Genomic DNA, 72,089 nt, shown 5'->3' on the forward strand with positions numbered 1-72,089 from the left:
GGTCAAAAACTCTCAAATATTATGCTCGACCCGCGCTTCCTTTATAATCGTCATCAACATAACTAGAAGCAACAAGTAATTCATTTGTATAGTATCATTGTCCAGTTTATACATGTAAACATAATTGATCAGACCTCATTCTTCAAAATCAAACCACGACTCAAATTACTTTAAACCCCATTCAAAAATCTCTCAATTAACGGAAGCAATTATTTTCTTCGAAGTATTCGGAGTGACTTCTCTATGCCAAACTTAACCCAAACCTTACCACAAGCTCTATTCATTCAAATATGTACATATAATCTAAGTTATTAGTTAGTTCTCTAGCTTCAAGCACAATAACCTTTCAAAAGAATTAACACCAAAATGATTGCAGAGGGAGACAATCACAGAGAGAGAACAACAAGAGAAAGGGAAATAAGATCCCCGATTTTTTCTCTTCATTATTTTTAATTTTGTTTTTAGAAAAAATTTAGAAGGGTGCCCTTGATTTTCTATAGATGCGACATGTGTGCATCAAGCACGAAGGCCTATTATGGCACCCAAAGGTTTGAACTAGGACAAACTTTTCTTCTAGGTACCAACGTTTATCATCGGGGTAACCTAAAAATGTTAAGAAAACACTTGAGTATCAGGCTTTTGTGCTCTTAGGGTAGGTTTTAACTAGCGGTTTTAGTCAAACCCGAGAAAAACGTTCAGCTCTCAAAAGTTCTGTTTTTAAAGCTAATTTTTTTTTAATGTTTATTGGATATGAAGTGTATTTTGTAAGGAGTGTCTTAGGTTAATAAATTATCACATGTTGGGAAGTTGGATGGTCAGTCCATCTACTTATAGACTGATAAATGGTTTCTTGATTTAGAGGATCATCTAGATCAAATCTATTCTTCTAGGAACAATCAGTTAACACTTGTATCATAGATCAGGATACGAAAAAGTGGAACATTTCTTTGGTTACTTCTACTTTATCTCATCATATTACACACTTGTACCATAGAGTATTTCATAAAGCTGATTAATGATGTTAATTCTGTAGATTGGAATAGAAAACCTGTATCTTCTCAAACCTGGCTCTTCTCTGTGCCGAACATTTTGTTATCGTTTTTCGAGACATCTTTATGTTTCAACAAATCGCCAATCCAAAATGTAATTCCCTTTAATGCTTTACAAGCAAATCCAAAAAATGTCGGTGAATCAAATGCAATGCAATATATAGTAGGATATAAATTCTCTCTCTCATTTTTTATTGAATTCTTGTTTTCGTTTATGCGTCTTTAAAAATGGGCACCCAGCTGAGCTGGTAATCCCGTTCCTCACAGGTTTCATTTTTTGCAGTCTAGGAGGTCCCAGGTCCGAATCCCGATGGCGTAATATTACAGAATTTGACATGGAAGGTAGAGTTAGCTTTCCCCCTTTGTGACATAATCAGCCCCCTATCCGCTTCGTATCCCTTGGATGGTTTCTCATGAGGCTCCCTGGTAGGCTAGTATGACCGGCCAAGCAAGTGGCGCATAATGATTGCGCGCTACAGGGTTGTAGGCCAAGTCAGTGTCCGACAATGATTGCACGACACTGCATAGACTGTCAAGTGCTAAGAATGGAGAGACCCTACATGTCCAGTGAAGCGCAAAGGTAGTGCTACACTGTAAAGATATTTGGCTAAGTAATGAAGCTTATTGGCCGACACAATGAAGCTTTATTGAACGGAAGACAAGACAAAACAAGTTAACAAATGCAACATGCGATGTTGGCATTCATGCATATCCATGGAATTGAGTTGGCCTAAACTCAAAGATGACGCAAGAAGGTAGAATAGGCTAAGAGTTGGTCTACGCATTAGTTCAAGGCTGGCCAAAGCTTCGATAGTGCAAACAAGCTAGTGATGCAAGAGTATGCATCACTATTGTCGAGTAATTGGCTAAGTAAAGCAAGAATAACGCATATGAGCATATGTCGCATATTGGCATCAGTTTGAAAGCATGTTGGCATGAATTTGGATTAACTAAAGCGTCTTAGCAAGCTCAGATCAGGGCCATATGCAGTGGTGCATAAAATTGGTGTAAAAGTGGGACATTATAGCTCAAGTGTTGGTTATTGGCTTTGAGAGCATGCCAATGAAGTGACACAAGGTGGAACGGTTGGCGTGATTTGGCACAAGTTGGTAAAGGGTAGTCAGTTATGCACGCTTTATGCAGTTATGGAAACTACTTGGACACTTGGCTGCCCAAGGCTTGTGCAGGCGGTTGCACGGAAGTTTTGGCCTGATCCTAGTAGTATAAATAATATAGGAATCAATAATGGTGGTGTTGTTCAATTGAGAGAAGAACCACTGATTTGTAGAGAGATTTAGGCATTCACCAAGAGGGTGAATGGCCTGTTTTGGTCCATGTGATGGACTTGTCTTGTATAATATTCCTTTTAATGCAATAAAATGGATTTATTGTTCTATATCTTTGTGTTTATGATGTTGTTGATATTGTGAAGTTGTCAATTGGATTGATGCATGGAAAAACTCTTATGCTTATTGGGGCATAAAGAGTTAGAGAGAAAGAAGAAAAGACTTTCATTGCGTGTTTCCTTATGAGTGAAGGAAGATGCATATTTTGATGCGAGTATGCAAGTGTTTATGGGTGAAAACTGTTTTTGCTAGTTTTGGTAAATTTAGGTGTGTGTGGATGAGAAACGAATCTAAACCCTAAACAAATACACTGCACGAGAGTACTTTAGATTCGAGAGGTCAATCTGTAAATTCTGGCCTAAACCACGAAATGGTTGTTCCACACTTGCTTCAGTCACAAAGTGAAGGAAATGGGGTTGATCTTAGGGAGGTAAGCGAAGAATGTGTTGAGATTGTGAAGGTGTTGGTTGTTTATGACTTGTATCAGAATGTTGAGCTGGCTTGCATAATGTAAGTTATCAGTTCTGGGTGTTTCTGGATACGGTGTTAACAACAACTTGGTTTTCTGTGTTGTTTGAAAATAGGTCGAAGAACCTATTTATACAAGTCATTTGAGCGCAATCCTCATCTCGTAGGAGTGGAGAAGGTTAAGTGATGGAGTAGTGGGGTTGTGTAGGATGTGGTGATCATTACGTGGTCACTCCTTCACCAACTTCCCTCATCATCGTTAACCGTTCATCTTTTACTGACACGTTCTCGTAATGAGCGCATTGCACGCCGCACGCTGTAAACCGCCAGACCAATACCCCAGTAAGTATCCCCCAGTTTGAGACATGTTTGATGTCTCGAGTGAGTGGTTCAAGTCGTGGGACTTGCCGCAAAAAATAGCATACGGTGCTATTAGGTTAAATAAATAAGTTATTTATGGAATTGATATTCATAAAATATCGTACATGCCCGATGCATGCAATGCATCACTTTTAAGCAAGCAAATCAAAACAATCGATATGCATGAAGTATCATTGTTTTAAAGCTTGATTGAATAAGTCGCAGATTGAGCGCCTTAAAATGGAAACATGCCAGACTTCCTTTGGGTGATCGTTTGAGGGATGTGTAAACAAGCCATCACTTGGTCGATCACTCCCTATGGAAGAGAAGCGGCTGGTAGTTGTTATGATGATTTGCAGGTTTGCTGGAAATAAATCATCATCCAACTATGCATGCAAAGTTGGATGGACGAGATGATTTACGGCAGTTGTGCATTGCCATTGATGAAATTTAGGGTTTAGGGACCGTGCGCCATCCCCACCTTGGCTAATCGAATCCAAGGACTGGGTGCTAATCCACACGGGGCGATAGGGCATGCATGGAGATATAATGCCGGCGTGCATGTCTACACCTCTTGGTTCATAAAACATTAGATCTAGGCCACTCAATTCGACCGGCGAAGATGAATGGTCACGATCAATTTGCGACCAAAATACATTGTCGCAAAGCACAAATTAGGGTTTGAAGGACGTGTGACCTATCACCCTTTAAGAGTGCGTTTCGAGGCATCTGGCCCTGGTTTGCACATGCCGGTTGGTCACATGTAAAGGTAAGCCAATGGTGGACATGTTAACACCTTTGGGTTCACTTGAATCTATATCTACACCATCCGTATAGGCTGGCGAAGATGGATGGTCGTGACCAATTTACGACAGAAACATGTTGTCGTAAACCCTAATTATGGTTTTGAGACAGCCACGTCCACGCGAGTTTGACCAAGCGGTTTGGCATGCCATTGGCTTCCCTTGGGGAAATCGATCACGTGGGGAAAATATTGGGCTGGCGGTGAACTTATTTGCACCTTCCTGATGGTCCAAAATGCGATCTAATCCATCCAAATAGGTTGGCTAAGTTGGATGGTCGTGATCGATTTAAGACGCTAGTGTACTTCCGCGACACAAATTAGGGTTTTAGAAGCATCACGTCTGCCATGTTTCTGGCAATCGATTCATTGCTCTATGGCCCCGCCGTGGGCAAGCCGTTCGGGTGAGGAGAAAATGGGGCCGCCAGTGTGCATTCCAGCACTTCCTTGATCACTCATGGGATGATCTAATCCGTCCAACCAAGCTGGCGAAGTTGGACGGTTGCGATGATTTTAAGACCGTCTTGGACAGTCCATGCTCGATCGAGCTTCTCTCAAACAACGCGACCACCCTACTTAGGGTTGGCTTTTGACAGCGTTGGGAGATGCATGGGTGATGTTCGGTCGGTTAGGGAATTAGTGGGCCCACCAGTGGTCATCACGACAGTTGACTATTCCTTTCAGGGTGTGGTTAGGCTTGTTAAATTGCGCGGCCAAACTGTGTGGCCGTGATCGTTTCTGAGACTGATATGGACAGTCTAGATTTCCGTTAAGGAAATTAAACATGTTCGGTCGAGCTGTCCTTTAATTAGAAGCGCGTTCATACGAGACTCTCTTTGTCAGAGAGTGATGTAGCCTGTGTGGGTATTTCATGCAGATCTCAATAGTGGCATTTCGGGAGATTCATGCTACTCTTCTGAGAGTGAACACCTAATCGTCATGTCATGTCAATGATGAGATTTCGGCTGAGAACATAGCACGGAAAATATTAGGCAAATCATGCATTAATTGATAATGCTAACAAAACATAGAATTTCACAGAATATCTTGGATTGTCGTTGCACGCACCATTTTGAGTGAATTTCATTTATATATTTATATTGGATTGCTTCAATCAAAGCTAAGAGGTTTCTTTGCACTCATCACTTCTTAAATGTCTTTACCCTTTGCAGGGTGACAGCGGATTAAATATTGGTTTTACAATTTTAGCCCTGAACTAAAATCCACCATCAACATTAAGTCCCATGCTTAGCACGTAATGGTTACACTATTGCGGGTATGCACTAGATGGTGACAGTAAAATAAATTCACAGGAAAAGTTTCAACGCGTATTACCAGGATAGAGTCCAGCTTGTCTCTTGGGCGAGATACATTTCCTCTCATCACACGGCGGTTGCCTTTAGATAGATAAGCATTCAGCTGATTGTTATCCCACATCTGTAGACTTTATACACGGCAAGTAGAGACTCCTTTTCTTCCCGGGATCTTGTTGATTTGTGGAATATAAAGAAGACGCTGAGCCTTTCTCCCATCGCAGAATTTCTTTTCTTTTTTTTTCCAGGTATTGCTCCATGTTCATCATACAGTTTGATTTTTAATTGATAATAACGATTTTTTTTTTATATTTACCATCTGTTGGTATGATCATAACGTCCCTTTTTGCAGTGTATGATGGGAACTTCTGGTCGTGTCATACAGGGTATGTCTCTTCTGCAACTACGATTACCAGGATAGAGTCCATCTTGTCTCTTGGGAGAGATACATTTCCTCTCATCACACGGTGGTTGCCTTTAGATAGATAAGCATTCAACTGATTGTTATCCCACATCTGTAGACCTTATACACGGCAAGTAGAGACTCCTTTTCTTCCCGGGATCTTGTTGATTTGTGGAATATAAAGAAGACGCTGAGCCTTTATCCCATCGCAGAATTGATTTTCTTCTTTTTTCCAGGTATTGCTCCATGTTCATCATACAGTTTGATTTTTAATTGATAATAATGTTTTTTTTTTTTATATTTACCAGCTGTTGGTATGATCATAACGTCCCTTTTTGCAGTGTATGATGGGAACTTCTGGTCGTGTCATACAGGTATGTCTCTTCTGCAACTACGATTTTTTTTTAATATTTACCAGCTTTTGGTATGATCATAACGTCCCTTTTTGCAGTATATTTACCAAAATAGATCCTCTATTTCGTGAAGATGGTCGTGTCATACAGTGTATGTCTCTTCTGCAACTACGCCTCGTTCGGGACAGGCTTTCTTGGCTTTGGTCGAAGTGGAGGCATGATGAATCGTCGCAACCACCGGTAAGCGCGAGAGCTGAGAGGTTTGCATCGTGGATGAAAAGGCGGAGGGTTGAACATAAATGGCCTCCGAGTGAAGATAAGCGTGATTATATGATCCACGATGGCGTGTTAATCCTCGATTCAGATACGGGCGAACCCGAACATCCAAAGGTTGTCAGCACAATCTCCAATGCTGCAGTGATCCCTGAGGAAGATGTGGAAGCCGTTCCTGATGAGGATGTTGAAGTGGAGGACGTTGCGGAAATATCCGAAAGGGGAGCTAAGGCAGACCCAAAGGAAGAGACAGTTGCGGCTTGTAACAACAACGTTGGTATTGAAGTAGCTTCTGGCGAAGACGAAGGAACTGTTGATCTCCTTGATGACTAGATCTCTTTGTTTCCCTTTTTTTTTAGCCAAGTACTTTCTCTTATCTTGTGAACACTTTCTCCTTATACTCATTGGCGGCTGAGGTTAAGGTCTTTCTCTTTTTGCTTGCTTGTTTGAACAAGGTTTTTTATTCATATTATTTTGAGACAAATCTTCCAATAGGGTTATATTAAGATTTTCTCTGTATAACCGACATATGGGCAGTGATGTGCTTTGTGTTATCATACACTATTCTCATGATAGAAGTAATGCAATAATGGAAACACCATGAACCTGCCCGTTTTTCAACACGTTATAGTATGCCTGGTCAGGTGGTAATCGAAGGACTGCTTCATCGTTGGAGTAGACTGCCGTTCAAAAACTTCCCCTTTTCCTCTGTATATATTTCCTCAATGTTTCCGAAAGATATGAAATGTTTTTTCTATTTAGGGTTTCCCTTTTCTGGTTTGGACTGATGGGTAATGATGAAGGTTTTAGGTTTGTTCAAGACTTTGTATCATGACTCGGAGGTAAAGGGATTTCTAAAAAGGAAATAATACTTTGATTGATTGACAAATTGAAATCCTAATAATTATGAATGCAAACAGTGCAATCATTTTGGAGGAATTACAAATGTTGCATGAAGAGGAAATCATCGAAAGACTACGGATAACACTGGATGAAAGGCACCACAACATTTTGAGTATGTAGAATGCTGGAGGAAATGATAACACAACATTTTAGATAGTGTTGGGCTTGAGCCATTGTGAGTGAATCGTCACGCCTTCCAGTTTGTCGGCATTGATGAGCTTGCAATAACCGCCTAAGATAACGTCTTCCACCAGGTATGGCTCGTCTTCCTTTTCTGTAGGCAAGTCAGTTTGAGCGGTCATCTTCACTGTCATGTCTCCAACTCGAAACGTGGTCGTCTTCACTACCAAATCTCCAATTTGAAATGGGTTCGGGCGTTGCACAGCTACTTGATTTTGATACTGGTTGTCTTTGACCGATGCAGATTCTAAATTTTTGATAAATCATTTGAAAGGACCAGCATCCCACTCACATCTCCTAGCGGTGGCAGGGTGGTTGATCGAAGCGAGTCCCCAATCCTTAGCGGAATGAGGAGTGACTGATTGTAAAAAGGGTTGTTGAATAAGACTTACTTGGGCTTGGAATCTTCGGAGATATGATGGAAAGCTCTCTCCTGGAAGCCGCGTCATGTTCGTGAGTGATTGATATGGCAACAAGTAGTCCTCAGGATCAGACGGCTTATTGGTGATCCTCTCAGGTACAGACATCGGTAGAGGATATACTCCTAGATTCGCCTTATTATCGTGTATCCATGAGCTCCCTAGGACCAGATCATATCTCGGATATTCATTAATTATATGAAATTTAGCGTGCGTCAGAGCATCTCCCACCTTAACCTCAAGATTGATGTACCCGTAAGCATCTCGGGCTTCTCCTTCTGAATTCTTGATTATGGTTGGGCTGTGAACAACTTGATGCTTTGAAACCTTCGCATCTCTCAAAGTCTTGATGGTGACGATGTTGAAGTCAGAGGCTGCATCAATCAGCATGCTGTCGAACTTAACATCCTTCAAACAGGCGATAGTCAAGATTCTCCAGTTGCATTTATTCGTCACGCTTTCCAAGAAAGATTGCGGTTTGGGGACGACCTCTCTGACTGAAAAAAACGCTTGCCTGTCACAATACAGTTGAAGGATGCAAACATGTCTTGACGCTGCGCTTTGGAGAAATACATGAATTTACATAAATGCTCCATCATAGATTGTACGGTTTTGTGGACGGAGTCCCCAGAAATCATGCAGCTCCTGACAGGAAGAGGATCCTTGCGTACGCCTTCAGTCCCTAATTTAAGTTCTCCCGCATCCACTTTCTCCTTGAAAATGCGCTTCAGCTTGTTGCAGTCACTAGTTGGGTGATTGACGAATCTATGGTAACGACAATATTTGGGATTTTCCATTTCTTCATCGGTTGGTGGACGCCTGAGAGGGGGTAGCTTGGTTGCATCATCTTGAATCCATGCTTCCAAGAGTTCTATGACTTCATTCATTGGAAATGGGAAATATGGGGCAGCATCCCCAGTTTCTTGCATAGGAGCTTTAGCTGCGGCTTTCCGAGATGGAGTTGTCGGCGCTGGTGCTGCACGCTTTGGTTGTTGTTCCGCTGCTGGAGCCTTCCTTTTCTCTCCTTCGCCCACCACGCTCAAAGAAGTACCGGTGTTATATTGCTTGTTGATGAGACGCCTGCTCCCTCGACTCTCACGCGCGTATTCATTTTTGACGAGTCTGGTTCTTTCTAATAATGCTGGTGCTGTTGTGCCCGAACATTTAGCAGCTTCATGAAGTTCGGAAAATGTCTGGAAACGCAGGTTCTCTAACAAAGCGCGATATATGGGCACCATCCCATTAATGCACGACTCTACCAACTGGTGCTTGGTGACATTAAGATTGTGGAAATCCAATGCTTGAATCCTAAATCTTTTAACGAAATTATTCTGATGCTCATTATTTCGTTGAAACATTCTCCCTAAGTCTGAAAAGGTAATCTGTTCAGACACGAAGAAATACTTCTGGTAGAAGGCCGTGACCATCTCACACCAGTTGGGTATGCTGTTTGGTGCAATGTTGTTATACCAGGTGTATACTCTTCCGGTAAGTGACTTTGAAAATTCTTTCAGGCGGAGTGCATGATTATATTCACGTTCTCCCAGGGATTCCAGAAATCGAGAGATGTGTTCACGGGCGTTACCAGTACTATCGTAGAGCGAGAACTGAAGAGAGGTGTATCCTCTCGGAAGAGGAATCCGCTGCACGTCATGAGGATACGGAGGTTGATGCTGGTGCATATCCATCGAATTTCCCTTGCCTCGATTCTGAAGGAGTCACTCCAGGTCTTCATGTGTGACGAAGTTGGATGGCTGGTTTCTTTCCCACGAGCGTTCAGGAGCAACACGGACCTCTTCATCTACATAGGCATGCACTGCTGAAGTGCCTGCTCCGGGCGTGTTGAACGTCCTCCTTATCGGCTCCAGGGGCTATCGTGAATCTTGCGGCAATCGCTCTGTTAATGTTTTGAGAAAATCGAGTACCTCTTTCTGGGTTGTAGCCATGTCCGTCTAGGTCCTATCGAGAACTTCCTTCTTTTCCATCAAATCCACAATGGTAATAGGGGGTTGTCCTCCTCTGGTTCCTCCAGCCCCTCGTCCGGACGGAGGAGTGGCAGTTGCTCTGGTGACGACCGGAGGCGTTACACTTGAAGAAATGTTGGGGTTTGCGGCTTCTATGGATCTGGTAATAGGAGGTGTCACACCTGATGGAATATCTCCTGCTCCGCTGGTGTTGGTGGTAGAGAACGTGATTCCACGAGATGCATTAATTGTACTGACAGGTTGTATGGTAACACCACCGACAGGGACATCAACGCCAAGAGTATTGTCAGCGCTAGTCCCATCAGAATTGGCTGCTGATCTAGACCTAAGATCCACCATTTCGAAATCAATTAAATTGAATTGGGTATTGAAGAAATTGACTTCACAACCGAGAGATTAATCTCCCACTGTAGTCACCAGTTGTTTATGGGTGAAAACTGCTTCTGTTGGTTTTGGTAAATTTGGGTGTGTGTGGATGATAAACGAATCTAAACCCTTAACAAATGCATTGCATGGGGAGTACTTTAGATTCGAGAGATCAATCTGTAAAATTCTGGCCTAATCCAAGAAATGACCGTTCCAGACTTGCTTCGGTCACAAAGTGAAGGAAATGGGGTTGATCTTAGGGAGGGAAGCGAAGAAGGTGTTGAGATTATGAAGGTGTTGGCTGTTTATGACTTGTATCAGAATGTTGAATTGGCTTGCATAATGTAAGCTGTCAGTTCTGGATGTTTATGGATACGGTGTTAACAACTTGGTTTTCTGTGTTGTTTGAAAATAGGTCGAAGAACCTATTTATACAAGTCATTTGAGCGCAATCCTCATCTCGTAGGAAGTGGAGAAGGTTAAGTGATGGAGTAGTGGGGTTGTGTAGGATGTGTTGATCATTACGTGGTCACTCTTTCACCAACTTCCCTCATCATCGTTAACCGTTCATCTTTTTCTCGCACGAACTCGTAATGAGCGCGTTGCATGCCGCACGCTGTAAACCGCCAGACCAATACCTCAATAAGTATCCCCCAGTTTGCGACATGTTTGATGTCTCGAGTGAGTGGGTCAAGTCGTGGGACTTTCCGCAAAAAATAGCATACGGTGCTATTAGGTTAAATAACTAAGTTATTTATGGAATTGATATTCATAAAATATCGTACATGCTCGATGCATGCAATGCATTGCTTTTAAGCAAGCAGCTCAAAACAATCGATATGCATGAAGCATCGTTGTTTTAAAGCTTGATTGAATAAGTCACAGATTAAGCGTCTTAAAATGGTAGCATGCCAGACTTCCTTCGGGTGATCGTTTGAGAGATGTGTAAACAAGCCATCACTTGGTCGATCACTCCCTGTGGAAGAGAAGCGGCTGGTGGTTGTCATGCTGCTTTGCAGGTTTGCTGGAAATAAATCTACATCGTCCAACTATGCATGCAAAGTTGGATGGACGAGATGATTTACGGCAGTTGTGCATCGCTATTGATGAAATTTAGGGTTTAGGGACCGTGCTTCATCCCCACTTTGGCTAATCTAATCCAAGCACTGGGTGCTAATCCACACGAGCCGATCGGGCATGCATGGAGGCAGGCTACCGGCGTGCATGTATGCACCTCTTGGTTCATCAAAAAGTAGATCTAGCCACTCAATTCGACCGACGAATATGAATGGTCACGATCAATTTGCGACATAAATACATTGTCGCAAAGCACAAATTAGGGATTGAAGGCCGTGTGACCTATCATCCTTTAGGCGTGCGTTTCGAAGCATCTGGCCCTGGTTTGCACAAGACGGTCGGTCACATGTAAAGGTGGGCCAATGGTGGACATGTTAACACCTTTGGGATCACTTGAATTTATATCAACACCATCCGTTTTGGCTGGCGAAGATGGATGGTCGTGACCAATTTACGACAGAAACATGTTGTCGTAAACTCTAATTAGGGTATTGAGACAGCCACGCCCACGCGAGTTTGACCAAGCGGTTTGGCATGCCGTTGGCTTCCCTTAAAGAAATCGATCACGTGGGGAAAATATTGGGCTGGCGGTGAACTTATGTTCAACTCCCCGATGGTCCAAAATACGATCTAAGCCATCCAAATAGGCTGGCTAAGTTGGATGGTCGTGATCGATTTAAGACGCTAGTGTACTTCCACGACCCAAATTAGGGCTTTAGAAGCATCACGCCTGCCATGTTTCTGGCAATCGATTCATTGCTCTATGGCCCCGTCGTGGCAAAACGATCAAATGAGGAGAAAGTGGGGCCACCAGTGTGTATGCCAGCACTTCCTTGATCACTCATGGGATGATCTAGTTCGTCCAACCAAGTTGGCGAAGTTGGACGGTTGCGATGATTTTAAGACCATCTTGGACAGTCCATGCTCGATCGAGCTTCTCCCAAACAGTGCGACCACCCTACTTAGGGTTGGTCTTCGACAGCGCTGAGAGATGCATGGGTGATGTTCGGTCGGTTAGGGAATTAGTGGGCCCACCAGTGGTCATCACGACGATTTCCTATTCTTGTCAGGGTTTGGTTAGGCTTGTTAAATTGCACAGCCAAACTGTGTGGCCGTGATCGTTTCTGAGACTTATATGGGCAGTCTAGATTTCTCTTAAGGAAATTAAACATGTTCGATCGAGCTGTCCTTTAATTAGAAGCGCGTCGATACGAGACTCTCTTTGTTAGAGAGTGATGTAGCCTGTGTGGGTATTTCATGCAGATCTCAATATTGGCATTTCAGGAGATTCATGCTACTTTGCTGAGAGTGAACACTTAATCGTCATGTCATGTCAATGATGAGAGTTCGGCTGAGAATATAGCACGGAAAATACTAGGCAAATCATGCATTAATTGATAATGCTAACAAAACATAGAATTTCACAGAATATCTGGGATTGTCTTTGCACGCACCATTCTGAGTGAATTTCATGTATATATTTATATTGAATTGCTTCAATCAAACCTAAGAGGTTTTTTTTGCACTCATCGCTTCTTATACGGCTTTATCCTTTGCAGGGTGACAACGCATTAAATACTGGTTTTATAATTTTATCCCTGAACTAAAATCCACCATCAACAGCAAGGCTGAGTACTTGTTGGTGAATTTGATTCACTAAACTGCAAGTATTACTGGTCATGTCCCATGGGGTGTTTGGGATACTGTTCTTGATTTTTCTTTCTTTTACTCAAGTTGGTGTCATTTGTTTGTCGAATTCAGCGAAGAATTGTTAGGGTTTCACTAGTATGGAGACTAGAAGAAGTTGGTCTTGTGTTGAAATATCAATTGGAATGAACTTTGAAGCTTGAAGTAGCAACATGCCCTGAAATTTTATGACAAAGGTGTCAAAATTCATGCCCAAAGTGTTAGACGAACAAGCAAAAGTCATTGGACACCGGGTTTTCAAGCGATAAAACTAAGGAGTATGCTGACTTCTATGGTGCAAGTCAGAAGTTTAAGTCCATGTTTATCACAAGTATGTAAAGATTACGCATTTTGAATGCATATGTTTGTGGTGTTATCAGTAGCAAGTACATTAGAAGTAGTAATGGGAATTTTGAGAAAATTCCTTAATGCAAAGATGTTGTTGGCCTTTGCAGTGGTAAAGAAGATGTAGAACCTTTCTAAGCGATAGAACTGAAGGTGTCTCATTGTAGCAAGTTGGTGGAAGATTAAAATTATCTTTCTCGATGCATGTACCTTGGTGGTAATGCAAAGTCTGGTTGTGAACCAACATTATTGTGGCAATGTGATGCCATAAAAGAAGAATTGGATGGCCAATTCTTATCTAGCATAAAGCTTATGGAAAGGCTGAAGCAGAAGCGCAAGTTGGGAAAAACCGATACACCACTGTCTTGTGTTTGCCAAGAGTTCTTCATATATGCTAGATGTACACAAGGAGTGTGTTTGGACCTGGTTTATGAGTGGGATCAATATGCTTAGACAAGGGTGTCCAAAGACCTGCATTTGATCATAACCACAAGCGGATGCTTGTCGACTACAAATCAACAATTGTTGCTACTGAAGTTGATTTTGGTGGAGGGAAAGACAAGAGTAACCAGATGTGCATGGCAAGTAAAAATGAGTTCCAAGTTTGAAAAAGAATGCGGCATTCTGATAGACACATTTTTGTGTCCGATTTGTCTCGATTCTATATATATTGTTAGGGCTCATTTTTGTACTTATTATGGTGTTTTATTTATTTGTAGGTATTTTTGGCTAATAAACATTTTTGGAAAAAATTGGCTCGAAAAGTTGACGGAAAGCACCCGGAGGAAACTTGCTATTCGGACCCCCATCTTGGATAAGGGGCAACCCCAAGACACCCCTTAAGGAATCTGCTAAAGGCACCCCTACTCTGGATAGGGGGCACCCTTTCTTCTTCACGGTTTCAAATCCAGAAAATTGGCGAGAAATATTTGGCAGTTTTGGCAATCGTGATTTGGAGGAGTTTGATTTCGATTAAACCTCTGATTTTCATAGGATAGACTCCTTATGGGTCTAGGAATATGATATAGGTGTTTAAATCGATTAGACTGGGCTCAATCGACGGATTTTTATCACAACAGAAATATATGGAAAGTCACGTGTGTGACCTGTTTTAGGGAACTTTAGAGAGATTAAAGTGATGTAAACCTTCCCAAAGATTTGTATCTATCTAAGGAAGAGTTTAGAATAAAAAGGAAAGCTCAGAAACGCGTAGAAATTCTAAAACAATAAATTGCCGCAACTTTGCCGTGAAGAGAATGAAAGAGATTTTGGAAGATTTGGGAGAGATTTAATCGGTATTTTTGATATAAATAGATGGCTTGGGTCATATAGAAGGGGTGTCGAGAGTTTGGGGACCTAAGGAGAGCCAGAGAAGAAGAAATCAGAGCTTTACCAAACTCTGTTTCTGCTGCTGCTGCTGCTGAAGAGGAAGAACGCGAAGAACATTGACGCACGGGAAATAGTCGCAGAACAATGTCGTTGTTTAACAGCTGAAGAACATTAAGTTGTGCAGGACAGTCGTATTCTAGGGTCTTAAATTTCTGATCCCGTAACAGTTGATTAGTAACGTATATCTTCAGTATTGCGACACCAACTGTAACGGTGACTTCTGTAACATCTATACACCGTTGCAGATCGGCTGTTTTACATATTCTCTTCAATAAAACCACCTTTTGAGCCATGATTTATTGTTTTGAACCTGTTTTTGATATGAGGATCTAAACCCCAACACTGGGATGGCGGAGAAAGCCATATTTCATGTGTGTGGTAATTATGTTTAATTCTTTTTATGACTTTTTGCATTAATTTAATCGTTTTATGATTTTTCTTAATTAGTTGTGAAGTCGTATGATGATGTATGCTTGGTCTAAGTGCTTTTGATGCATCATGCTAGTTATTTACAGTTAATCTTTTTAAAATCTACCATGGCAAAGAATTAGAGTCAATAAACTAGAGCTATAATTGTCTAAGAATTGATTGTTGAACAGCATGATATGAGGTTTGGTGGAATCCTAAGTCCCAGTTTCTCCGATATTGATATCATCTTTTTGTATATATTTATTACGGCTAATATTTAAGTCTAGAATCGAGTCTACACAAGTCCGAGTTGAACGAACTTCTACTTATCACTTTCAAAACTACATCAATTTTTGGCGCCGCCGACACGGATTTGTATTTAGATTTGTTTTAGGTTTATTTTTATTTTTATTATTCTTTTTTGTTCCTTTTTACGCGTTTTGGTATTTTTCGATTCTTTTCAGATTTGGAGCGAAGCTACAAGGAAAGAAAAAGTGCTATAAAAGGAAAGCATCGCCAAAGAAGGAAAGAAAAGAGGAATCTAAAAGGAGTGAAGAAGAAGATTTTGTATATAGTTATTTTATTTATTTTTAGAAACTGTAAATAGGATTTTATTTTTGTAATTTTTCTTTTCCTTTTTGGACATTTTTATTTTTGGACTGGACATTATTATTATTTTGAAACCCTAACGAAGGGTTAAAAATTAAATATAAACTGTTTGCAGGGAAGGACGACAGTTACGATACTGTCTCGGCCCCTCGAGTTCGTACACTGACATTGGAGTCGGTGGCCTAAGTCGACTTCAACGGTTCATCGCCCGTCTGATATGGGAGGTAAGACTCTATCCACCCACGAATCCCCTGTCAGTGGGTTTTATTTTGTGTGACAACTCACACCCCTGCAGTTGAATGTCGAACTGGTATTACAACAACCAATACAACGAATATCCGACTGAGTTTCAAAATGGACGTTACTACTTTGACCATAGTGTGAATAGTGGTTGGGAATATCATCCTTTTGAAGATTATGGTCCATACCATGGTGAGCCCAATTACTATCCACATACGCACCGGTCATATGAGAAAAATTCTTATATTTCTCCTTTAGAAGAGTCTCTTAGGAAATTAGAAGAGTCGACACGTAGGATAGCTGAGATGAATAACTTAGTTTATGACGAAATAAAACTTTCTATAGAGGAATCCTCAAGCTGATAGCTGAGACGAACGAAAGAATTGCTCGAAATAATCTTAATTTTCAATATAGTGTCTCCAATAATACCCTTGAAAATGAGGATAGTTATTTGCATAATCAAGATGACGAGGATATAATTGGTAACACTACTTGTCGTTTAGATGAGGTTCAACCATTTTCATGTTATTATAATGATTATGATGAGGATAATGTTGATGAAGAATTTGAAATAAATAGGCATAGTGATCAGGAATTTGCTACTCCAACTGAGCTTAATAATAATATTATTTCTAGTTCAAATCCAAATAATTTTAATAATTATTCACCTATTCAAAAGGACGAGGATTTGACTAGAGATACCCCCGTTTTAGACGATGTAGTATTTCCTTTTGATTACGAAGCTAATAATGGTTTAGAGGAACGAGTATATTTTGAGTCTAGCGATTTAGAAACAATAGACTTAGAAAAAGAAAATGGACTTGTCGAGATGAGTGAGGATGTACCCGACTTAGAAGAATCAATTGACCATTTTCATGAATTAGATGACCTTGAAATTAGGGAAGTTGTGACTAGTCTTTCTAGAGACACTGAAAACTCTAAGTTTGGGGGTGATTATCATTCTCCATGTGATTTAACTCTTAGAAAGGTCCGTCACTTGGGACTTGACATATGTGCCTCAACCATTTTACAAGATTATCTTCATACACGTTTTCCTGAACCTAGTGATGTCCACAAGAAATTTCAGTTATTAGAAACCCATCCTCTGGTTGATGTGGTTTACCCAGGCTATGATACCCAGATTGACTTTGTTTTCCCATAAAATATTTTTCTTCTAAATGTGGGAATGTTTGATTTTCAAATGCGTCGAATATTAAGTTTTGAGACTAAACCTAATTATTTTAGGAGATTAGGGTCGACATACTTGTTTAAGGAAGATCACCACTCTCATTGTGGTCAGCTGTGTAAGTCAAATATGATTGACTTAGAGGATCCTCAATTATTCAGGTTATTATTATGTGATTCTAAGTTTTTATTTGAGTTTTTCCAGACTCTAGAACCTGAACATTTGGATCTAACCTATGAGGAAACGCAACCCATGAAAATATTTTATTTGGACCCAGTTATAGATCCTGAACCTGAACCACAACTAGATGTAGTTGTCTTAAACAGGAAACCAGACAAGGGTGTGCTTTATTTGTTCATTTTCTTGGCATGTTGCAGATTCCTTTTACTTGTGATAGCTCTATTTGGTTTTGATGACCCACAGATATTTCGGCTATTACTTTATGGTTTTATAAGGTGACTAACCCTTTCTTAGTCTGGCTGAAGACATTAAACTTAGCACTTCTTGGGAGGTAACCCATTCTCATGCAACACGGTAATATCTTTCCTTATCTCTTTTGCTTCAAATGGTAACAGTTTCTCCTTGTTCATGCTTTTAATTTGATCTTTAGAACATTGAGGACAATGTTAGATTTGAGTTTGGGGGTATAGGAGAAACTTTTTAGTTGCACAAATAAACTCCAGAGCCTAGAAATTTATCCCTATTAAGGATGGCACTAACCAATCTAAGTGGATGGAAGCATTTTGATTGTAGGAGTTGAGGAACTAATCTGACTAGATGGCAACATCTAAAGAGTCTATTCATAAAAGCACAGAGCTCAGGTGTTAGAAATAACATGATAGTTTCACCATATCTCGTTGAGTCCTTTTCACTTCTGTTTTTGTTTTGTTTTTAAACTATGTTTCTCTAAGTGATTAGGTGGGGCTCACGATTCAAGTTGTTACCAATGCTAGGGTGAATTAGAGTGATTGAGATACAAAAAAAAAAAAAAAAGTTGAAAAAAAGGAGAAAAAAGAAAAAAAAAGAAACTGAGACCAGACCATCAGACCAACTAGAATAAATTCAATAAAGTCGACCACTGGACCCTTGTATATGCCAGTTGTGTTGACCTAGAGTTAGGATTATCGACCACTGATACCCTTGTATATGTCAGTGTGTTGATATTAGTCAGACTAGTATCTCAGTCCATTAGGATAGGTTCATTTTGGCGGAGGCCTTCAGACAGATATGAGAAACACCGTTCACCTAGTAAACATCAAAACCATCTATGTTTTTCTCTATACCCATCTTCTTGATCTATCCATGTGATTAGTTTCGACTCCGGATATTGATGTCCATAGTTCAACTATCTGAGTAGAGCTCTGTCACTTATATATGAATTTTAGTATGCTTGAGTGCAAACTCGTGTACAACAATTGGAATTTCGCATCAGGGTACTTCCTCCTATAGTCAATAAGTATGCCAATCAAGGAGATTCTTTAGTGCCTTCCAAGGTTCTGTGTAGATAGCTAGGGTCTGGAGTATAAAGGTTTTGTGGGTATACCTCTGGTAAGCCCTCCGGAGACAACACTCCGCCACTAGGGACACCTAGGGTTTAAAGGCTTATTGCATACGCTAAATGCAATCGACAATGCCCGCGACAGTGAGTTAGGATTTTATTTCTATTTTATTTTTGCTCGAGGACTAGCAAATAACAGGTTTGGGAGTATTTGATAGATACATTTTTGTGTCCGATTTGTCTCGATTCTATATATTGTTAGGGCTCATTTTTGTACTTATTATGGTGTTTTATTTATTTGTAGGTATTTTTGGCTAATAAACATTTTTGGAAAAAATTGGCTCGAAAAGTTGACGGAAAGCACCCGGAGGACACTTGCTATTCGGACCCCCGTCTTGGATAAGGGGCAACCCCAGGACACCCCTTAAGGAAGCTGCTAAAGGCACCCCTACTATGGATACGGGGCACCCTTTCTTCTTCACGGTTTCAAATCCAGAAAATTGGCGAGAAATATTTGGCAGTTTTGGCAATCATGATTTGGAGGAGTTTGAGGTCGATTAAACCTCTGATTTTCATAGGATAGACTCCTTATGGGTCTAGGAATCTGATATGGGTGTTTAAATCGATTAGACTGGGCTCAATCGACGGATTTTTATCACAACAGAAATATATGGAAAGTCACGTGTGTGACCTGTTTTAGGGAATTTTAGAGAGATTAAAGTGCTGTAAACCTTCCCAAAGATTTGTATCTATCTAAGGAAGAGTTTAGAATAAAAAGGAAAGCTCAGAAACGCGTAGAAATTCTAAAACAAGAAACTGCCGCAACTTTTCCGTGAAGAGAAGGAAAGAGATTTTGGAAGATTTGGGAGAGATTTAATCGGTATTTTTGATATAAATAGATGGCTTGGGTCATATAGAAGGGGTGTCGATAGTTTGGGGACCTAAGGAGAGCCAGAGAAGAAGAAATCAGAGCTTTACCAAACTCTGTTTCTGCTTCTGCTGCTGCTAAAGAGGAATAACGCGAAGAACATTGACGCACGAGAAACAGTCGCAGAACAGTGTCGTTGTTTAACAGCTGAAGAACATTAAGCTGTGCAGGACAGTCGTATTCTAGGGTCTTAAATTTCTGATCCTGTAACAGTTGATTAGTAACGTATATCTTCAATATTGCAACACCAACTGTAACAGTGACTTCTGTAACATCAATATACCGTTGCAGATCTGTTGTTTTATATATTCTCTTCAATAAAACCACCTTTTGAGCCATGATTTATTATTTTGAACCTTTTTTTGATATGAGGAGCTAAACCCCAACACTGGGATGGCGGAGAAAGCCATATTTCATGCGTGTGGTAATTATGTTTAATTCTTTTTATGAATTTTTGCATTAATTTAATCGTTTTATGATTTTTCTTAATTAGTTGTGAAGTCGTATGATGATGTATGCTTGGTCTAAGTGCTTTTGATGCATCATGCTAGTGGATTTACAGTTAATCTTTTTAAAATCTACCATGGCAAAGAATTAGAGTCAATAAACTAAAGCTATAATTGTCTAAGAATTGATTGTTGAACCACATGATATGAGGTTTGGTGGAATCCTAAGTCCCAGTTTCTCCGATATTGATATCATCTTTTTGTATATATTTATTAGGGCTAATATTTAAGTCTAGAATCGAGTCTACACAAGTCCGAGTTGAACGAACTTCTACTTATCACTTTCAAAACCACATCACATTCATGCTTCAAGGAACGTAGGCAATGGGTTCCTCATTTGCAAGGATTATTGGCCTTGTTTGCAACTGTCCCAGAGAATTATCCGCGAAAGTCATTGAGTAATATGACTTGCTGAGATCTATGGTGATCCTCAGAATCACCAAGTTAATTCTGTTCCAGTTGTGCAAAGGTGCACAATATTGTGTCAAGATTTGGGTGCTAATTGGCATAGCAGGTATGCAACAGTAGCATGCACCAAATAGGTGGGCATGGCCAAGATGCATAATGCGTTTAGAGATGCAAATTAGGCCGAATTAATGATGCGTGGAGAAGGAAGGACAAAGTAGTGGTGATGCATAAGAATGGTATGAGGTCATTTTTGGGAAATCTTCATCAAAGCTAAAGCAACATGATAGCATCAGTTTGAAGGAGTATTCAACTAAGTGTCAATTATATTGTGATTCGTTATGGGAGTGGCATAAGAACGTTGATAGTTGGAATAGTGCATGTCGCAAAGTGAATTGCTACATTGGGGACAGTAAGTGTTGTCTCGCTTCCTTTGTTGCTTAGAAGCGAAGATGAAGTCAACATTGCAAGGCTTATTAGGTCTTACAAGTTGCGATCATTTGGTGCGAGTATTTGCTCAAGTTTGAGTATCCTTTCAGTTTGTGCCAAGTAGACCTTGGTGTTGAAATGAAGTCTCTCTACGCAAGGTAGTAGTGAATGAGGGTATTTGATATGAAAGCCTTGTCTCTTTAGTTCAAAGTAAATCTAGTTCACGTGGAAAATGCTATATAGCATATTAAGCCAAAGTATAAAATAGAAGACGCTGAAAGTGAAAGAAGCAAATAGAGTTGGTGGCATAGTCGAGTTTGTTGTTGAGAGTTATGTGGAAGTGCGACATCATTTGGCAGCGATAACATGGAGTAACGCAGCAAGAATGAAGATGTAATTCCATCAAGTATATGATTTAAGAGTAACTCATATATTAGGAAGAACATGATGTTGTTTTTCCTCCACATTAAAGTGTAGCAGTTTGAAAAAGCAAGTGATACTTAAATTGCTGGTTTCAAAGGCGCGTGCAGAGGATGCCTTGTCCAAAGTGACGGTGGGATGTCCCGGGTAGTCCTAAGTCATGACTATACCAAAGTCATGAATTTTAATCATGATGTTGCGACAATGCATACAAAGAACAGTGAGGTGCTGGTTCTTTGCATACAAATGATGCAAGTCTAAGAAGGTGAAATTTGCAATATGATTTGGGGGCCAAATCTAGTAAAAGTGCTGATGTTGGAAAAGTGCAGCGAAGGCTATAGATTGTGGCGCATACCAAGAGTGGTATGAAATCACAGGGTGCATATGGCATGATTTGGCTTAGGCGCATATGATTGAAGAATGAGGCCAAGTCTTGTATAAGTCCTGTTATGTTGCATGGTGCAACTAAGGTCGGAAAGTGAAGGCATAAGACTATGGCAATGATCATTGTGATCCTTTGGGAAGAATCATTACTTGCGTATACTTATGCTCAAAATTTTCAAGCGAAATTCAAGCCTGATTCAGGGAATTGGAAAGATGAATTTCCAAGTTGCATTTGGGTGTTGATATGCGATTGTAGTGGGAGTTGGAGCGTAGGCCAATGTGATAACAACAATACAAGTCAGTAGGATCAATGGCAAGGCAGTAAGTTAAGTAATGGCATATGGTAATAGGCAGAAACGTTTTGGCAAGGAAAAAGGCCAAACAAGTTTGCTGATTTCTGAGATAGGCTCAGAAGTGTACAAGGCCAAAGAACAAGTATAGCGAGTATACTTGGTTGCGTTCAATGAGGACGTTGAACGGATTAGACGGGGGAGGTCTATGACCGTCCAGGAAAGTGGCGCACAATGATTGCGCGTTACAGGGTTGCAGGCCAAGTCAGTGTCCGACAATGATTGCACGATACTACATAGACTGTCAAGTGCTAAGAATGGCAAGACTCTACATGGCCAGTGAAGCGCAAAGGTAGTGCTACACTGTACAGAATTTTGGCTAAGTAATGAAGCTTATTGTTCGACATAATTAAGCCTCACTGAAGGAAAGACAAGATATGCCAAATTGACAAATGTAACATGCGATGTTGGCATTGATGCATATCCATGGAATTGAGTTGGCCCAAACTCAAGGATGATGCAAGAAGGTAGAATAAGCCAAGAGTTGGTTTACGCATTAGTACAAGGACGGCCAAAGCTTGGACAATGCAAACAAGGTAGTGATGCAAGAGTATGCATCACTATTGTCGAGCAATAGGCTAAGTAAAGCAAGAATAACACATATGAGCGTATGGCGCATATTGGCATCAGTTGGAAAGCATGTTGGCATGAATTTGGATTAACTAAAGCGTCTTTGCAAGTTCAGATCAGGGCCATATGAAGTGGTGTATAAAATTGGCGTAAACGTGGCACATTATAGCTCAAGTGTTGGTTATTGGCTTTGCGAGCATTCCAATGAAATGAGACAAGGTGGAACGGTTATAAAGTGAATTTATAACCATATTAAAGTGTCCACAACAGTTTGAGACAGGTGTGGCGTGATTTGGCACAAGTTGGTAAATGATAGTTAGTTATGCACGCTTTATGCGGTTATGGAAACTATTTGGACACTTGGCTGTCCATGGCTTGTGCAGGCGGTTGCACATAAGTTTTGGCCTGATCCTAGTAGTATAAATAATATAGGAATCAATAATGGTGGTGTTATTCAATTGAGAGAAGAACCACTGATTTGTAGAGAGATTTAGGCATTCACCAAGAGGGTGAATGGCCTGTTTTGGTCCATGTGATGGACTTGTTTTGTATAATCTTCCTTAATGCAATAAAATGGATTTGTTGTGTTATATCTTTGTGTTTATGATGTTGTTGATGTTGTGAAGTTTTCAATTGGATTGATGCATGTCAAACCTCTTATGCTTATGCGGGCATAAAGAGTTAGAGAGAAAGAAGAAAAGACTTCCGTTGCGTGTTGCCATATGAGTGAAGGCAGATGCATACTTTGATGCGAGTATGCAAGGCTGGGTACCTGTGGGTGAAGTTGATTCACTGAACTGCAAATATTACCGGTCATGTCCCATGAAAATTTTTAGGCGATTAAATGAACATGTGACAGCTAGCATGGCAACCTGTTCAACTAATGTAATAGTGCGCCATTGGAACTTAACTTGTCGGGCTTCCAACTAATTTCTTGTAATAATACTCTTTATCAAATAATATAATTAATCTAAAAAAAAAGAAAGAAAAAGGAAAGTCCCACAAGAAGTAGCAAGCAACGCATTCATGCTGGTTTCTTCAAAACTTGTCAGCATGTAACGTAGCATGACCAGTTGACTCACGAAAGTGCTTCCCATTTCCAAAAGATAATATCATCCTCCAATATGTGTCACAAGGGTGTTATTCGTATTCAGCTTGACTCATTGCGAGCCCACCATTTCTAGACGAAGAGTTTAGATCGAAACCACTGCATAGGCACCACAGTTGGGGACATGTAGCACTTCCGAGTTGACTATGAGGCAAACCAGTTTCTTCGTAAGTCAATGGTCCATGAATTAAAACACCAAACTATCATTTGATACGTGTCAAATATGAGTTATATCGAGTTAGAGAGAGAAGTGGCAAAAGACAGCGTAAGTTGTAAGTAGGTCTGAAGAGAGAAAAATGGAACCTGAAAAGATTGAAGATTTGAAGAAATTTGTAGATCAATGCAAAATAAATCCTTCCATTCTTAATGATCCTAATCTAGCATTTTTTACAACTTATCTACAAAGGTAATCAAAATATCGGAGTAAGTACTAATTTTATTTATTATCTTTTACTAGGAAATTAACTTTTAAGAATACTGTGTTTATTTATTCAGTTTGGGAGCTCGGATTCCAGTGAAAACAGAAGATGTGACAATGGAGGATGATATCGTAGAGTCGGATATTGAGTTTGATGAGACTGGAGTAGCAGTAAACCCTGATAATGATGATCCTCCACAAAAGGTGGGTTTTAGGAAATTAGGGTTTTAGGTTTTCGTGTTCAATTTTTGTTGGTTATGTAATTAGAAGTTTTGGATGTAGATGGGAGATACTTCTGTCGAGGTTACAGAAGAAAACTTGGAAGCTGCTCAAATTTCGAAATCGAAAGCAATGGATGCCATATCAGAAGGTATTGGGTAATTTTGTTGTGAATAGATTTCTAAGTGAGGGGTTCTTGAAAATTAATTTTGTTTAGGAACTGATATATTGGTTTACAGGTAAGTTGGATGAAGCAGTCGAATACTTAACTGAAGCTATATTGTTGAATCCATGCTCTGCCATCTTATATGCGTCTAGAGGTAATTGAATTATGTAACTTTTGTGGTTTTTATTATTTATTGTAAGATATGGGTGATTTGTAATGTGAAGTTAATCTTTGTGAGTGTTTCAGCTAGCGTCTTTGTGAAAATGAACAAACCAAAGGCAGCAATTCGAGATGCAGATGCTGCATTGGAGGTTTGTTTGTGCCATCATTTTGTATTTGTCTAGTTAGTTGGATTTTGCTTAACAGTACTTGGATTTTGTTTGGCTGATGGGAACAGATAAATCCTAATTCTGCAAAAGGGAACAAATATCGTGGAATGGCAAGAGCTATGTTGGGGCAATGGGAAGATGCTGCCAAGGATCTGCATGTAGCTTCATCGTTGGATTTTGACGAGGAGATTGGGTTGATGCTCAAAAAGGTAATTCTGATTTATCTATATATTTTTATTAGGGAGGGGAAGATGCTACATAAGCCTCACAAGATATTGTTCTCTGAAGGTTACACCTAATGCTCGCAAAATTGAGGATCATCGAAGAAAATATGAACGACTAAGGAAAGAGAGGGAGCTAAGGAAAGCTGAAAGGCCACGTCCTCCACAAAAAAAGACATCTGTGAGTTTCTTTGTTGTTAGGAACCATCTTTATTCCTGATTAAGAAGCTCCTTGCTCTTGAGATTCAAGCTAGTTTTCGCTTCATGAATAGAATAGACCCTTCAATTTTGTTATGTCTATAATACTTTTTTCAATTTCACGTAGGACCAGGATGCAGTATCTGCTCTCAATGAAGGTATGCTCTGACTTTGTTAACTCTATTCCTGATTTCTTAAACATTTATCAACATAGATATTAGTCGACGACTTGACTGAGATACATTACCTAATACTCTGATATGGTACTTAAAGATTTCATGAAAGAAAATGAATCAAAAGACATAGAGAACACTAGCAATGCTTTGACTTCTCTGGATTTTGACAGATAATTTATCACGAGTCTAATCGTTTTTATGGCATTTCAATGGTCTTTAACATCATCATATTAATAATAAATCTTAGGTGAATAGAGCTTCCACAGCGCTCTAAAGGACCCTCAAGTCTCCAAATCACAATTAACAAACCCCATTAAACTAAAGATTTAGGTTGCACATGGCACATATACTTAAGAAAATGAAGTTGGGTTTTTATTTGGCTTCAAAGACTGGTCTCAGAACTGATCTTCAAGAAGCAAGGTCCCATTCATAAATAAATGAGTCATTTCCTAGTTTATACCCTTACTTCTGGAGTTGCTATTTCTTTACTGGAATCTGTTACAGATGATCTACTTGGCTTTCCTTTAAGCATCTCAATTATTTCCATATCTGACGTGGATGCCAGTTTAATGTCTTTAAGCGCCATGCTGGATATGAAAATTTCTGAGTTGTTGCTAGAGTTTCACTGCCTTTGCATGTTTGTATTTAACAGGACATGTTCTAAGTGTTCACTCCAAAACTGAATCGGATACCAAATTCACTGCCGCATCAAGTTTATCCCGTCTGGTTATCCTGTACTTCACTGCAGCATGGTGTGGTCCCTGCCGTTTTATGTCTCCGCTTTACCAGAGCTTGGCTGAGAAACACCCGAAAATTGTTTTTGTGAAAGTTGATATAGATGAGGCTAGGGATGTGGCTGCACATTGGAGTATTAGTAGTGTTCCTACCTTTTTCTTCATTAAAAATGGAAAAGAGATTGACAGGGTGGTAGGAGCTGACAAGGCTGGGCTTGAGACAAAGATTGCCCAACATGGGGGCTAGTTCTGAGATACTGGCTGATGAGTTCCATTGGTTAAAATATCAGTTGTTGTTTTCTCTGTTGAGTAGCAGGTTAACTCTTGATTGTCTGAAACTAAACCTTTTAAAGTCCATTGTATAGGCTGGAACCTCGAGTATTGTCAGCCACTATAGATTTCCTACCATATTGCAATTCTATGCAAACTGTACAGAAGTGTTGAAAAATTGTGTTTCATTTGATGCCTTGTCACTTAATTTCGCATCGTTTTTCTTACTTCTTCATATGGTTTTGCTGTTGGTTGCCTGGTAATGATTTTGTATTTGCTATAACAGCTGTTGAGTTATGCATCACTTATTTCTTAGTTACATTTAGTGATGCATCACTTACATATGTTCTTGATCCTTCTGCTTTGCTTATTGTCTTGTCATGAAAGAAAACCGATTGATAAGTAATCACGAGAAGGTGACCTGAGTGTTTAGTAGTACATGCTTGTCTTGTGGGTACTTGGCTAAAAGGGTCTCTTATTTGAAGAAATGATTTTTCATGTGAGATTATATCTCTAGTAATTGCATTTTACGTTGCTCCGGTTTCTGTCTGCATGTCCATAGTGTTTTAATAAATTTTCAGTGATAGATATAGAGGTGAGCAGGGTCTGGAGAAAGCTTAAGCCCAATTTATAGTGACAAATATGGTCCCAATTGGAATTTTCGTGGAGTTGCTCCATTCATCATTTCTTGAGTTTCATGATTTTTGGGTAGGGGATATCTCCCTTGTGGTTCTACTAATTTGGTATTCCTTTAAAAAAAGCCATTTGTTTCATAAGAATGCTCAAGGTAATTCGTTCTTGTTGCGTTTAAGTGGTGTTTTCTTTTTATCAACTATCATTTGTTAAGGATGAATGCATTCCTAACAGCTTCTATAAATCCAATTCTCATTTTTGATGGCAGTTGATGGTGGCAACCTTTGTCAATTCGATGTGTGGCCATAAGGCCCATAACAGTATAACAACAATACTGTCTTCAAATGTATCCAACTCTCTTGTGGGTAGTACCGTTACATGAAGTAGCTCTAGTTCTTGAGCTTACAATACGTGCAGATGCTTGATAAGAAGCTTCATTTTCTTTCATTCTTGGAATAAAATCTTAGAACCACATAGAAGAGAAGTCGATAGAGGACTCCCCAGGCAAGCAGAATAGCAATGTCATACCAGATTGATTCCATCTGAATATCCATGGAGGAAAGAACGTCTTCTCCAAAGAGCAAGCAGGAATCGGATGGATCTACAGTCTTGTGCAATTCGCTGAATGTCACATTTCCAAGAGGTCCAGGTGAAAGATCTCCGTAGTTTCCATTGTAGCATTTAGTGCCTTTAAACTCATTAGTTAACATTGCTTCGAAGGGGTATTTGATTGCTGAGATGTAATGGAGCCAACGCCAAACAAGTGGTATTTGTGTTCTCTTCAAGAAAAAACCACAAGTAAGAAAAAACAGCGCAGTGGTGGCAATCACAACAGCATAACCTGTGATATTATTTGGAACTAGAGCACTGACGAGCATAACATAGGCATTTGTGGTTATCAAGGAAGCAAAGAGGATCATCCCGAAGTTGAAAAGATTGCTTTTCAGATGAAGTATCAGCTTTGTGATTAGTAGGAATTACCAATAGGTACCATTATAGTGTTCTTAGTTAGTGGCAGGTCCATCCATTAAAGCCCACTAATCAGTGGTCCATAATTAAGAGAAAACATGAAAATGGACCAAATTTTTTAAGCCCAGGTCCTGTACACGTGCGGGACAAATTGTACGAAATTTCTAAATACCTAAACTACCCTTCCAATCCTACATATATTAAAGCAGTCTATTTCAAAGTTTCTAAAAAAAATTTCAGCCGATTATTCTTGGGAAAATTCTGCTCTTTTTCTTCTTCTGGATTTGGGACTAGGGTTTCTGAAGATTTCTTCTGCGATTTTTAACAGGTATGTTGCTTAATCTTTTCGTTTTCTTCTTTCTGCTACAGTTTAATGGAGATAGGTTGTGTTCTGTTTTTTTTTTATGATTCTTGTTCGTTTTTATTCAGTTATTTGGTTAGATTGTTAAGTTTTTAGTTTATTTTAGCTTTCGATTTGATTATCTTTCTGTTTTCTTTTCAAAATCAGTTTTGTTTTCACTTTCAGATCGTATTATCCAGCAGTACATATATGACATACTCATTGTTTCTGCTACCGTTTTTGAATCATTATAAGATTTGAATTTTGGATCATGGAGATCGGTTGTGTTCTGTTTGTTTTTTATGAATCTTGTTCGTATTTATTCAGTTATTTGGTTAGATTGTTAAGTTTTTAGCTTATTTTAGTTCGATTTGATTATATTTCTGTTTTCTTTTCAAAATCAGGTTTGTTTGCACTTTCAGATCGTATTATCCAGCAGTACATATATGACATACTCATTGTTTATGCTCTTGGATTCTGTTTCTTGCATAGATCTTTCACTTTTTTTAGTTTGACCCATCAGTACGTATGTGAAATACCGTATTACGTGGTTCGATTCTGCTGTTTCTCCTAGATTCTTAATTATTTTTTGTCATGCAGTTGATTTTGTAGTTCATGAATCTGCAGTACATATATGGCATACTCATAGAAACTGCTCTTAGAATCTGTTTCTTGCATAGATCATGGAGATCGGTTGTGTTCTGTTTGTTTTTTTATGAATCTTGTTCGTATCTATTCAGTTATTTGGTTAGACTGTTAAGTTTTTAGCTTATTTTAGTTCGATTTGATTATATTTCTGTTTTCTTTTCAAAATCAGGTTTGTTTTCACTTTCAGATCGTATTATCCAGCAGTACATATATGACATACTCATTGTTTATGCTCTTGGATTCTGTTTCTTGCATAGATCTTTCACTTTTTTTAGTTTGACCCATCAGTACGTATGTGAAATACCGTATTACGTGCTTCGATTCTGTTGTTTCTCCTAGATTCTTAATTATTCTTTGTCATGCAGTTGATTTTGTAGTTCATGAATCTGCAGTACATATATGGCATACTCATAGAAACTGCTCTTAGAATCTGTTTCTTGCATAGATCTCTCACTTTTTTTAGTTTGACCCATCAGTACGTATGTGAAATACTGTTGCATCTTTGTGACATTTGCAGGTTCAAAACATGTATGATGCAGAGTATTCCAATCCAAATACCTACTGCTATGCATACATTTACTATAATCATCATCATTTTGCTGTCAAAGTGCCTGTGATTGCTGACTTTGCTGTGTTTTTGCTCCTTTTTTAGTCTTACCCTTCAGTACTTATGTGAAATACTGTAATATGTCTTTCGATTCTCTTATTTTTCATAGATCTGTCACTTGTTGTTGTCATACTGTTGATTTGTAGTTCATGAATCTTCAGTACATATATCGCATACTGATAGGAAGTGCTCCTTGTTATGTTTAAGGAGAAGTGAAGTAGATGCAGGCATACAGTGGAGCTGCAATAATGGGTGCTGATGTACAACAACCCAATCTTTTTACTAAAGGTTCTTCAACATTTTTTCCCAAGTTGGGTACTACTACTGCGGATAGATTACCTTCTCAAGTTAGGCAGACCCTGAAGTACGTTCAATAATTGATAGTGAGAAGAATCGTCAGTTTAACAGCTTGGAGCTCATTGCTTCAGAGAATTTTACATCTCGCGCAGTGATGGAAGCTGTGGGTTTTTGTCTCACAAACAAGTATTCAGAAGGGCTTTCTGGTAAAAGGTAAAGATGGTGCTTAATGTTGTATTTTTTCCCTGTATTTGTATTGAAATGCATTTGATCATTTCATTCTGCAATGTAGGTATTATGGTGGCAATGAGTACATTGATGAGCTAGAGACACTTTTTCAACAAAGGGATTTGTTCATGTAACTGGCACAGGGTATGGATCTTCCTCATGGAGGTCACTTGTCACATGGATTTATGACTCCTAAAAGACGGGTATCTGGGACTTCGATTTATTTTGAATCGATGCCCTACCGTCTTGATGAATCAACAGGTGCTGCTCTGCATTCTTATATTGTGTAATGACTATGTGGTCTATTGTTGTTCATTTATAATTCGTTGATAATTTGCATTCATTACCAAATTCACTTGCAGGCCTTATTGATTATGATATGCTTGAGAAAACTGCCACCCTCTTTCGACCAAAACTCATCATTGTTGGTGCTAGTGCTTATCCTCGTGATTTCGATTATCCTCGAATGAGAAAGGTATACACATATATTTTGATTGTCAACAGTTGTTATTCTTAGTGATCATAGAATCAGACTAGTTAACCCATTACGCACACCTAATTCCCTTTCCTGCTATGTTTCTTGAATATTGCAGATTCTGTTGGGGATTTTCTCATGATGGATATGGCTCACATAAGTGGTCTCGTTACTGCATCTGTACTTGCCGACCCATTTGAATACTGTGATGTTGTAACAACCACCACTCACAAGGTACACCTAGTCACATTCATGAAGTCTGCAAGACTGCAACTACTGACACCAACACAAGCAGCATTTGTTTTTATTGGTTTAGATTCAAGGGTCTTGTTGTTTACTATGTCTTCTGTTTCAATTTGCAGTCATTACGAGGTCCCAGAGGTGGCATGATTTTCTTCAAGAAAGATCCTGTTCTTGGGTTGATATGGAATCTGCGATTAACAATGCTGTTTTCCCAGGGTTACAGGTAACTAAAACTGTAGCGGTTATTTGTGATTTATCATTGGTTCAACATTATAACATTTTTTAGGTTTGTTACAGTTGTTTTTCGTGTATGAATTGACAATACATATATGGCGTACTGATACAAAACTCTTCTAATTTTGTTTTATTTGAAGTTTTTCCAATTTTTTTGGTTCGATCCATGAGTATGTATGTATAATACTGATAGGAAGTGCTATTTGCTGTGTTTTTGCTCCTTTTTTAGTCTTACCCTTCAGTACTTATGTGAAATACTGTAATATGTCTTTCGATTATCTTATTTTTCATAGATCTGTCACCTGTTGTGGTCATACTGTTGATTTGTAGTTCATGAATCTTCAGTACATATATCGCATACTGATAGGAAGTGCCTCTTGTTATGTTTGATTCAGTACGTATATGAAATACTGAAATAGATCCTCTTTGTTACGTTTGATTCAGTACTGGAATTGGATATGGAGATGATCTGGAGCTGCAATTCAGAACTTATTGCAAGAAATGACAGATTTTGAATGATAGGAACATGAGTTGTTGTTGGTTCAGATTTGCAAGCTTGTGAAATTGGTGGTGGTCTTGATGAAGTTACAAATTGGTTGTGACGTGTGTTTCAAAGAAGGTGTGCTGCAAATGGATTTGGAGGAACATAGAAGGTTGGGTTGCTACATTGTATGATCCTACAATGTATGTGATGTAATACGTTTTCTAATTTATTTATCATTGATTCTTACAGATTTGTACTCTACCTGGAAGCAGTGCAGCAAATATGTACTCGAATTTGTCAGCACTCAGATATATAATCGGATTTGTAAGCAGTACGACAGATATGTACCCAGACAGATATGTACTCAAATTTGTAAGCAGTGTAGCAAATATGTACTCGAATTTTTAAGCAGTGTACCAGATATGTACTCAAATTTGTAAGCAGTGTAGACACACACGTTTGGTAGTAATGGGCATTATGAACATTTTCATGTTTTACTTAATTTTGGACCTCCGGATAAAAAAAATTTCCGGTTGGACCCTACTATAAATAACTATATGGGCCTAGGACCAAACAAGAAATTTTCCTTGTGATTATGGCAAATGTGAATCCCTGAACAGCGAAGAAAGGAAGGTAAACGATGAGGGATGATATAACATAGGATGATGCTCGATAGGCGTTGTGAGAAGTCTCTCTGATGAATATAAACCTTTCTTGGATGAAGGTAGGAACAGCATCGTTGGAGGAGAAAAACACAAGGCAGACACTGAAGATATAGAAATTAAGAAGTTTGTTTATGGTTTTGAAGTCAGGTTCACTGAGTTTCTTGAACAGAGTAGACAGAACAAGAGCCATAACTGTCAAAACGATTTCACGGGAAAGAAAGAGTTCTGGGGTACGTATGACGTTCAGTGCAGTTCTCCATGAAAGCACTGCAACTTCACGGAGCCAAGGATTGTCGTATTCAGGGCCATGATCTACTACTGGCTCATCAAATCCATCCAACTGAAACTCTTCATAAGAAGGTGCAAAGAAGGCGTCTGGGGATGGGTTTACAACTGAAGGAGTGCTGATGTGAGACGGGATTCCGTGATGAGATGTTGGCATTTCAGCTGAAAAGATTGGTCTTGTGAGTGGAGTTTTCCCAGGAGTGCGACTGGGGGTTCTTGCTGGAGTCCAAGATGGTAGATGTCGAGGAGTACCTTTGACACCATGATACACCCAGACAGGGAAATCTCTATAAAACTGAGAAGCTAGCCTTGGATTATAAATTCCACTTGGGTTATAAACTCCACTATTACCATGCATAGGTGTTTTAGTCTTACGCTCAAGAGAGTTGTCAAAATCTTCTTCTTCATCGTCGTCGAAGTATTCTAACTGGACGGAAGGCCGACTAGGTGTCTGATTTCCTCTGGAGAATGCTTGACTGCGGAGAGGAATTGTGTTTCTGTGAGGAGTATGGGATGGTGTTTTGACTCTACGAATTGGAGTCGCTGAGACTTGATCAGGTTTTATTCCTTCACTTTGGTAGAAAATGAGTGGATCTAGCCCAATTGTGGATTCATCGTACTCTTTAATCACATCCAGGAGATACTCCATGCTGTTCTCACCGTCAGGAACTGGCCTTCCAAATCCAGAGAGGTGAGCAGGGAGAGCAGTTGGGCTTCCCATATACACCAGCCTACCCCTGTAAGTGCATAAATAAAATGCATAATCATGTTCTTATAGCTATATATTCATAGTTCCATTTCAAGAAAACCTAGTACTGGTTGTAACTTTAAATTGCTGAGCATTTGTGATTACCTTGCGAGAACAGTAATCCGGTCTAGAAGCATCTGAATTCTGAATGAGGGTTGATGGATGGTCATAAGCACAATACTTCCACCTCGAGCAATATCTTTCACCTTTTCGACTACGCTGTAAGCACTGGTAGAGTCAAGACCTGATGTGGGTTCATCAAGGAACAACAGTGAGGGTTTGTGAATTATGTCAACTCCAATAGAAACCCTCCTTCGCTCCCCACCTGAAACTCCTCTCCTGCCTTCGTCACCAATAAATGTATGCGTCGTGCTCTGCATATTACCATCTCAGCTATAATTGGAGACGACTAGTTCAGTAGTATTAGAATGAAAAAGAATAGACGTGTCACTGACCTGCAAACCAAGTTGTTCTATAAGTTCGTAGACTCTGATCTTCTTTTCAGCCTTTGATATTGATGGAGAGAGCCTTACTTCCGCAGCAAACATGAAGGTTTCAAAGACTGTTAACATGGGAAAAAGCTGATCATCTTGCATCACGTAGGATGATACCTTCTTCATGTAGCTTGTGCTCACCTGCATGAAACACCATTATTCAAAGAGACTATTAGATGATTTTCTCTCCCGACCTCAATATGTTAGGTTGTTAATTAAACAGCTGATACAAAAAAACTCAGCCATCTGTTCTAAGAGGTAGTTACTAACCGGTCTACCATCGACGCTAACAGATCCTTGGAGACTCCCGCGAGCAATTCTTCCAGCTAAAGCATCAAGAAATGTGGATTTACCAGCGCCACTAGGACCCATGATAGCCATGATTTCACCTCTCATTGCCTGACCAGTGATATCATGAAGAAGATAGGCTTGTTTCTTGATCCATCCATTATCTTTCTTTTGTTTCTTAATGACACTATAGCTCAATTTCTTGAACTCTAGACCTTGACCATGAAATCCCTTATGACTTTCTGTTGCATGAACAACTGACTTATCCATGCCTAGTAAATTTTCCAGGCTTCTGGCTGTGTCTGACCTAGGTAATCCTGTAGCCATTCCAGCAACAGTAATGACTATGAATTTTTAACGGTGATATTTTATCAGCCTCCTTCGAGGAGTAAGGTTGAAATGAACCTTTTTTCTTCCTTCATGTTACAATACGAATTTGAGTTAATATAGGATAGAAAAAGGTAGCAGGTGAAAATATGAGGACGGTGAGAATGAGGTGGCGTTTTTTTTGTAAATGTTGTCTTTTACATTCTTCCTTTGGTTTTGACGTTGTTTTGCCTTGACATTGTAGGAATTTTTAGTTCTTTTGCTTTTGTTGCTTTCTAAGACTTAGATAACAGAATAAAATTGGTTCCATTTTTTGAGTTTGGTTTAACAAGTTTCAAAAAGGACGGCATCCTGCATGGCTGGAGAATATGGAGAGTTGGGATACCGAAACAAGTTAATGTCCCTCTGAATGAGGAAATTGGTAACGGTTGGAGATTGACAGGAAGTGCAAAGTGTGAGACGGCGCAGGGCCTGGCTCTTTAGGGACTAGTCAGTTTGTCTTTGCTGTGCCAAAAGACCAATTTGATTCTTACACCCTCCGTCCTTAATTAGTTGAGCTATTTGGTTTTAAATATTGTCCCACAAATAGATGAGCCATTTCACTAATCAAGGGATATTTCTAAAACTACCCTTTTAATTGATTATTGTTACTATAAGAAATATGTATAATTTGATAGTCATGTTTATATTCGTTGCGTAGATGTTTTAAAATGCTTTTCAATGGTATAAAGTTTACGAAAAACCGTGATATAGTTTAAGAGATAAATCGTTTCGAAGTTTTACAAATTATTATCCATAAGGGCATACTTATAAAAAGTACTTAAACATACTCCCTTCTTTCCTTACCTTAATAATTGTGCAAACTACAAATGGCTCAACTAGGACGGAGGGAGTATTAATTAAATTCACATGTATTAGAGATTCGAACCCACATTAAGATTCATTCTCTACACAAACATCCAAATCTACGGAACCACTTAATACTTGTTGATTTTGGAGTGTAAATTTGTGAACCCTCAAAAACCGGGGTGCACATTCGGTCAATAATATGGCGGAAACTCATATCTAACCAGAAACTGGATCTTGTTCTGGATTAATAGAAAAACAACTTCAAAGTTATTTCGGATCTTCCTGAGTGTGGTACACATGGAGATTCACCCTCTCTGTTTATTCCTGATGATATAATTGATGATAGCATAGAGGAATGGAAATTTAGTTTGATAGGCAGATTGGATCTTGTGAAATTAAAATTTAAGATTGCAGAAGCGACACTCAGGAGATTATGGAAATTGAAAGGTTATGTTCAACTTATTCCACTGGGAAAATGATTTTTCATTATCATATTTGATCTGGTTATTGGGTTGTGGAAGAAGAAAATCTTACTCTTAAGAATTGGGAACCAAATTTTAATCCAGCAGCACAGAAAACATCTTCAGCATTTGTTTGGTTGAATTTTCCAGGTCTCAGCATTAAATACTAGGAGGAGAAGATTATTATGCATATGGTAAAGCTCTAGGGAGACGAATAAAAGTGGATGAAACAACTTTGAAAAAGAAGAAAGATATTATGCAAGTGTTTTGGTGGAGATGGATTTAACCAAAGCTATCCCAAGTAAAATTTGGGTAGAATCTAAATATGGTGGGTTTGAGCAAGTAGTTCAAATTAAACTACCAAAGTTTTGTAATCATTGTCAAGTAATAGGTCATTATGTTGCAGAATGTAGAACTAAAAAAAAAAAGATCAAGATCACCCTGAAGTGGTTCCAGTAACTAATGCAGCTAAACAAGTTTGGAGAAAAATTACACCAAAGAGAAAACAAATTCCAGTACAAACAGGTTTTGATATATGCTTCAGCTCCCCTTCCATGAACAAAATGGTGGAAAATATTGATGAAAACTTACTTGATAGTGATGAGGAAGTGGATGCAGTAATTCCTCCTGCTCATCCAACTGAAGTTACTTCAAATATTATCAATTTAGGTAAATTCCAAGTTCTGTAGGATATGAATGATGAAATTTTCAATTCTCAAGTTGAATTTCCAGTATTAAATGTTGAAAAAATTCTAAAGTCAGCTTCTAGTGCTCCCTCAATTAATGAAGTGATCCATGAAATACCTCTAGTGGAAAAAGAAGTTGTTCATGAAGAAGTTCCAAAAGTTAAACAAAAGGTAGTTAAAAATATAAGTATTATTAAGACAAGAAATCAAGCTTCTGGTTTAGTGATTAATGAGGGTCAAATTGGAAAGCTGGGAGGGAGCAATTCTTCTCAAACATCATCTAATAAATGAAGATTATCCTCTGGAATGTCAGAGGCCTAAGGAGCACAAGGGACAAAGACAAACTTAGAAGTTTAGTTCATAATTTTAATCCTTCTTTAGTTATTCTAGCAGAGCCAAAAGTAAAGTATTCTTCTGAGTTTTGTAAAAAAATTGAGATTAGCAGTTATGCATTATGAAGCAATTCACAGTTCATATGAATCAAGAAAAGGCAATATTTGGATCTTATGGAGTGCTTCTATAAAACCTCGAACTCTTATTTCAAGTATAGATCAATCAATAACTGTTGAAGTGGGGGGGGGGGGGGGGGTGCTTTAATCACATGGATTCATGCAACTTCTTTACAGTACATAGAAGAGAACTATGGAGTGAGATTGTTGATTTAAGTTCTTTGAATAAATCATGGCTAGCAATCGGTGACTTTAATGCAGTCCTTAAGGAAGAAGAGAAGAAGGGAGGTTTAAGACTATTGAGAATATCTATGATAGAATTCAATAACTGTTTACATAGCAGTGGATTGATACAAGCTCCTTACTCTGGTTTAAATTTTTTTTGGTGCAATACAATGATAAATGGCTAGATATGTACCCAAGTTGGGCATATAAAGTTGGAGCAAGACACTAAAAGGTAATCCAGTTTATATTTTCATGAGTAAAATGAAGAGATTAAAAATTGATATCAAGGAATGAAATTGGTCTATCTTTGGTGATGTTAACAAAAATTTGAAATTAGCAGAGGAAGATGTTTTAGCTACTTCTCTTGTTTCTGATCAGAATCCCAGAAAACAATTTTCTTTTGAATAAGCTTATTACAGCAAGAGTGAAGTTAGAAGTTCTAACTCAGCATCAAAAGGAAATTACTCAGCAAAAATCCACAGTAATGTGGTTAAAATATGAAGCTTCAAACTTTAAATTTTTCCATGTTAATTTTAAAATAAGACAAACTCAAAATATGATTGTGGAGCTAGAAGATGGTGATGGAAATATAATTACTAATCCAAAAGATATAGCTGGAAATCTTGTTGGATACTTTGAAGACAAATTTAAATTTCAAAAGATGGAAATAGATCAACATTTCTTGGAAAACATTCCTAAAGTGGTACAGGTAGAAGATAATAAAATGATTGAAGCTATTCCTACAGATAAAGAGATTAAAAAAGTTGTCTTTGAACTCAATCCAGAAAGTGCACCAGGGCCTGATGGTTTTGCAGGATGGTTCTGCAGATATGCTTGGGAATTTGTGGGCTCTGATCTCACTAATGCAATACAATACTGCAGGAAGAGAGGTTTTATACCTACAGGTCTTAATGCAAACTTCTTAAAGCTCATTCCAAAATTTAGTAACACAAAGAAAGCAAAAACAATTTAGACCAATTGGTTTAATGAACTTCAGCTTCAAAATCTTTACAAAAATATGGGCTACAAGGTTGGGAAGTATAATTCATAAGATAGTTTCACCACAACAAGGAGCTTTCATAAAGGATAGAACAATTCAAGAACAAATAGCATTAGCATCATAAATGGTAAATAAGCTTGATACTAAAAGAAAAAGGAGGTAACTTTGGCTTAAAGATTGATATTACTCAAGCTTATGACTCTCTCAACTGGAATCTTCTGTTTCAAGTCATGAGAAAATTTGGTTTCTCTGATAAAGGAATTTATTGGCTTCAAATACTTCTTAAATCAGCAAGAATTTCTGTATTAGTAAATGGTGGACCAGAGGGTTAATTTCAAGTAGAAAGGGGATTGAGACAGGGTGATCCACTGTCTCCTGTTCTTTTTGTTCTTGCTGAAGATGTTCTAAGTAGAAATATTACAAAGAAGATACAAGATGGAGATCAGAAAGCAATGGTCAATAGAAATAGAATCAAACCTTCTCATATCCTATTTGTGATGATGTATTCTTATTTTGTAATGGAGAGATGAGGAATGTTAAAAAGCTAATGGAAATACTTAAGGAGTATCAAGATGCTTCAGGAAAAATGATCAGTTTGTAAAAAGTAAATGCTTCGTTGGTGACACAAGTGATAATAAAAAAATCCAGATCTCATAAGAATGTTGCATTCCTTTGGATGACTTTCCAGATAAATATCTGGGAGTACTGTTATTTCCAGGTGGTGTTAAGTCATTTCACGTATGGAACTGTATTGAGATGATGCAGGAAAGACTTGCAAGATGGAAAGGTAAATTTCTCTCTTTTCAGGAAAGATTAATTGTAGTAAAATTTGTCCTAAGTAGCTTACCAATATACAATATGTCAGTATATAGATGGCCAAAAAGAGTAGTGAAGGATGTGAGAGGATTATGAGGAACTTTTTATGGACTGGTGATCCATCTCAAAGAAAACATATAACTTTAAAATGGAATAAAGTTTGTTCACCATTAAGTGAAGGTGGTCTGGGAATAAGAAGGTTGGAAGTAATTAATAAAGCTTTATTAATGAAGCTATTTTGGAAGATTCAAAATGGAACATGGGAATGGGCTAAGTTTTTTCAAGCTAAGTTCCAGAATAAAAAGGGTGATGGATTACTCATTACAAGAAATCATCCATATGGTACAAAATGGGTGATGGAAGATGTACAAGAAGGTACAAGATGGCTTGTAGGAAAAGGAAACAATATATCAGTTTGGAATGATAAATAGATACATGATAAACCCCTGAAAGAGAAATTCTCTAATAATACATTTCTTAATGAAATTCTCAGAGATGAAAGTTGCAGATCTCTTATTAGAAGGAGAATGGATAATTCCAAGTGAGATAATGGAGATGATTGATCTTAATGAACTGCCATTTATCAATGGAGGAGAGGATAGAAGAATTTGGACATATACAATCTCAGGAGACTTTACAGTGGCATCTGCAGTAGAAGCTATAAGAGAGAAATTCCAAAAATTGCAATGGACAACACATGTATGGCATCCTTTTGTTCATCCTAATATCTCAAGCAATGTCTGGAAGTTAGCTAGAAACATTTGTGTCACTGATGAAAACATTAAAAAAAGAAATGTTCAAATGGCTTCAAGATGCTGCTTTTGCAACAAAAAAAAAGGGAGAAAATAAAGATCATATACTATGGTATTGCAATTTTAGTGAAATAATATGGAGATGGTTAGGAGATATGTTTAACTTCATCAATTGCAGATCATTTGAAGAAATGCTGAAACTGGCAAAACATAAAAGCCCAGATATTAAGGAAATCTGGAAAGTAGCTTCTTTTATCACAATGAGGGAATTATGGTTTAAAAGGAATAAATGCATATATGAAGAAGAATCCTGTTCAATAGGAGTAATCAAGACTAAGATAATGCATTTTACAGAGGAGTGTGAAGTCAGAATGAAATCACCAATGTGGAACAATACTTATGATCTGCAAGTTTTAAGATCTCTTGGGATGAAATGCAGGAAAGTGAAAGGGGTAAGAGTTAAAAATAATTTCTTTCAACTCCCTCCACCAAATCAGATATTAATGTGTTGTGATGAGGCCTCAAAAGGTAATCCAGGAATATCAAGTTATGGTTTCATTGGTAGAACAAGTTCCGAAGAATTTTTAATAGTTGTTGCAGTTGGATTGGGTGTTTCAACAATTTTTTTTACAGAAGTATTACCTATTTTGAATGCAGAAGAATGGGAAGTTAGCAAGGGATTTCAGGGAGTATGTTTTATAACAGACTCTTTTGCTGCAATTTCAGCTTTCCAGAGCAACAAAATTCCATGGTTTGATGTGAATAGATGGCATAAAATATTTGCAAGACTTACATCATGTTGCTTCATCCACAGTTACATAGAAGTAAACTTCTCTGCAGATAAGCTAGCAAAAAAAGGATCCAGCCTAGCAAGGGGAGAAAGAAGAATTTTTGATACAAGACCAGAATTCTTGGGTACATTGGAGAATCCTGAACAACCGAATTATAGATTTTATTAGAGTTAAAAATGCTTAGAATAAAGGTATATATATTGTTGCTTTATTCTTTTAGTTCTATTGAAAAACTTTTGTAATCATTTGTAAAACTCTTTGGCTATTATATAATTCTTTGTTAAGCAAAAAAAAAGGTGCACATTCGGGCTATTCTATTGGTCAATAGAACCTCAAAAAATTACCTATTCTTGCTAAATATGTATCGTAAAATTTATGGAAGATAATTGATTATCATTTATATCTTGATTTTTTTTATCGATATGCAAGTTAATAAAACGTAAAGTCAAAGATGAGAACGAAAACACTCGCTCGTAAAGCCGAAAATGACAAGTAAAATCTTCTTCATGAATATTAAGTAAAATGACAAGTTAGTAAAATATTCCTCATGAATATTGGTTATCATGTAGATGGTATGATTTACCGGATGAGTGTCACCATATATGGGAAATTTCATATATAAATTTATGTAGGGAAATAGACTTCCGGTTTTATTCTTATCAAGTCCTCTCTTCTCCTTTTTTTAAATTGAAAACTATTTCTTCGAAACCCTCTTTTTCCATGTAACGCCACCCTATATACGTTAAATGAATGATTTCTTGTCATTCTTTACACTATGATTAGGGTGTATATCCATATATGATTTCAAATCTCCCGTTATATGATGCCCAAACATATAACTGATGTAATACAAAAATCGAATAAGCTCAAGAGAGGAATTGATTTTGGTTACTTTTTGACACACACCCCGAACGGGTTATTGGATGCTTTCCAAGCAATCCCTACGGTCAAAGTAGCTACTACCTTTATAACATTCAATCTCTCCCTCGTACGTTTCTTTATTTCTTCTAAAATTCATTTTTATTCCCCGAAAAAAAACAAAAACAGTTCAAAGATTAGACATTTACCTTAAATTTCTTGAGTTATGCAGCTATATATAACACTATGTTGTCTTTATCATCCTTGGTGTTCAATATAAATTCCTTGTGGCTCAGTGTAAGCGTGTACTCAACCAAAATTTTAATGTTATGAGATATCTCTTGATTTTCATGGATTTTTTATTTGAGTGAATCCCAAAGATTTTTTGAAAATCTAGAGATTTGTAGTGATTTTCTGAGTGTATTTTAGAGAGGTTTGTGACTTATAAAGACAAAAAATGAGATTTATAAAGAGTCTTTGTGTTTATAGAGGCAAAAAAAATGTATAGTTAAAAACCAAGTAGCTCATCTAATTTGGGACGGAGGAAGTATCTAACTAACAATTCAAACATATACCAATTTTTTTATTATGCACTTTATAATGTTAATAAAAGTATCATGGATACCTAGTAAAATATATGTTCATTGTCAAAATAAATCTCATACCTAGTAAAATATATGTTCATTGTCAAAATAAATCTCACTGCTATCATATGCCTAAGACTTCATTCTCTTTATTCCACTCATCCCATATTTTATTTTCTGTATTATCTCACCATTGATAATAAGAAAGGAGATGAGATGTCCAATGTATCAGGTCGGCTGGATACCTGCGCATAAAAACAAAAACAAAAAAACCTTGGTCAGACACTAAAAAAAAATAATACTTCCCAATTAATTTCCAAGTCTCCCAAAATATCAACTCTTCGTGAGAGATTTCTATCATGCCTATTTTCCTAAAGAAGTCTCCCTAAATCTCTGAAAAGAAAAAGAAATCAATGACTTTAAATTCACCTTCGAATAGCGGGGGTGTTGGAGTGACTCTTATGGAATCTTAATCCAATAACGTGGAGTTTTAGAAAGTTTAAATGACTTAAAAAAAGTATCTAACCAATAACAATAGACATTAGGACTCTACAAAAATCTCTATGGATTAATAGTAGATATGGAAACTCTCTGGAAACCATTTAAAATCTCTTTTGACTACCTCCTTGTTGGCCTATACATATCGATTGTGGAAGAGAAAAATAAAAACTATATATACAATCTTCTTCAAGGTTCTTTCCTTTGACTTACTTGTGATTGTATTAGGTTTGTACATACAGGTAGCCGAACAAAAGATTTGGTGGTGTACTTGGTACCCTATCCTTTTCACTAGTAATGGTAAATTTCACTTTCAATATTATCATGAAACAAATTATGCAGTAAATCTGTATTCCACATGTTAGTTCCACGGATTATAAACTGGTCTACAACTTTCATAGATGCAAAATAATAATGGCATTCCTACTTGGTATACATTTATCATCCTAAATAGAAATGATTGTCCCATATACGACCTCCAAACAATAATTCCCTCTAATGATATCCATTCCGTATAAACTTCCTTCCAAACCCAAGAGCCTTGGTTGCTAATACGAGTGACAAGGAAAATACTCGTGTTCTAATATTATGTCTCAGAGAGCATCAGGCTCGTCAAGTAATCTCCATGCCATCTTAGTTAATAAAGCTTTATTAAGTCCAGCAGTTCTCTTGATATTCAAACCCTCCGGGGCTTTGGGATAAGTGATAGTATGCCACCTAGTAAGATATAATTAACCCTCTGTTTTACCCCACCAAAATTTCCTCTGAGTAACATCAAGTATATCGGTGAGATGCTTAGGCATATGAAAGACTGCTAAATGGTGAGAGGCCAAAGTACATAGGACATATTGAGTCGAGACTTTATACCTGGTTGTCAAGTGTATATTCTTCAAATTAGCTATCTAATCCTTTTCCTGCGAATGTGCACAAATTATTTATTTGAATAAGCGATGACACCTAAATATTTCTCTTAAAGAGCTAGTTCTTTGATATTAAATATCCCTGCAATTTTCATTTTAATGTTACTTTCCATCTTTTAACTAAAGGCCACGCCAGATTTCTCAAAGTCAATAAACTGTCATGAGTATTTGCTTAAGAATTGAATGACACTATTTAACTGCTGAGCACCTTTAAGAGTGACTTTTATGATGATAAGACAGTCATTCGCGAAGAAAAATAACTTACTGATGAACTGTATTTAGTCACTTTAATACCCTGAAAAATTTCATCATTTTCAGCATGAATCAGAAGTCTTAGACAATTATCCGTACAAATAATAAATAGATTGGGATACAAGGGATCTCCTAAGTGGTAGAACCAGGAATTAAAATTGTGGGGGGCTAAAAAAATGTTTACCTAAAGATGTGGGCTATGGTGGACTAAATCCAAATTATTAGGTAGACTAAATAGAAATTATAAGATATACATAAAAGTAAGTTGATGGTTTTACTAATTTAACGAGATGCTAGAGCCAGGATTAGCTAACCCTTCGCTCCGGCCCTGGGTTTTCTTATCTAAAACTTCTTGTAGGATAAAATTTCCCAATAGGAAAACCATTAAGTAGACACCAGTGACAACTTTTGAAGTGCATTCATAGATTATCACACACCAATCTTCGTGGAAACCAAATTTCCTAAAACCAATAATGAGAAAATCCCATCCAATTTTGTCAAATGCCTGGACAATCCAATTTTGTGGCCTTTTAACTTCTTTTCCATTGTGTCAACTAGTTTTATGGCCCGTTTTCCTCCTAATAACAACGATCTTGGAAAATTCGTCTTTAATTATATAGGACCGTCGTGGCAACTGACAAGTACATATTTCACACGTCATAGTGCCGAATTATGATATTTTTCTTGATAATTTCAGTGTTGACGAGTTTTGAATTCAAAGTCACTGAACTTAGTCATCATCCTACTACAATAAATTTGGTACCGAAGTCAAGTCACTAGTGCCATGGCCCAATAACTTTACCACGGTACTAAAATGACATCGGCAACGAACCACAATAAAAACCCGTTCGTGTGGTGTAACTGTAAATACGATGTAAGATGCAGATTTCTGATCAAAACCAAAAAGGAAAGATGAGTGGGATACAAAAATCCCGGGGTTTCCATAGTTTAGTTTCAATTCCAAACCCTAAAAAAATGACATTTTCTCCTTTAAAAAAAATATTCCAAACCCTAAAAATGACCTTCTTCCTCCTTCGGTCGTAGATTTCCCCCCAACCTAAACACCTAAATCTGCTACCAAGAAAACCATTACAAAACCCGCTGGAGTTGCAGACATCAGGTTCCTCTATCATCCACTCACTGTCTTTTAAATTTCTTACTGAACATTTTGTTAGGTTTTACCAAGAAAACCCCCAAAATTTTAGTTTTAATTCACAAATATGGAGGAAGAAATGGAAGAAGAAACAATAGATTCACCAGAATCAGCATCTCCAAAATCAGAAGAAGACAAATTTAGCTTGTTACCTAATGCATTGATTCATCATATCTTATCATTTGTTGATGACATGAGAATCACAGTACAAATGAGTATTTTGTCAAATAGATGGAGACATATTTGGAAATCTCTCCCAGTTCTTACTTTCAGGTACGACCCGATAGTAAGTAATGGATTTTTTAGGGATTTTGTTGCTGCAGCACTGATGCTTCGCGAAGATACTGATATACGTGCTCTAACTGTTCTATGGATTGATCCCCTTAATACCGACATTGATATAGCTGATGCTCTTAATACATGGGTACTTTATGCTGTTAAACGGAAAGTTAAAAAGTTGGTGTTTGTTATTGGAGTTAATAAATCTCAGTCGTTTGAGTTTCCTGAGTGCCTTTTTAATTGCGAGTCGTTGACGGATTTGCATTTATACTTGGGTAGCATGTATCGCTCTACACTTTGCCTGCCTGAGTCAATACATTTACCTAAACTGAAATCTTTGAAGTTTGAAGCTCTTCATTTGTATGAAGATTTGATGAATGACTTCTTCACAAGCTGTCCTGCTCTCGAGTCAGTAACCATAAGAAATTGTATTATGGGTGACTTGCAAATTGTTTCTCATTCACTTAAGCACTTTACAATGGTTTACTCATCCTTCAATGCAACTGTTAGCGAAGTGGCCAACTCTTTCCTGTTATTTGCTCCAAATCTGGAATCCTTTGATATCAAATGTCACCCGTCACAGCTCTTTGGTTTATTCCTTAAATCTCTGGTAAAAGCTGATGTTGAGATGGTTGTACAAGAAAAAAGGAATAGTCCATACACATATTCAGAGCTTCCTGGCGAAGCGAAGGATATGTTTGCTAAGGCTATGATGCTAATGCTAGAAAAATTTCGTAGCGTGAAAGATCTAACATTATCTTCACGTTTTATACAGGTATCTGTTTACGTTTATCTGAGTAAGAGAATTATTTCGTTATGTTGATCGAACAATCCTTCCAATTCAGTGTATTACTTGCAAATTATTATACATGACGATGCATTGCTACTACCATACTTTTCGTTATTTCTAAACAGAATTTTAAGAATAATGCTATATACCTGAATTCGTTATTGTTTACTTTTGTTTATGCATTGCCAAGATTATCTCAAGATCACCTGACTTATTAAAGACTAAGCCCCCTCAACTGCCTAATCTACGGCGTATGCAGCTGCGTACTTATCTTTCAAAGGACTGTGCTCAGGCAATATTATATTTGCTGAGGATTTCTCCTAAAATAGAATCTTTATCAGTACGTATAGATAAGGTAATAACTCGTGGTCAAATCTTTTGTTATTAGTTCTATTCTATAATCTCGTTATACCGTTTGTTTTCTGTTGGAACATTTGAGCTGCACATTCCTACTTTGAAGATAAATTATGTTTATCATCCAGGACTGCCTTGCCGATCAACCAACAGTTCCATACTGTGATGAGGTAAATATCACGTGTTCCGTATTACATATTTTTTTTTTGGAGGAAAAAGGATAGATTAATAAAAGAAAGTAAAATTGCATGATTTGATTATGCAACAAAACTTCATGCTATTCAAAAGTGAATGAATATTAGAGGTCCTCTAGTGTTCCCATCTTTATTAAATCTGATTGCGAGCAGTTCAATCTATCAACTGTTCTGTGGTGGCCCAAAAGATTAAAAGTTTTTTCATCTCTATAAACAACTGTGTCTGACTTTCCTCTTCTAAGAGAGACACTATGATTTCTTTCTTTCCAGACCCGCCATGTAATGTCATTAAGGAGTGGCTCCCAAATGTTTTCTTTCTGCCGGATAGTTGATGATTAAGTTTCTGTTGCTGCACTTAAATCTTGAATGACTTACGAAATGTTGCCATATTGGCAGCGAAAACAAGAAGATGTGTAGTTTCTACATCCCCCTACACAATCGACATAATGGATCCACTATGTTCACCTCTCTATCCGGAGTATTTCTATTGGCGGGGTAGAGTTCATAAACGCTGCTCATTGCATGAAATTTACCTTCGGTTGTACAGGAACCTGACCCATGAGTAACAGCGTAAGGGCTTTAAAGGAGATGGCTTTCATAGCACATTGATGAACTAAATGAGGAGTTTGACTTAAGGAAGTTAAGCTCATCCACTTCTACCGTTAGGTTTCGCGGAGGATCAATCTGAGAAAGCATGTAATCTACCTGTTGTTCTGCATCTTTAGTTAGAGATCTTCTCCATGTTAGCTGCCAGTTCAAAGTTGGGGCCACTGCATCTGCTAGTACCATATGTCTTACTGCGAACTTGAAATGTCCCTTTAAGATTGCCTACACCTCTCCATGAGTCAGTCTAGAATTGAGTTTCTTTGCTGCTATGGGATGTTAATACTGAATTTTGAATTGATGCCTTTCAATAACCCCTTCTGTGAATCTGGTTTGTGTCAGCAGGGGAGATGTTGGGTTCTCTTGTGTTAATTTTCTGTGAACTACTTTTCTTGAAACTGCAGTTTTCTCTTTACAATACCTCCAAATCAACTCTGAGAGTGGAGCCTTGTTTGTTAGTTTCAAGTCCCTAATCCTCAATTCACCTTTTGATTTTAGCCTGCAGATTGTAGCTCAACACAACCAACACATTTTCATTCTATTATTGTGTTTTGTGCTCCATAAAAAAGTTTACATAATTTTCATCATACTTTTGTCTACAACAACAGGAGTAGGGATTAATGACATGTAGTGAACTGGTAAACATGCTAGGGACTAGGGCGCTTCTTACTAGTGTTACTCTACCAGCCTCAGACAGAAACTTGCGCTTCCATGGAGCAAGTTTTGTATCCATATTATGTTTTTTGTTTGTTTTTTTCTTCGGTTTGCAATGTTGTACTCTGTTAAGTGATTTGCTTTACTTATCAGTTTTCTGGTTATTTATCTAGATAAACTTTTCCTCGGAAAATATTGAAGAGTATTGGAAGCCAGGGTTGACATCACAATATGAACCATTGCACCTCAAAGTTGTTGAGCTGGTGGATGTTAATGGATCTGTTGATGAACTTCGGTTTATTGAAGTTTTCTTGAAATATGCTGTCAGATTGGAGAAAGTGGTTCTTTATTGGATCTGGGATGGGTCAGATAATCTTATGGACAGAGTTATGAAATTCGATGAGAAGCTACGTTCATTACCAAAAGCCTCTTCCAGGGTTTCGACCTTGTTCTACTAAACTGTTCGTGGTGGTACATGATGTCACTTTTCTGTTTATTAGATTAAGATGTTAGGGTTTGGATTTCGTGTAATTTCGACATAGTAACTTTTCTTTGTTCTGTACTATTTTTGCATATCAGTATCTATTTAGAGGTACCTCTAACTTTTATAGAGCTAAACATTCTTTTCACTTTCGATAGTCCATCAAACTTCGTGCTATTAGAGGAAAAATCAATTACATTGTTCTGGAATATTCATTGGAGAAAGACGTTCTTTTATGGAAATGATTATTCGAATAATTGGTCTTGCTCCTACTGTTTTAAGGAGATCATTAAGTTTTGTTTCATCATTTTGCAGATCAGGAAATTGGATTTGAACTTGAGGTCACATTCTTGCTGAAAATGTTGCCGCTAATGAAGCTAGTCAATCTGCCACTGTTGCACTGGAGCTGTAGTGGGTTACCACTTATTAGAAAGTATAAACTGTCTCTTCTAGGTTAAGACACAGTTCATTTTACCATGAGTGGCTTTTTATGGGCCATTCACGCGATACACATTGGGGTGTTAGGCAACCCGGAGGTCCGGAAAACTGTTGCAGTTGGACGAACTAGTCCTTGACCGCGATAGCTTCTTAGCAGAAACCAATTCTTGATTATTTACGAAAACAATTTAATAAGTCGACTCTTCTTTGCTTCTAGAAATTACTACTTTTTAGAAGCAAAACAACTTCCGAAGAATAACTAAGTTAGTATTTCGACTAGATTAGGTCGGAAAATAACTTCTGAAGGGTACCCGAACACCCTTTTGAAATAGTTCACGACCACGGGCATGGAAAATCTATCCATGAATACATATAGTGAAAATTTGTAGGAAAAATCTCTTAGTTATCTGGAGCCAGGATAATAATCCATGGAAAATGAGCTGAAATTCGAGCAGACGAGGGGAAACGGGATAATATTCGGTCCAAGCAATCAAATGGAAAAGAAATACTGGTTCGCAGGGAAAAGTTTGAGCAAGTACGGAAGCCGTGTCATGTAACTGACTGATTAAAACAGAGGAGATTGAAAGCTCCAGAAAGAGAGATGGATATCGCATATTCTGTAGCCTGGGCAACCTAGATGGGCTTTATATGCACTTCATTTGTTCATATCTGTTAGGGATGTGCAACGGACGGATGCGGATTAAGGATCACCCGCATCCAATTCTTCAAAATTGCGGATTTGAAAAATCCAACCGTGTCCGACCCAATCATCAACGGATCAACAGATGATACGGTCCAGATGCGGGTTACCCACGGATTTACATAATACCCAATCTAATCAAATAATCAATAATTGTCTCCAGGAACGGAGGGAGAAGGATCTGTTGCACCCACTAAGATTTGAGTCTCAGTGGGAATGTTGTGGAATTTCTTGTAAATATGAAGTCCAGTGGGTGCACATATCTATATCAAACTTGAAATTTATATATTCAATCGAAGAATGAAGTCCAGTAGGTGCACATTTCTATACCAAACTTGAAATTTATACTAGTATATTCAATTGAAGATTAAAACTACAAAATAAAAGCTTGTTAACAGATTAAATGTAGTTGGTGAACTCGCTCCCTCAGTTGCAACTCAATGTTACTGGATTGAATGGAAGTGATGCAGGAGTACCAGTGTCGCAAACCATCTTTTCTTATGGACAGCTCACCTATGTTGTTACTGCGGCTCTTGACTCCAATTTGTACAATTCCTTCACCCAGAATGATAATCAAGATGAAAATATTTGGTACTATCCCTATTCCGTGTGAGCTTCCATACAATTCTATATTATAGATTAAGTATGGATCAAAGTCCGGCACTAAAATGTTGCAGAGTAATGTACATCAATTACGGTACGGATGAATCCGAGGATTTCAAAATCCAACCGCAACCAAACCGTGTAAACGTGCGGATTTGAAAATCCCACCCGTGTCCGGTCCATAGCTCTTGCGGATTGGGTTTTACCCACAATTTTGCGGAAGGATACGGATGAAATCCGCGGTTCCAGATTTTTTGCACAGCCCTAATATCCACAGAACAAGACAGTAAAAAAACCACTGATTCCCTGTAGTAGTGTAGTGTATAGATCCAGAAGAAAAGAAGGAACAAGTCAACGAGAGGTGACTTTTGAGGCTCCTGGATCTCTGGTCAATTTTAGTTTTAGACGAGGACTTTTTTATATAAGCTTTATTTATAGTAGTATTGTTTGCATATATTTTGAAATTTGTAGGATTGATAAAAGAGAAAAATATTGAAAAAGACGTTGCAAATTATGACCCAATTGATGAACATACCAACAAAAACTACGTTATCGTTGGGAGATGGCAGATGGAAAATATATCAATATATGAAAGGATATGTGGATACCTGAGTGTCAAGAGCTAGTTCCATCAGCAAACTGGTCTTCTAATGATGTGCATGTTTCTCAACTCATTGACCATGACAAAAAATCCTGGAATTTAACCATGCTTAACACTCTTTTTCCTGCTGTAACTGTTGAGCATATATGTAGAATCAGAGTTCCTATGATAGGAAGGGATAGAATTAGATGGACAGGAACTAGAAATGGGAATTTCATGGTTAAGTCCGCTTATGACCTTTTGTTAGATGGGGCTTCAACAGGTAATACTAGTAGCAACACTTCATTTCCATGGAAAAGGTTATGGAACATGAAGTTACCTCCTAAAGTTCTTCATTTTCTTTGGAAAATATTGTATACCCACTAAAGAGTTTTTTCAGATTTGTTCATAATATTGATGACCTTTGTCCTCTTTGTGGTAGGGAAAAAAAACGATGTTCAACATTTGTTTCTTCATTGCTCTGTTGTTCAGAAGATTTGGTTTGCTATGGATTCTGTTGTTCTTGCTAATATAGGAGATATAGATTTGGTTTCTTGGTTAACTGACATGTTTACCTCTAATGTTTTTCATGCTAATCATGTGCAGGTGGAAGCCAGATTTGTAAGTTGCATTCTGTGGAATATATGGACACTCAGATGTTCCATTATCTTTGATAATATGCAGTTTAGACCAAATACTTCCATTCATAATGTGAAATGTTTCATCTCTGACATAGAGAGAAATACTTGTGTTGTACAAACACTTAGTGACAGTACACCATCAACCTTGAAGTGGAAAGCACCTTTACAAGATGCTGTCAAAATAAACTTTGATGTATCTTTGTTAGTAAAGAATCACCTATAGGTGTGGGACTAATAACTCATAATTCTTCAGGGGAATTCCTTGCAGCAAGGGGGGATAAATCCACAACAATAGATTAGGAACAAGGGAAAGCATTAATTAAAGGTGATAACAAGAACATTATTGTGCTGCATTTGGAAGGTGATAACAAGAATGTAGTGGATGCTATTAATGGAAGTACTGGAAGAATAAAATGGACAACAAATAATGTTATCCTAGAATGTTTGAATTTACTTAGTTCTTTTAATGTTTGAAAATGCTCTCATGTTAAAAGAGAAGCAAATGGTGTAGCTGATGATATTGCAAAATATGCAAGAATCAACAATGACACTGAATGGAATGTTAATCCTCCAGAGTTTATCATAAGAAAGCTGGAGATATACAATGTAGTTAACTAAATTCATTAATAAATTTATTTTCATATAAAAAAATACCTTTACCAGAGAAAGGGCGACAAAATATTAGTTGCAAAATACTAAAACCGATATCATATGTATAATATATACATAATTTATGAAACATAAATTGATGATAGTATAATCGTGACTTACATATGAGTTAAACCATTATAACTTTCTTAAGTTTTTTATATAACAATCACAAGGATATGATCCGAAGATCGGTTATACTCAATAATAACTAATCATAAGAAAGTGAACCAATATATGAGACTGAAATATAACAGTTTATCTTAACTCAAATGCAATACAACACAAATATTCAACAGAAAGTCAAGTAATGCAATTACCTCAATCTTGTAGGAAATGAAAATACAAAACCAACGAAAACAATGAGGTCATTCCGAGTTTGGACGAAGAAGTTATGGGCAAAACAATTTTACACTCTGTCGTATGGACTTAGGGAACTATCCCAGAACCGATCATTAGGTAAGGCAGGGACCGGTCCTAACATGGATCCACACACAAAAACTGTTTTAGGAATAACTTTTGCATATGATGTCCGAATTAAGTGATTTTTGGCTTGTATTAACCTTCTAAACAAGAGATACACATGTATGATCTGTAGATATGAACATCATAAACTAATAATTACTCTTTTTATCTAATGATCAATTATGGATAGAGAAAGTACGAGCAAAGAATAGAAAAATCTCCCTGAAGATGTTGAACAGTCATATAATGATCGAGAGATCACGTGCTCTTTTTCGTGTGCTTCCTCACCTTCCATAAGATTGAGAACAAATATTAGTATATACATTCCAATACAACTAGGTTGTGTAAAGTTGAGCCATGTCTTGTTCGTCACAAGTGACTAAGACATAATCATCATTCTTGACCTCTTGATTTCTCTTGTTCCATCTCTTGTTTTTCTTCCTTGACTTGTGATGAAGAGTGTCATTATCACAATGTTCATTCGTACAAGAGACAATAGACAACATGAGGTGTTTATTTAGTCTTTAAAAAAGACTCTCATAAAAATTGTTACCAACATATATCAATTGTGAAAAAGAGGGGTGTCTAACAACTACACCTAATATTTCGTTTAGGAATTCTGTATGGACAACTCCAATACAATTCCAAGAAAATCAACTAGACAGTCAGACTCAATCACGAAAAAGTATCCAAGAGTTATATCTCAATTTCTCAAATCAATCTGCAATCGAACAGATAGAAATCTGTGAGACGGATCAATATGAGAAACAAGGTTGTGAAATCGTAAATCGTAAATCGTAACGCAAATCGTTTTTCAATTTTAAGAATCGAGTCTTAAATTGAATCGTGAATCGTAGATTCTTAGTCATTTTTATATTACCTTAAAATATAAAAAATAATATTTATATGAAAATCTGTCAAATATAAGAAGCAATCATGTTTCACTTCCAAATAAAATCATATGCATCAAACTTAGAAAGTGGGCACCGGATTAAACTCGGTAAAAAAAAACAAAAGTAAAAAGATACATGTCAACAAAAAGATCACTCTCATCTCATGTTTTTCCAGTCCACTATACGTGTCAACTATCAAATGTGGGAAGCCAACATTTCGCTGCCAAATAGGAAAATATGCATGCCTAAGGGTAGTTTTAGTCATTTTCTTGACCAAATACTAATCAAATGTAAACTGTGAGTTTCGACCTCCCCTATTTTCCTCTCTTGCTTATTCTTCTCCTCTTTCACCGTTAAAACTAACAACATCACACGCAGAAACACATGAAGACCTGTTCTTTAGTTTAACGTTGGTTGTATTATAATTTTTTTCTTATTATGTTGTTCTTTCTTTGATGTAATTTTGGAGTGAAGATTACTGGGTTTTTAATTTGCATAGATGAATGAGTTTGAACAGATCTACATTTTTGTCTTTCTGTATGAGTAATTTCAGAGATGTAGGACATGATTTATTCTTATTTTGATCGTGAGTGTACGCCGGAGAGTTTTTTTGAAACGTTAGACAGATCATCGAGATTCAGTTGACTTTATTCAAGAATCATAAAATAGAAGTTGACTTATCCGATTCTTTGGAAAAACGATTCTTCCATGCGAGTCACAACGTTTTGAATTTTTTTTGAGGCGAATCGTATGATTGGAATTGTGGACCGTACGATTTTTAAAACCATGATGAGAAATAATTTGGATGGTACCGAAGACCAATATTCAAGTGTCAATCAATTTTAATCAACAACCAAAGGTTGGATTTACCAATTGATTGAACTATGCACAACCTGTGATAATATAAACAAATATAATGCAGAAAAGAAATAACACAGACACCAGAAATTTTGTTAAAGAGGAAACTGCAAATGCAGAAAAACCACGGGACCTAGTCAAGATTTTAACACCACACTGTATTAAGCCGCTAAAGACTCTAGCCTACTAAAACTTAACTTCGGACTGGAATTTAATTGAGCCTAACCAATCACACACTGATTAAGGTACAATCGCGTTCCTTACGCCTCTGAATCCCAGCAGGACTCTACGCACTTGATTCCCTTAGATGATCTCACCTACAACTAAGAGTTGCTACGACCCAAAGTCGAAGACTTGATAAACAAATCCGAAATACGTACGACGTCTTTTTATATATCAAGGTGAACAGAAACCAATTGATAATCCGGTCTTATATTCCCGAAGAACAGCCTAGAAATATCAATCACCTCACAATAACTTAACTATATGGTAGTAAAACAAGTTATTGTGGAATCACAAAGAATGAGACGAAGAGCTTTCTAACTACTTTTTATATCTTACCTATCAGAGATAAATCTCGAGCAGATCTTAGAGAAGATAGTACTCAATACGATAGAACAAAGTAAGATCAGAACATGCAACTACAGAGAAAATAGTTGGGTCTGACTTCAGAATCCCAATGAAGTCTTTAAGTCGTTAACCTATAATGGTTTTAGGAAAAACCTAGGTTAAAGAAGAATCGACTCTAGTCACAAATAGTATCACACATGAGGTGTGGGGATTAGGTTTCCCATTTTCTAGAGTATTCCATTATATAGTCTCCAAATCAGGGTTTGATAATTTTGGAATAAAGAAATCAATATTCACCGTTAGATGAAACCTGATTCAAGATTCAAACTAATATCTTCCCACCGTTAGATGGTCTTAGCTTGTTACACACAAATGAAATATACCTTCATTTAGATATGGGTAACCGTACCTAAACGTGTATATTGAGTTGGCTCAATAACAGTTAACCGAAGTTAGCCATATGAACACTTTTCTCTAACCTTGTTCATCTTAACACTTCTAGATCAATTGATAATCAAATGAATATAATTGTGTTATTAATAGATTCTTTCAATTGTTTATATTCTCATAGAAGTATACAAGGCATAATTGAAGCAAAATCGGATTGATTCAAAAGAATTAGTTCATGAACATTTTAGCCACGGTTCTAAGATTGCATTCTTTAATTTATAAATGTATTTGTTCATGAGTATGAAATCATACTTAACCAATTTTAGAACTTGAACTTAAGTTTGCAAACGGGTACGCAAACTTAAGGTATTCCAGACGTTGGTCACAAGACGACAGTTTGCAAAGGGGTACTCAAAATTTAGCTCCGACTCGAACTCAGTTGAAACCATTTACGAACGGGTACGCAAACTTAGTTCCCAGACTTCAACAGTTAAATCAGTTTGCGAACGGGTATGCAAACTTAAGTACCCTGACTTAAACAGTTGAATAAGTTTGTGAACGTGTATGCAAACTTAACTTCCGGTCCTGAATTCCATCAAAACAGTTCGTACACTAAGAACACAACTTGTAATGTATCTAAACATGGGTTTTAGATCTTAAATCACATTTCAATCGTTGAAACATTATTAGAAGACGACAATTAGCTGTCTCACACAAACTATTAGCTTATAAGCAATTTTCAAGTGATCGAATGATCAATACAAAACATTCCGAGTCTACATCAAATGACTGTCTCACACAGATCATGTAAGATGTTACCAGGTGATTTTCACATGATCATCTTTTGACTTTCGTCAAGAATAATTATGAACGTGGTCAAAGAAAAAAAATCTTTCCAACACATATTTCGAGAAAGATATAAGCGAGTTAAACTTATCTCGAAATATCAAATGTGTATAATGTAAAGTGTGTATAGCTATACGAATTTGTCTCAATATGAGATAGAATAAAATAGACTTTTGAGTGATAGATGAGTTCAAGTCTCCATATACCTTTTGTTGATGAAGTTCCACAAGCTCTCCTTAGCAGTTATTCGTCTTCAATCGATGAACGCTGTGAATTCTTAAGCTCAAATACACATTCAATCCTAATTCGAGACATAGATATAAGTAGACTAGAAATCAATACTTATAGTTTTGACAACTAAACTTGACAAACAAGCTTCAGATAGCAACGCTTGCGAGTTTGAACGAGCAGTGCTCTAAAAATCTCCCCCTTTATCAATTTTAGTGACAAAACTATCAATACATATCGATTACAAAATAAATAAACTTTGTAGCTTCTCATCCAAATGCTTGATTTCTTTGGTTCTTCAATATTCCTTGAATTCTTCGTCACTCCAAGTACTCCAGTGATTATGAACGTGTTCAACTCAGCATCATAGTTGTTGAAGATCCGTATCCATAACAATAATCAACAAGGTTGTTTTCATATTGTTATACAATGTCATAGTATTATTACACAGCATCAAAGTTCAATTGTATCACAACTTTGACAATAATACTACGGTGATATGTATCACTCCCCCTTAGTCAATACTTCATCTCACAATGAACCCCTCCCCCCTACATAATGATCCGTAAACCATATGTATGTGTAATGTGAACTATAAAATAATTCTCCCCCTTTTTGTCAATATAAATTGGCAAAGGTACGAAAACTAGCGGGATCATAATGAAATTTTCAAAGAGATAATTCATGACTAAAAGAGAACATATCAACTTTGTTTCGATGCACATGTTGGAGTTACTGAAAGAAGATTCTTATGGTCTAAAATGGAATTAATAACTGAAATTCAAAAGCCCTGGGTTGTTCTATGTGATTTCAATGCAGTGACATCTATTGAAGAGAAAGTTGGTGGAAGATCTCCTTATAAAACAACAATGCTTGACTTCACAAGTTGTTTAAACAATTGTGAACTCATTCAAGCGCCTAAAACTGGTTTAGATTACTCTTGGTCAAATTGTCAGCAGGGTAAAAAGAGAATTTTATGCAACCTAGATAGAGTTGTATTCAATCAAAAATGGTTACAATTATACGGTGATTGGGGTTATAAGGTTGGATTAAGGCTTGTATGATCATGCACCATTATTGGGAGGATGTGCTAGTGTTCCAAAGCCAAAAAATGTGCCTAAAAAGTTTCAAAAATTATGGATACAACATCCAAATTTCCTTCAGGTAATTGCAGATTGTTGGTCAAATGAAGTAATTGGTGATCCAGCTTTTGTATCTATGAAAAAACTGAAAATATCAAAAAATGTCTTAATGAGTGGAATTGGAAGGCGTTTGGAGATGTGAAAGTAAAAATTCAAGAAGCTGAAGCTAAAGTTTAATTGGCAATGAAAGAATCTGATAAAAATGCTCTTGATGAGAATGCATATAACATATTAGTAGCAGCTCAAAATGAGTAATCCAGCATAGAAGTGCAATACAACACTCTTATGAAGCAAAAATCCATAACTAAATGGGTTAAAGATGGAGCTGCTAACACTAGCTTCTTTCTTACAAATTTGAAGATAAGGAAAGCTTTCCATCAAATTATTGAACTGGAAGATTCTAGTGGCAACATCATAGATGACCAAGAAAAAATTTCAACTGAATTGATTGATTTCTTTGAGAAAAGGTTCGCACATAAAGAAGTTAATATTATTGAAAAATTACTTGATGTCATTCCACATTCAATTACCGCAGAAGATCAAATGATGCTTTATTCAATTCCCAGTGCAGAGGATATTAAAAATATTGCCTTTGAAATGGATCCAGATAGCTCTCCTTGTCCAGATGGATTCTCAGGTATATTTTATAAGACATGTTGGGATATTATTCAACAAGATATAATAGCTACTATTCAATTTTGCTGGTCTAGACAATTCAAACCTAAGGGGTTAAATTCCAGTTTCTTGGTTATGTTACCAAAATGTCAAGATGCTAAAACTGCTTCTCAGTTCAGGCCCATTGGCTTGAGCAGTGTCAGCTTCAAAATCATCACCAAATTAATCACAGCAAAAATGAGTACCTTAATGGAGAAACTTGTCTCATCTCAACAAACAACTTATATCAAGGGGAGAAGTATTCATGAACAAGTGCTATTAACTTCAGAAATAGTGAATGAAATGAAAAAAAAAAAGCGGAGGAAATGTAGAATTCAAACTAGATATATCTCAGGCATATGATGCAGTTAGCTGGGAATTTCTAACTAAAGTACTGCTCAAATTTAGCTTCTCTAATTCTTGGTGCAAATGGTTAATGACAATTCTTCATTCAGCCAAGATTTCTATAATGGTGAATGGTGGACCATGTGGATTCTTCTCAGTGGGAAGGGGCTTAAGGAAAGGAGATCCACTTTATCCTTTGCTGTTAATTTTGATGGAAGATGTTCTCAGCAGAAACCTATCTCATTTGGTGCAATCTGGAAAAATAATGCCAATGGTGGTTAGAAAAGGTACACATCCAACTCATCTATTTTTTGCAGATGATGTCTTTGTGTTTTTCAACGTCACTAAGAAGAGTTTGATCAACTTAATGACATTACTTGATGATTACCAAGTAATATACACATTTTTGTGTCTAATTTGTCTCGATTCTATATATTGATAGTGCTCATTTTTGTACTTATTATGGTGATTTATGTGTGTGTAGGTATTTTTGGCCAATAAACATTTTTGGAAAAATCGGCTCGAAAAGTTGTCTAAGGCACCCGGAGGACACCTGCTATTCGGACTCTCACTATGGATAAGGGGTACTCAGATTACTAAAGGGCGCCCAAATCACTATCGGCACCCCAGCATCGGGATAAGGGACGACCATCTTCGACATTTGAATTATTAGTTTTGGCGGGAAAATGAACCAGCACATTTGCAGATTAGGGTTTGAGATTCAAGCGAGATTTAAAGAGATCCAAGGGCAGATTGTTGTTGGGATGATCCTGTTAGAGCATAATAGAGCTGGTGAGGGTGTTTTGATCGATCAGAATTGGTTGCATGATCGTGTTGGAGCAGAACAGAGAGGAACTATCATGGACATCCTGATTCGGTAGAAGGTGGAGTTATATTCGGATTTGGTTGTCTGGTTGTATTGGGATATGCCTGTTTCGACAAAACAGGATAACTATGTCTCCCAGATTCGAAAATATTGGAGGAATTCACCGGTTTGACTAAAACAAAAACCAAGTTATTACTCGGGTTATTTTCTGTTTATTTTTGGAAGTTACAGGTGTAGGTAGGGTGAGAATATCTTCTGGAGATTTATTTATGCCGCAGGGAGTGTTTAACAGATCAGTTGACGCGTAAAAATATTGAGAAAAGTAAAGAAATTCCGTGACTTTTGGACGAAGGGAAGAGAGGATAAACCGGAGATTTCACCGAGAGTTATGATGACTGTTGGCTATATAAGGGTTTTTGGAAGTCACAGAAGAGGTTACGTACACTTTGGGGAAGCTTAGGAACATAACAGAGAAGAAAGAAAATTTTCAGTCGAGTTGCAGAGAAGAGGGAGAAGAAGAACAGAGAACAACACTTAGGGAAAGTCGACCGTTACCTATTCTTTCAAATGCAATCAGTTTGTAACAATTTCCCAACAATTATTTTCAGTTTGCAACAATTTTGATAGAGTTTCTCTGTAACAGTGGGTTTTGTAACAATTATATCAGTTACGAACACATTTCTTTATACCTTTTCTTCTTTTTTGATCAATGAAATCAACTTTTGAGCATATTTGGAACACGAGGATCTAAACCCCTTTGCTGAGGCGACGGAGGAAGCTATTTTTCCAGTATTTGTTTGGTAATTTTCTATTTAATTAATTATTGCAACTCTTTTTATGATTATTTGCCTTGATGAGAAAAATTGATTTATTGATTTTTGTTAAACATTTGTGATTTCTTTTGATAGAGCATGCTTGCGTAGGGTTTGATGTTCTATGCTTTCGATAAACAGTTGTTATTTCTAAAAAAACTAATTATTGCAATATATTAGAATCACTTGAACGTATGAGTTGCATGATTATTATTAATTGAATCACATGAAAATTGGAAAATAGTGGAATCCTAAGTCTCAGTATCTCTACAATCTTGATAACAACTTTGAATTGAGTTTTTCTTATTTTTAGTTTTATTAAAGTCTGAAATCAAAAATCTTCACAAGTCTCAACGAACCTTTTTCTACAACTATAAAAAATTCCATCAATTTTGGCGCCGCCGACGCGGACTTGTTTTTAGGTTTAGGTTTTAGATTTTTATTTTCTTTGATTTTACTTTGGGTATTTTTGCTTTTGTTGTGCAGGTTTTGCTTGAAACGAAAGGTGAAAAGTTGGACTTGCCATAAAAGGAGAAAGCCGAAGATTTTATTTATAAAGACTTTTTTTTTTGGTAGTTTTTATTTATTTTTGGTTTTGTAATTTTCTTTTATTTGTTTTTGTTTATTTTTAGTATTTTATTTATATATAAAAAAAAACACGCACACACCAATTGCATTTTAGTCCGGCACCGATTTTAGGAAAACAAGTGGTTTAGTAAGGTGAACCATCTGGGCGTTATCATCCGAAAAACCACAAACCTCAGCCTCGTACCTTTGGGTATATTTCGATGTAGGTAACCCAAGCTTACCTAAATTAGTGAGCCCAACATTTGCATGTGCACATATTTTTGCTGAACTTTTGTATGCCAGAACGTAAGAGAGATGTTATATGACGGTTTATGCGTGAAAAACCTAGAAGTGATATTTTAGGAAACAAGAGTCTTGATTACCTTAATCTAGAGAGTCATATTTTTGAACGTCCTGATTTAGTGAGGAAAGGATCCCTAGTACTCCGATAGTTCAAGAAATGACAACTGTAAGAGATTACGTGTACCCAACTAGGTCCACCCGACCGTCGTCGATAAGATTACCAACCTCTTCGACTAATTATAAGTTGAAACCTAGTACTATTCAGATGATCCCTGTATTCTTAGGGAAAGATGATGAGAACCCATACTTTCATGTAAGGTACTTTGAGGAAATTTGTGGAACAGTTAAGATTAAAGACCTTAGTGATGAAATTTTAAAACTTTGATTGTTTCTTCTTTCCTTGAGAGATAAAGCTAAATCTTAGCTAAATATTTTACCATCTGATTCCATAACAACATGGGATGAACTCACTTCTGTGTTATTCCAGAAGTTTTACCCAAAATATAAAACCTCGTCTATTAGGCAGAAAATTAGCACCAGTATGCAACAAGAGGGAAAGTCTCTTTATAGGTTTTTAGAAAGATTTAATGATCTCTTGGCGCAGTGTCCCCATCATGGGTTTGAAAAAATAAAATTAGTGCAAATTCTTTTTGACAGGTTAGACAACTCGACCAAATCCTTGGTTGAGTCATTATGTGCTAGAGGGTTCTTAAATAAAACTACTGATCAAGCATGCATATTCCTTTTTAGAAGAAGTAGTTGACAAATCCCAACAGTGGGAATCATGTGTAAAACCCCCTAAAAGACTTTTGGTAAATAGAAATAACACCAATATGGTAGACTCAAGCTTTGAGTCAGATGCTAAGTTTGCTGCCTTATCTAGAAGGTTAGAAGCTTTAGAATTCAGTCAGTTTAAACATAAGTCTTTTTTTGAAACTGATGATAGGCTTAGAACCTCTCAAGTCGCTAGTTGTGGAATAGAGCCCAATAACTCATTTTGGGAAGTACATATTAGTGAAGAGCAAGCCCATGCTCTTTATAACAACTCTAGATTCGAAAACCGTCAAAAATTTGAACCATATTCAGAGACCTATAACCCAGGTTGGAAAAAACATCCTAATTTTTCATGGTCTCAGGGTCAGAATCAAGGTCAGATTAGTAATTCTCAGGCTCCCCTAGGTTTTGGTTATACTAAGAATCTTTTAGGTTCAACCCAATCTAAAAAACCTTCTGAGAATAAAATATCTATCTTAGAGGAAACTCTTATTATGCTAGCAAAGAACCATGAAATGTTATCAAACAATCACTCTAGCTTTCAGCAAGAAACCAGGCAGAGTTTACAAAATAATGCTCAGACTCTTTCTAAGTTAGAACATCAAGTAGGTCAAATATCTAAGACTCTAAGTGAAAGAGAGAATGGAAGGTTTCCTAGTCAGCCCAATCCAAATCCCAAAGGAATGAATGCAATTAGAACCCTTACGAGTGGTAGAGTAGTAGAAAATCAGGTAACCATGCCCGATAGTGAACATACTGTAGTTCACCCATCAGGATCTCACCCCTCGGGACCACCAGTAGCTGAGGAGACTGATAAAGTTCCTGATGATGCCAATTCGGTTCCTGAGAGGTCTGATTCTGTGCCTAGAGCCCCATTTCCCCAACTACTAGTACCAACCAAAAAGGAATCCAATTTTAATGACATATTGGAGGTTTTTAAGCAAGTTACCATAAACATTCCTTTATTAGATGCAATTAGGCAACTTCCTGCTTATGCTACGTTCCTTAAGGATATGTGTACGATAAAGAGAAAGTTGAATGTCCCTAAGAAATAATTTTTATCTACTCATGTAAGTTCGATTATCCAGAATACCACTACTCCTAAATACAAAGACCCAGGTTCCCCTACCATTTATTGCACTATAGGTAATTACCGGGTATAAAAATCTTTAATTGACTTAGGAGCTAGTGTGAAATTACTTCCGTACCATGTGTACCTCGAGCTAGGGTTAGGTGAATGAAACCTACCAAGATAGCACTTCAGTTAGCTAATAGGTCTGTGAAAATTCCTCGTGGAGTCAAAGAGGATGTTCTAATTGAGGTTGACAAGTTTATATATCCAACGGATTTTGTTATCCTAGATACTCAACCTGTCCCAGACCCAGAAAACAAGATTCCTGTGATTTTAGGTCTCCCATTCTTAGCTACATCCAATGCGATCATAAACTGTCGAAATGGTATTATGAATTTGTCTTTTGGTAATATGACTATTGAGCTTAATAATTTCAATTTTTGTAAGCAACCCTCCGAGTTAGATGACTCGTCCTTTGAAGAGGTAAACATGATAGAAACCTTGGTTCAGGAGTCATTACCAAACACTTTGCTAGAAGATCCATTAGAGAAATACCTAGACCACTTTGGGTTTGATTTTGATGATGATAGTGTGATTAATGAGGTGAATGCTTTGCTAGATGCCGCCACTTTGATAGATACTAGTAATGGATGGAGACCTGAGTTCGAACCACTACCAGTTTCTAAATCTACTTTAATTCCTTCTTTAAAAGAGCCCCCTAAGTTGGACCTTAAACCATTACCAGATACCCTGAAGTATGTGTTTTTAGGCCCATCTGAGACTTTACCTGTGATTATTTCTTCCTACTTGGATAGTGATCAGGAAAGTAGGCTAGTCACCGTACTTAAAGACAATAAGGAAGCTTTAGGGTGGACCATAGCAAACATTAAGGGTATAAGTTCTACTGTTTGTATGCATCATATTCATTTATAAGATGACACTAAACCCTCTAGGAAGATGCAACGTCGACTGAACCCTAATATGAAAGAAGTAGTTCGAACTGAAGTGCTTAAGTTGTTAGATGCGGGTATTATCTACCCCATTTCAGACAGTAAGTGGGTCAGCCCCGTTCAGGTTGTTCCCAAGAAATTAGGTATCACTGTAGTCCCGAATGATAACAATGAATTAATCCCAATCCGAGTGATCACGGGATGGCATGTCTGTATTGACTATAGGAAATTGAACAAGGTCACAAGGAAGGATCACTTTCCCCTTCCTTTCATCGACCAAATGCTAGAGAGATTAGATGGACATAGTCATTATTGCTTCTTAGATGGATACTCGGGCTATAATCAGATCGTTATTTCCCCTGAATACCAGGAAAAAGCCACTTTTACCTGTCCCTTTGGTACCTTTGCGTATAGACGCATGACTTTCGGGCTACATAATTCCCCTGCGACTTTTCAGCGTTGTATGATGAGCATATTTTCTGATATGGTAGAACGGTTCTTAGAGGTCTTTATGGATGACTTTTCAGTGTTTGGTTCATCTTTTGATGAGTGCTTGCATCATTTGACACTAGTGTTGACTAGGTGTAAAGAAAAAAATTTAGTGTTTAATTGGGAAAAATGCCATTTCATGGTCAAATCAGGAATTGTCTTAGGGCATATCGTATCTTCAAAGGGTATATAGGTAGACAAAGCCAAAATTGACCTAATTAAGACTTTACAGGTCCCAAAAACTGTGAAAGATATTAGGTCATTCCTAGGGCATGCAGGTTTTTATCGCCGATTCATTAAGGATTTTAGCTTGATTTCTAGACCTCTTTGCAATTTTCTTGCAAAAGATGTTAAGTTTGTCTTTAATGATGCTTGTTTAGAGGCTTTTGAGAAGCTTAAGACTTTACTCACTACCGCCCCCATAGTCCAGGCACCTAACTGGAACCTACCCTTTGAAATCATGTGTGATGCTTTAGATTATGTTATAGGCATTGTTCTAGGACAGCGAGAAAACAAATTACTTCATGTGATTTACTATGCTAGCAAAACTCTGAATGATGCCCAACTGAACTGTACAACTACCGAGAAGGAACTGTTAGCCATTGTGTTTGCCTTGGATAAGTTTAGATCCTACCTATTAGGTTCTAAGGTCGTAATATATGCTGATCATGCTTCTTTAAAATACCTTTTGTCTAAGAAGGATACCAAACCTAGATCGATTAGATGGATCCTTTTGTTACAAGAATTTTCTCCAGACATTGGGTGCAGAAAATGTAGTAGCAGACCACTTTTCTAGGCTAGTTGTTGATTCTCCTGATGATTCCCTTCCTATAAGGGATTGCTTTCCTGATGAACAATTGTTCTTTGTTTCCCAATCACCTTGGTGTGCAAATATAGTGAATTATCTTGTTACTGGTCGAATGCCTCAACATTGGGGTAAGCAAGATCGTTCTAGGTTTTTATCCGTGGTTAAGCATTTCTTTTGGGACGATCCTTATCAGTTTAAGTATTGTCCAGAACAAATTATTAGGAGATGTGTGCCTGAGAGTGACCAGTATAGTATTATCTCCTTTTGTCATGAACATGCATGTAGGGGTCACTTTAGCACTAAGAAGACTGCTGCTAAGATATTGTAGTGTCGATTTTACTGTCCTTCGTTGTTTAAAGACTCCCATAGCCATTGTGCTTCTTGTGAGCGTTGCCAGAAGTTAGGGACCATTTATCGTAGAAATATGATGCCTTTGAACCCTATTTTAGTGATTGAGGTCTTTGATGTGTGGGGCATTGATTTTATGGGTCCATTTCCTAATTCTTTTGGTTATCTTTACATACTTTTCGCTGTAGACTATGTGTCTATGTGAGTCGAGGCGGTTCCGTGTAAAACAAATGACCACAAGGTCGTACTCCAGTTTTTGAAAGATAATATACTTGCACGTTTTGGTACACCACGAGCTATAATTAGTGATGGAGGTACACACTTTCGTAATAGACCATTTGCACTTTTAATGAAACAATATGGTATTAGTCACAAAGTAGCTACCCCATATCACTCAAAGACTAGTGGTCAGGTAGATATTTCCAATAGGGAGATAAAACACATTCTAGAGAAAACCGTTAATCCTAATCGGAAAGACTGGTCGTCGAGGCTTACTGTTGCATTATGGGCTTACCGCATTGCGTTTAAAACCCCCATTGGAATGTCTCCTTATCGTCTAGTATTTGGAAAGGCATGTCACTTACCTGTTGAGTTAGAACGTAGAGCATATTGGGATGTTAAGCAGCTAAATTTTTCACTTGAGAAAGCAGGAGCTCATTGAAAACTCCAGCTCGATGAGTTAGACGAGATTCGTAGAGATGCATACGATAGTGCTAAGGAGTATAAGAACAAAATGAAACTAGTGCATGATAAGTATATTTTAACAAAGTCATTTTCTCCAGGTCAAAAAATTCTTCTGTATGATACTCGTTTGCATCTATTCCCCGGAAAATTGCGCTCTCGGTGAACCGGTACTTTTGTGGTCCGCACTGTTTTTCCTCATGGCGCTGTTGAAATTGAAACACTAGATGGTAGCAGTTCTTCTAAGGTTAACGGTCAGAGATTGAAGCCCTTTTTAGAACCTTTTCCTACATGTGATATTGAGGAGGTCCCTCTGGAGGACCTTTTTTACCTTGATTGACCATCGAGGTATTTGGTATTTGTATGTTGTATATTATTTGTGCTATTTTTTTTAGGTTTTTATTTTTATTTTTCTCCTTATTCTCCGAGGAAGGATTGTTACGCTTCACCCAGGTACTATCTTTCCGACTTCTCTCTTTACTGAATCCTCTTGTTACTCATACTTTTGGTATTGCTATTTAATTAGAAACATTGAGGACAATGTTAGATTTAAGTTTGGGGGTGGGGAAGAAACTTTTTGGTAGTTTTTGGTTGCAATAAATAAACTCAAGAGCCTAAAAATTTATGTCTATTAAGGATAGCACTGACCAATCTAAGTGGATGGAAGCATCTTGGTTGTAGGAGTTGAGGAACCAATCTGATTAGATGGAGACATCTAAAGAGTCTATTCATAAAAGCACAGAGCTCAGGTGTTAGAAATAACATGGTAGTTTCACCATATCTCGTCGAGTCCTTTTCACTTCTGTTTTTATTTTGTTTTCTTTTTAAAATATGTATCTAAGTGATTAGGTGGGGCACACAAATCAAGTTGTTACCACTGCTAGAGTGAAATAGAGTGACTGCACAAAAATAAGACCAGACCAATCAGACCAAACGGAATAATTCATAAAAAATAAAAACAAATAAAAATTAATACTTGGATAACAATATATGTGTGTTCTCCCTATCTCTGTCGCCTAAACAAGCGTGGAACGCAGGATCCAAGGGAATTACCATGTAATCTGCTGACAAGAAGCATGCGCTTGGATCCGCAAGATCTAATCATGTTGTTAAAAAAAATAATATTATTGTTAATATTTAGTGCATAATTTGACCGCTGGTTCCCTTGTATATGCCAGACAAGTTGATCTAGAATTAGGATTGTCGACCACTGGTTCCCTTGTATATGCCAGTTGCATTGATATTAGTCAGACAAGTATCTCAATCCATTAGGATAGGTTTATCTCGGCAGTGGCCTTCAGATAGATATGGGAAACACCATTCACCTTAGTCAACATCAAAACCATTTATGTTTTTCTGTATATCCATCTTTTTAACCTATCCATGTGATTTGTTGACTCCGGATATGATGTCCATAGTGCGACTATCTGAGTAGAGCTCCGCCACTTATATACAAATTTTAGTATGCTTGAGTGCAAACTCGTGTACATCAATTGAATTGACTGATTTCTTTGAGAAAAGGTTTTCACATAAAGAAGTTAATATTGTTGCAATTACTGCAGAAGATCAAATGATGCTTCATTCAATTCCTAGTGCAGAGGAAGTTAAAAAGATTGCCTTTTAAATGGATCTAGATAACTCTCCTGGTCCAGATGAGTTCTTAGGTATATTTTATAAGACATGTTGGGATATTATTCAACAAAATATAATAACTGCTATTCAATTTTGTTGGTCTAGACAATTCATACCTAAGGGGTTAAATTCCAGTTTCTTGGTTCTGTTACCAAAATGTCAAGATGCTAAAACTGCTTCTCAGTTCAGACCCATTGGCTTGAGCAATGTCAGCTTCAAAATCATCACCAAATTAATCACAGCAAGAATGAGTACCTTAATGGAGAAACTTGTCTCACCTCAACAAACAACTTATATCAAGGGGAGAAGCATTCATGAACAAGTGCTATTAGCTTCATAAATAGTGAATGAAATGAAAAAGAAAAGAAGAGGAGGAAATGTAGGATTCAAACTAGATATATCTCAGGCATATGATGCAGTTAGCTGGGAATTTCTAACTAAAGTATTGCTCAAATTTGGCTTCTATAATTCTTGGTGCAAATGGTTAATGACAATTCTCTATTCAGCCAAGATTTCTGTAATGGTGAATGGTGGACCATGTGGATTCTCCTCAGTGGGAAGGGGCTTAAGGCAAGGATATCCATTTTCTCTTTTGCTGTTCATTTTGATGGAAGATGTTCTCAGCAGAAACCTATCTCATTTGGTGCAATCTGGAAAAATAGTGCCAATGGTGGTTAGAAAAGGTACACATCCAACTCATCTATTTTTTGCAGATGATGTCTTTGTGTTTTGCAACGACACTAAGAAGAGTTTGATCAACTTAATGACATTACTTGATGATTACCAAGTGATATACACATTTTTATGTCTAATTTGTCTCGATTCTATATATTGATAGTGCTCATTTTTGTACTTATTATGGTGATTTATGTGTGTGTAGGTATTTTTGGCCAATAAACATTTTTGGAAAAATCGGCTCGAAAAGTTGTCTAAGGCACCCGGAGGACACCTGCTATTCAGACTCTCACTATGGATAAGGGGTATCCAAATTACTAAAGGGCGCCCAAATCACTATCGACACCCCAACATCAGAATAAGGGGCAACCATCTTCGACATTTGAATTATCAGTTTTGACGGGAAAATGAACCAACACACCTGTAGATTAGGGTTTGAGATTCAAGCGAGATTTAAAGAGATTCAAAGGCAGATTGTTGTTGGGATGATCCTGTTAGAGCATAATAGAGCTGGTAAGGGTGTTTTGATCGATCAGAATTGGCCGCATAATCGTGTTGGAGAAGAACAGAGAGGAACTATCATGGACATCCTGATTCGGTAGAAGGTGGAGTTATATTCGGATTTGGTTGTCAGGTTGGATTGGGATATGCCTGTTTCGACAAAACAGGATAACTATGTCTCCCAGATTCGAAAATATTGAAGGAATTCACTGGTTTGACTAAAACATAAACCAAGTTTTACTCGGGTTATTTTCTGTTTAGTTTTGGAAGTTACAGGTGTAGGTAGGGTGAGAATATCTTCTGAGATTTGTTTATGCCGCGGGGAGTGTTTAACAGATCAGTTGACGCGTAAAATTTTTGAGAAAAGTAAAGAAATCCCGTGACTTTTGGACGAAGGGAAGAGAGGATAAACCGGAGATTTCACCGAGAGTTATGAAGACTGTTCGCTATATAAGGGCTTTTGGGAGTCACAGAAGAGGTTACGTACACTTTGGGAAAGCTTAAGAACATAACCAAGAAGAAAGAAAATTTTCAGTCGAGTTGCAGAGAAGAGGGAGAAGAAGAACAGAGAACAACACTTAGGGAAAGTCGCAGAAACCCTTACCTATTCTTTCAAATCCAATCAGTTTGTAACAATTTCCCAACAATTATTTTCATTTTGCAACAGTTTTGTTAGAGTTTCTCTGTAACAGTGGGTTCTGTAACAATTATGTCAGTTACGAACACATTTCTTGATACCTTTTCTTCTTTGTGAAGACCTTTTGATCAATGAAATCAACTTTTGAGCATATTTGGAACACGAGGGGCTAAACCCATTTGCTGAGGCGATGGAGTAAGCTATTTTTCCAGTATTTGTGTGGTATTCTATTTAATTAATTATTGCAACTCTTTTTATGATTATTTGCCTTGATGAGAAAAATTTATTTATTGATTTTTGTTAAACATTTGTGATTTCTTTTGATAGAGCATGCTTTCCTAGGGTTTGATGTTCTATGCTTTCGATAAAAAATTATTATTTCTAAAAATCTAATTATTGCAATATATTAGAATCACTTGAACGTATGAGTTGCATGATTATTATTATTAATGAATCACATGAAAATCGGAAAATAATGGAATCCTAAGTCTCAGTATCTCTACAATCTTGATAACAACTTTGAATTTAGTTTTTATTACTTTTAGTTTTATTTAAGTCTGAAATCAAAAATCTTCAGAAGTCTCAATGAACCTTTTTCTACAACTATAAAAAATTCCATCACCAAGCTAGTTCTGGGCAAATTATCAATGGAGCCAAAAGCAAATGCTTTGTTGATGGAGTGTCTCAAGACCTAAAACAACAAATTAGTGGAAGGATTCATATGGATATTTCTAAATTTCCTGATAAATACTTAGGGGTGATCCTTGCACCAGGTAGAGTAACAGTTTCTATGGTTTGTCCTATAGTGGAGATGATTCAGAGCAAACTAGATGCTTGGAAGGGGAGAATACTATCTTTTCAAGACATAATAGTCCTAATAAAATCATTCTTAAGTAGTATTCCATTATACAACATGGCAATGTAAAGTGGCCAGCTTCAGTAATTAAGATTTGTGAAAAAAATATCAGGAATTTTTTATGGTCTGGAGACAGTGAGATAAGAAAATTCAAAACATTAGCATGGAGAAAAGTTTGTACACCTTTTTGTGAAGGAGGCCTGGGATTAAGAAGATTAGAGACAGTTAATAAATCTCTGCTCATGAAAATGATGTGGAAGATATTGAATTCAAAAGAAGAATGGGCTCTTTTTTCTTGGCAAAATACACTGACAAGAATGGTCAAAGGATTTCAAATTGGATACAATCCACTATATGGCCTGGTTTAAGATGGGCTTGGAGCTCATTACTGCATTGGAGATGGATCAAAGATTTCAGTTTGGTTTGACATATGGGTAGGAAATACTCCATTCACAAATGACATTGGTCTAAATGATTTGTTAAAGAAAATTTAAGTATGAAGATTCAGGATTTATTAAATGGGAAGGACTGGTGGATTCTTGAAGAGCTTACTGACTATTTTGCTAATATAACAATGCCTGAAGTGAGTGGAGGAATGAACAACATGGTATGGAATGGTGATATTAAAGGTAAATTTTCTACTTCAGCAGCTGTGGACAAAATCAGGTTAAAAGAACCAAAGGTAAACTGGCCTTCTTTCATCTGGAAAACTTTTCTTCACCCAAGCATTGCAAGCAACATATGGAAAATTCAACACCAATTATATGTGGATGATGAAGTTATGAGAAGAAATGGGTATGGTGTGGTCTAAAGATGTTGTATATGTGTTGCAGATCAAGACAGTATGGAACATAATCTTTGGAAGTGTGAATTCAGTGTCAATATATGGAGTTGGATATGTTCTATTTTTGGTTTTAACAAACCAAATTCATTCAGTGACATCTGCAAAGCTGCCCAGCAAAAAAGTCCTTTGATAAAAGAAGTATGGATGACTGCAGCTTGTACAATCATGAAAGATTTGTGGTTCCAAAAAAATAAAAAACTTTTTGAAGAAAAGTCACCTCAGCTCAATGAATTAAAAAGAAAAATATGGAAATATGTGGATGAAGGAAGTTCAAGAATGAAGGGTACAAAATGGGGACAATCATATGACCAGAACATTATAGAATTTTTCCAAATGGGCATCAGATTTACAAAATATAGCAGCATTAAGGAATGTTCTTGGATAGCTCCAGATTATGGTTTTCTACTTTTCTGTTGTGATGGTATATTGTACTCAACACAATTTGGAAATCAAGACACTAGTACAAATCTTCACATTGGCCACACTTAATCACCGTGTCCATAGGCTTTTGGTCATGGATTTTTTTCACTCCAAAAATGTGGCATCAGGTGCCGAGACAAAAAGGTATCCCTATGGCTACATAAACTTTGAGTGGCTATAAAATATGATTAATCATGGCCATAACTCTAAAACCGTATCTATATGGTACTCAATATTTTTTTGGTAGTTAAGCATTTTCACTATCATCATGGCCATAGGATCCTTATAGACACACAGTTTAATTATATGTGGCTAAAGTTTACCTTAAAGTCACGTAAATTTTATTATAGCCGTGGCCTTTGTCATCAATTGGACACGCAAAATTCATTTTATCATGGCCAATTCATGAGTTGCGGTCACACTAATTTTTCTCAACCATGGCCATCTCTATCATTTGGACACACGGAAAATAATTTAACATGGCTAATACATGATTTGTAGTCACGTTTAATCTATGGTACCATGGCCATCCATATTTTTGGACACATGATAAACATTTTACATGGCCAATTAATAAGTTATGGCTACTAAAAATTTGTAGCACCGTGGCTAAATTTTTTCGAAAGACACATCAAGTGTTTTGAATGTAGCTATTGTTCACCTTTTGGACACATCAAGTGTTTTGAATGTAGCTATTGTTCACCTTTTGGACACATCAAGTGTTTTCAATGTAGCTATTGTTCACCTTTTGGACACATCAAGTTTTTTGAATGTAGCCATTGTTCACCTT

The 72,089-nt window shown here is 37.3% G+C and overlaps 3 protein-coding genes and 1 long non-coding RNA gene across 6 annotated transcripts; 3 read left to right on the plus strand and 1 right to left on the minus strand.

The window, feature by feature from the left end:
- Positions 1-23,970: 23,970 nt before the first annotated feature.
- Positions 23,971-26,723, plus strand: LOC113275362 (TPR repeat-containing thioredoxin TDX-like). 2 transcript variants are annotated; one of them, XM_026524846.1, is made up of 9 exons: positions 23,971-24,164; positions 24,254-24,380; positions 24,459-24,546; positions 24,635-24,715; positions 24,808-24,872; positions 24,959-25,099; positions 25,179-25,292; positions 25,443-25,467; positions 26,138-26,723. In XM_026524846.1, exons 1-9 carry the CDS (start codon positions 24,055-24,057, stop codon positions 26,464-26,466), a joined length of 1,080 nt encoding a protein of 359 aa, XP_026380631.1. In that variant the 5' UTR covers positions 23,971-24,054; the 3' UTR covers positions 26,467-26,723. The 2 variants fall into 2 exon arrangements, with proteins under 2 accessions (XP_026380631.1, XP_026380630.1); XM_026524845.1 differs by having other exon boundaries at positions 23,974-24,164; positions 25,437-25,467.
- Positions 26,724-27,556: 833 nt separating this feature from the next.
- Positions 27,557-34,454, minus strand: LOC113272449 (ABC transporter G family member 17-like). Its single transcript, XM_026522280.1, has 5 exons — positions 34,110-34,454; positions 33,801-33,980; positions 33,451-33,719; positions 32,218-33,334; positions 27,557-28,081 (listed from the first exon to the last, which is right to left on the minus strand). Exons 1-5 carry the CDS (start codon positions 34,452-34,454, stop codon positions 27,557-27,559), a joined length of 2,436 nt encoding a protein of 811 aa, XP_026378065.1.
- On the plus strand, positions 30,410-30,822 carry LOC113273828. Its single transcript, XR_003322628.1, has 3 exons — positions 30,410-30,472; positions 30,574-30,686; positions 30,805-30,822. It is a non-coding gene; the product is annotated as an uncharacterized LOC113273828 (long non-coding RNA).
- A 10,028-nt stretch (positions 34,455-44,482) lies between the features above and the next one.
- Positions 44,483-48,265, plus strand: LOC113275364 (F-box/LRR-repeat protein 13-like). Of its 2 annotated transcripts, none has more exons than XM_026524847.1 (4): positions 44,483-45,802; positions 46,008-46,172; positions 46,300-46,341; positions 47,796-48,265. In XM_026524847.1, the coding sequence occupies exons 1-4, from the start codon at positions 44,816-44,818 to the stop codon at positions 48,078-48,080; spliced, it is 1,479 nt and encodes a 492-aa protein (XP_026380632.1). In that variant the 5' UTR covers positions 44,483-44,815; the 3' UTR covers positions 48,081-48,265. The 2 variants fall into 2 exon arrangements, with proteins under 2 accessions (XP_026380632.1, XP_026380633.1); XM_026524848.1 differs by lacking the exon at positions 47,796-48,265 and adding an exon at positions 46,636-47,752.
- The last annotated feature ends 23,824 nt before the right edge of the window (positions 48,266-72,089 follow it).

This window comes from Papaver somniferum, chromosome 4 (assembly GCF_003573695.1).
Source record: "Papaver somniferum cultivar HN1 chromosome 4, ASM357369v1, whole genome shotgun sequence".
In the NCBI taxonomy this organism is placed as follows: domain Eukaryota; kingdom Viridiplantae; phylum Streptophyta; class Magnoliopsida; order Ranunculales; family Papaveraceae; genus Papaver; species Papaver somniferum.

Bases quoted from the DNA above. Each gene is read 5' to 3' on its own strand.
- LOC113275364 (XM_026524847.1), top strand. From the start codon at position 44,816: ATGGAGGAAGAAATGGAAGAAGAAACAATAGATTCACCAGAATCAGCA. The intron at 45,803-46,007 runs GTATCTGTTTAC...TGCATTGCCAAG, and splicing joins TATCTTCACGTTTTATACAG to ATTATCTCAAGATCACCTGA. The intron at 46,342-47,795 runs GTAAATATCACG...TTATTTATCTAG, and splicing joins CAGTTCCATACTGTGATGAG to ATAAACTTTTCCTCGGAAAA.
- LOC113272449 (XM_026522280.1), bottom strand. From the start codon at position 34,454: ATGGCTACAGGATTACCTAGGTCAGACACAGCCAGAAGCCTGGAAAAT. The intron at 33,720-33,800 runs GTCAGTGACACG...GGTAATATGCAG, and splicing joins TAGAACAACTTGGTTTGCAG to AGCACGACGCATACATTTAT. The intron at 33,335-33,450 runs GTAATCACAAAT...ATGCACTTACAG, and splicing joins CGGATTACTGTTCTCGCAAG to GGGTAGGCTGGTGTATATGG.
- LOC113275362 (XM_026524845.1), top strand. From the start codon at position 24,055: ATGGAACCTGAAAAGATTGAAGATTTGAAGAAATTTGTAGATCAATGC. The intron at 24,547-24,634 runs GTATTGGGTAAT...ATTGGTTTACAG, and splicing joins AATGGATGCCATATCAGAAG to GTAAGTTGGATGAAGCAGTC. The intron at 24,716-24,807 runs GTAATTGAATTA...TGAGTGTTTCAG, and splicing joins CATCTTATATGCGTCTAGAG to CTAGCGTCTTTGTGAAAATG.